Here is a 72,089-nt window from a genome sequence, read left to right on the forward strand (position 1 = left end):
GAAGCATCAAATAAACGTTTATTGGCATCATCTTACCAACACACAGTATATCATATGTGAGCATTACAGCAATATATAATACGGTCTATAAGCAAATACCGAGCAAGATTGTTGTGGCATAGTATAAGACATCATTAAAATGGAAAAATTCTGCCCAGTTAAAGGAATTTAGCAGTATTTTGTGAATGATTTCTCTCCTGTCTCCAGCTCTCTGTATTTAACTGTCAAAGATCATTTGTTTCTAAATGTCCAGGCCAAGCTTTAAATGTATTTTAACTTTTTCCCATTTTTATCAACCTACTCTTCATGTATTCTCTTCTGATGGAATTCTGGTTCACTAATGAGCACTGGAGCTCGCGACCGCACAAGTGGAAGGAGAAAGATTCAGAACTTTGAAGCCAGATGTATCCACCTTGTATCCACTTCGTGACCTTGAGCACATTATGTAATTCCTTTGTGCTTTGGGGTACTTGTCTGTTCAGTGAGACTACAATAATGTCTTCATCTCAGAGTTTTTAGGATTAAATAACTGTATTTCCCACGCCTGGCACTCAGTATGTCCTTAAAGGTTGTTCGTTTCCCTGCTTTTCCAAAACGAATCTTAGAGATCATCAGTCTTCTCATTTTACAAATGAGAAAGCTCAAATCACAGGAGTTAAAAAAAAAGAAAAAACCCACACGCCAAAAGTCCCGTTTCTACTATACTCTTTCCACGGCTGTCCTTTCTCCTAGAAGCTTAACTTCAATAGAGAAGAGAAAACTCAGTGGAATCAAAAAGTATTCTTTTCCTCTTTTTAATATAGGTAAGTCACCAAGAGATTTTTAAAGTAGGAGTACGTTTTATGAAAGGTAATAAGTAGTCAAGCACTGCCTTAAATCCACAGAGACATTAAAAACAGAAGTTCTGTGCTTCCAAGATTTCCATAGCAGAGCATAAATATTCTGTATGCTTTGGCACCAAAACTCCCAGAACTGAGTATTTATCTGCACATTTCAACTCAGGCCTCCCGGAATGCTTGCCCATGGAATTGGCAAAGGAGCGGGCGTTCAGAATTTAGAGCAGTCAAGTTTGCTCAGCACACAGCTGTATTTGAAGCGCGGCTCTCTGCCATTAGTCCACAGAACTTGCAGAAAACACAAGCAATTCAAATGTCAATGTTGTGATCTTACCCTGCTGTCATATCTTTGTCGTCTTTTTCCATACCTGAAGAGATCACCCGTGAATAACCCAAAAGAACCCGTTATCCTGTACGTAATGGAAAAAAGCAAAAATTCCACAACCTGTAATTTAGATCTTGGACTCTTTATTTGAGAAAGAATGGCAAGCTTTCTTCAGCAGGAAGGAGATACTCAATACTACCATTTAAAAAGAGCCAGCCAAAAGAGTCTGTGATTTCTTTAAAAATTGTTCTTAAAGTGACATTTTACCATAGTAAAACTGGTTACATTTTATTTGGTTACTTAAAAAGTATATGCATACTTGTTTGTCTCTCTCGCTTGTCTCACATGCCTCCTGTCTCAGGTATACATTCTTACTCCGTCCAGAAAGAGCAGGACACGTTAAATGTCGCTACGGATACATGGATACATGGAAACTCAGCCACTGGAAATGGGCCGTATTTGTGACTATACCAGTTGCTCTTAGCAAATGGCTCATATAGCAAACTAGATCTGCTGCTATAACCGTTACATGGTTAAGCCACAAGCTAGTGACTTTGCCATACGGATCCACGGATGAGCATGAGACGGGTCAAACGCGGAGGCCTAGGGGATATCTCGGTGGCTCTTGAGGGTAACAAGCTGCTTCTAAAAACTGCTCTTGTTCTGACTTTGTGGAACATTTCCCGCCTGAATGGTAAAAGCAACTATCACATTAATCCTATTTAATAGGTCTGAGTTCATTTTATAGGAAGGGATGAGACTGAACAGTCTAACCTCTAACCCTACTGTGTATTAATGTACTTGGTTCTGTTTGTTATAAACAGTTTTTCTCAGGATCAAAACCCTGTCAGAGTTATAATTAAGGATGGACATTTGGGGTTTTGTCAAGTGTATCTTAAAACAACTGCATACGGGGGCACCTGGGTGGCTCAGTCGGTTAAGCGTCTGATTCTTGGTTTTGACTCAGGTCATGATCTCAGGGTTGTGGGATCAAGCCCCACATTGGGCTCTGAGCTCAGCACAGTCTGCTGGAGGATTCTCTCTCTCCTTCTGCCCCTTCCCCTGCTAGCAGTCGCTCTCTCTAAATAAATAAAATCTTTTCAAAATTCATTTAAAAAACCCCGTGTATATTATTCTGTGCTGCCTTATTTACACAAGTTAGAAGGATTATACCAAGAGCTAACTATAGATAAGAAATAGATTTGCTTATTTCCAAATTACGGCAACATTAATCTCGGCAGGTATTTATACAAGAAGAGAGAGAACCAAAACATTTTGAAATTGCTACTTAAAACTCAGTTTCTGACAACAATGTTGGACTCAGAAGTAAAGCAACACATTCATTACATCTCTTATTATAAGATGATTATTTTTTTCCAGACTCTTCTGTCTGATTCTCATCACCCACAGTGAGAACTGATACGCTCCAATTTCTCTGTATTACACCTTTGTCTTAATTCAAATATTATTTAAAATTCTGAAGTCTTGGGATACATCCACATCCTGGGAGGGTGCTTGATGTGTCCATGGCTCGACGTCTCTAAACTTTACATTTCTGACAATTTTCAAGAAAACCTTACACTTACCTGAAAGTGCTCCCCTGTAGCCTAATGGGACGATGAATTACATTCATCCTTATTTCTATTTTTTTAATGAGTGTTGTATGAGGACTCAAAGTTCCTCCTCGCACTACTTTCCTCCCCCTCTAACACTCCTGGGGTAGCTGATGCCATCATATCTTCAGTAGTATCACAAGAATAATGACAAGGCGGCAATGTAACTATGCCGAGGGCCATGCACTCTTCCAGCTTGGTACCTATTACTTGTCTGTGCTGGCAGAAAATAGCCTTCTATTTATTTTACACTTTGAAAACATTAAAAAAGATCTTTGAAAGAGGTATAAGGGTGGCTATGAAAAGCCATTCTCAGTACCTTTCTCTCTAAATTTTGATTACTAACTTTGTTTCTCAAAGATTGAGAAGGAGGAATGTGAATAAACAGAACGGAAAATCTTATCCAAATAACATGATCAACGCTTCCTAGGAAATGAGAGTGTCAATCAGCGGGTACAATTTTAATAGAGTGAGTGGTGATCCAGGTCAAATTTTCCAGTGTAATTTTGCACATAAAACAGAATCCCAAATCTTTATAAAGTTAAGCTACAGTAGGTCTCTCACTGCCCTTGTCCTCTCAGGCCCCTTACAGAAGGAAATTAGATAAAAACCTACTTTTCTCCATGCTCTATTTCATCTCCCTGCCCTCCTCTCTCCCAATCTCCACCTTCAAAGCGGCAACAAAGGCCCAAAGCCCAAACCACTGTATGTTTTTCTGGCTAAAATTCTCTGGGAAAAACCCAGTGAGGAGTGTGCCCTGATGCCTCACAGCTCGTGTGGACAGCTGAAGTCGGGCCTGGTCTCTTCTCTTGGTGCTGCTGAGACAACCCGAAGTCAAGTTCCCAGATGATTTTTTCTCTATCACACCCTATCAAAGTGGAGAAAGAAGTGGTTGGAGATGCTCCAAATGACCTTGTTTTTCAAGTTAGATGCTAACTTGTTTTGTTTTGCTTTGAAGCCAGCCACGAAGTAGAGACAAAGCAGCCAACTCTGGAGGAGTAAAGAAACGCGTAGCATGAAGACCTAGGGCGAATGTTAAATCGGGAGTATAGGAATCTGGGTTCTAGCCTTGTTGGGCCTCAATTTCTTCATCTGTAAAATGACGTAGTTGAAATAGATGATCTCTAAGAGGGTTTGGTAAAGTACTGGAAGAGATCCTGATTGGTTTTGGGTCCATTAGACCCTGGAACTGTATACAAAACTTAGTGTGTGTGTCTGCGTGTTTTCATTGAATGCATCTGGACCTCCCAATCTGTTAAGAATCATTAAGCTGATTTCAAACTGTAAAGTTCATCTAAGTGATTTTTTTTATTGAAGTCATTTCATTTGGCTTTTCAAGATACCAAAAGCATAATTTTTTCAAAGGTACTCTGAGTAACGAAAATAAGAAATGGATATATCCTTTCCAGCACATACCCTTTAATCCATGCACATTTAGAAAATTAATGTAGACATTGATTGTAAAGTAATTTAACCAAGACATTCATCTGGTATAATTTTTTATAGATTCTGAATAGTTTTAGATTTAAAAAATACAGGGCTTATCATTACAATTGATTAATGATCTTATAGCCCCAAGTCTGTGTGTGAATGAAAACCTAAAATACTTCGTGTCTTTGAAAATAACTAAACATATTTTTTTCTTACAAGTTTGAAGTTGTCAGTTATAGGTTACACACACATTCTTAAGAAAATCCGAAATGGCCTTTAAGAATAAGTTGCTTTGCAATAATAAATAAGACAAAAAATCTATTTCCTTTTGGAAAATGATCCGTAAGTGACTCTCCCCCCGCCCACGAATTAGTGATTCATACTCTGATAAGTATTTTAGAATCTGGGTAGTTCCACTACTTATCTGTTTGGACTATGAGAACTTTATTTTTATTTCTCTAGTCTTCAATTTCTTTTGTACCTGAAAAATAAAGATGGTGACCTTGAACTACATGTCCTTAAAGATTCTTCCCTCCTCAATGATACTGTGGCTATCCTTGGGATTCCAAATGCCCTGTTCTCAAAACAGCTATCCTAGGATTTTAATGAAGACAAGGTGGTGCTTTCATAGTAGAGACTTTCTAGCTCTTTGTTAATGAAGAAAAGTTTCTCTTTGTTGTCTCCAGTTCACGTGAGTGCTCCTAAAAATCTAACACATTAGTAAATGAGATCTTTATTTTTAATAGGTTTTTCCCTTTCTTTATGAGTGATAGAAGTTTCACAATGTGCATTTAATTTTCCTGTAAGTTCTAAAAGGCAAATTTCACTGGGGCCATGAAAGAATTCTCAAATTTATCCAGACTATGTAGAAACCACCATCGCAGCTGGCTGAAAGGTAAAAGCTTGGTTAAATTGACTTGGCCGGCTTCCCAGGGGTTTGCAGGCATTAAGCAATATCTGAGAGTAAGTCCATTGCCTTCGGAAGCTGCAATAACTCTTTGATCCACTGTCGTTCCATTTAGCGCACTGCTCTATAATAACGTATTTGTGAGTAATAAGAGAAAGTCGATTCTCCTTCCAAATGCACCACGTTTATAGCTTAGGCTGTAACATCTCTGGGATGTTGTCAATTTTAAAGTTCTCCTTCCAGGTTGACTGGCCACATGGCCACTGGGCACATGTCCTTTCTTTTTCTTTTTAAAAATCTTTCAGGTACCATTACCGTTTTATATAGATGTGATCAATTTTCTTTTGCTATCATAACCCAGAGAAGTTGGACAATGGATTTTTAGGAGAGATATTTTATCCTCAGGTGATCAGGGGACCTTTCATAATGACCTCTGCGTATACTGCCTCAGCCATAGCATAATGCTCCGCTCCATAGGAACGCTACTGACGCATGCCCACCATATGAAGGGTGGTACCAGCAAGTAGGGGACAGTGTAGAGGTCAGGAGATTGCATCTGTCCCCACTTGTAGCTATAGGAATGCTTTATAATTTCAGAATCAGAGAATTCTACAAAAGACAATGTCTTATACAAAGTATCTTCTAATGTCATCTTATCCAAATCCGTCACCGCCTAATTTATAAATGGGCAAGGGGGACAGTGGGAGTTAACAGATTTGCCTAAAGTTATATAGCTTAGGTGATTGCAAATTCTACACTCTTCTGACTCCTGATCTAATGTTCTCATGACAACTCACGTATAGAACTGTGGAGAATGAAATTATCTAAAGGTGCTCTTTGTGCAGTCTTTGTTAAATGGTTTCTGTTATTATTGGCCTAACTTTTATCTTAACGCCTAAATTACTTTGTAAAAAGTCGTGAAAAATCAAAGTATCGGACTGTTAATGTTATCAAAACAGTAGCTTCTGTCATCTCCTCATTACCAAATAAAGTCCAAACTGGTGGTTGCTAGATTGCTTCAGATAGACATTGAAGTCGTTATCTTGCTAATACTCAAGCAGATGGAAAATACTTGGGATATCCCAATCTTGTACTTAAAATTGATGCTTATTTTTAAAATAAATGTAATATATTTTAGGATGTTAAGAACGACCTGTTGAATCCTTATCGAGCTACAGTGTTTGGCTTAATCTATTCTTTTAAAATAAGTCTGTTGGAAGTCCCTCAACTCTCATGACACCTGGCTCCAGTTCACCTTCCAAAAGCAAACTGTAGGAACTATCTCTAATGCCATAGTAACTTGAGAGAGCTGCAGTGTGCTATCTTAACTATTACAAGAAGGGTCATTTCTGGGGCCAAATTATATAAGGGTGCAGTTTTGTGAACAGAATAGAAATTGAATACACCGTGGTAGCTGCTTGGGAAAATGAACAGTATATAATCTAATATCTTTAATTTTATGTACATGAATATAATGTATGTCAACTTTGTACATGAGATACATACAGTATTTAAACATTTTACTCAACAGATAAGAATTTACAATAGCAACAGAACTGACTAGAGGGCCGTCCACTTAATTATATACTTAGATTAGATCTGTACTTTAACAGGGAAAGAATTTAATAGTTTACAATCATAGAAACACTGACATTTAAAACAAGACTTTATAAAATAATTTATATATATCCTAGCATCTATAGAGAGGAATGATCTGCATTTGTGGATGTGTGCAATGCATGGCATATTTTAAATTTTCAGGTAATAAAATAATTTAGAAGCAGTTCATGCAGTGGTCAAAGCAAGGGATGGCAGTTCCTTCCAGATGCCCTCTCTCTTTGACACGGGCAGCAGACGCACACCAGGTACCACTGAGGCACACTAGAACAAGTCTCCTCAACAGTGACTCACATAAACACCAATATACACAAGCTGATATCCTCCCCTCCACAGTCCAAGGACCGGTCACCACTCCCGTCAGCCGTGGGAGTAGTCAGTTCATACTGAAAGTGATTCCACGTCTCTCCGGCGGGTCTATGTAATCAGCATCTCTCCATACGAGGTAACTAACAGAACTTCCTGGTTTTCACGACTTTACTCTGATACTTCACCGAGTGCCCCCCATGTCCTATGACATACACATCCAGCAGGTAAGACTTTCCGGGCAGAAGTCCCTTAATTGTTTCCGTGGTCACTGCTTTCTGTAGGTTTTGACTGTGGAAATATTTACAGAGGACTTTTTCCGACTTCTTCCTTGTATCTGGTCCTAGGCATTGGTTCTGCTCTCTTTTCTTCTGGTCTTCATTGTAGCTGTCGTCCACTTCCTTTTTGTAGATGCAGAACTTGTTCCTCTCCTGAGTGCCTAGCCAAGCCACGGTGGCCGAAGAACAGGTGCGGAGCTTGTCGAAGGCTTTGATTCTTGTGTCTTCAGGAAGAGCGGGAAACGGCTGCTTGCTAGGCCTCGTGGTAGCCAATATTTTCAACATCGATGCTCCTTTCTTGTGTCCTTTCAGTCGGATGAGATACTTCGCTTTGGGCTTTCCTCGAAGCTGAAACTGCCGAATGCCTTCCACATTCTGAGACAGGAGAAGTTTCCCGTCCCTTCGCACTTGGATTTGAATAGCATCCAGACAAGAGTGAATAAAGAAAGTGACTTTTTGGTGAGAAGAGACTGGCGCAAACCGTAAAAACTTGGCTCCCTTCCGTTTGACGAATACATCCGTGACTTTCCCGTCTTTTAGCTCCACTGTCTTCTGTTTCGCTTCCTCCTTGGTCCTGGCGAAGGTGCCCACGTACGCCGTACTCATGTTGCTGTTGCTGTTGGCCACGAAGACGTCGAAGTAGTACTGCGTGTCGGGCTTCAGGTCCGAGACGGTGAAGATGTTCTTGTTTCCGATGCAGATTTTCTGAATGTCGACCTTGGGCCTCGAGTAGACATGCCGCCCCAGTTTCGGAGAAGGCTTTGCTAGGAAGCTGCGGTCTTTACCCGAATTCTCTGAAGGAAACCCGAAATGGGCAAAGTCAAAGGGGCTGAAGTCCAGACCGGGTTTGGGAGCCATCATAAAAGCGTCGTCTGCGCTCAGCTTGGCTTCTACTGCACAGAGACTTTTGAAATTGTGCTCTTTGTTGATGACCACACAGTACTGAATGGGTTGTCTCAGCAAGGAGGCCGTGGGGCTCGGTTTCCAGGCCAAAGTGACCGTGGTGCGGCCCAGGGAGGTGACATCTACTCTGGGGTCATAAGGTAATTCGGGGTAGGGCTGATCAGACTCCGGCGTTGTGGTGGCATAGACTTTGAAATGGGTGTCTTTCTCCGTTGAAAGAAGCTCCAACTGATATAAACCAGATGGGGAACTAGAAGATATAAAGTACTCCACATCGTTGCCTTTGTAGGAGAATAATTCCGTGCCTTCCTCATTAGTGATCTGCTGCCTCTGCTGCTCCAGGGGCTCTGGGTCACCTAGAAGACACGAGAGAAGCACAAGCTACATGTCAGGGTATGTGCTGTGCCTCGCCCACCTTAAATTCTATTTTTAAGACTATCTTCTTTCTCTGGTATAAAAATAATAATATGGGGCCCCTGGGTGGCTCAGTCGGTTAAATATCCGACTCTTGAGTTCTGCGCAGGTCATGATCTCAGGGTTGTGGGACTGAGCCCCAAGTCAGGATCCGTGCTCAGCGGAGAGTCGGCTTGGGATTCTCTCTTCCTCTCCCTCTGCCCCTCTCCCCACTTGTGCTTTGTGCTCTCTCTCTCTCAAATAAATAAATAAATCTTTAAAAAATTATAATGTTCCCAGTAGATAATTGGGAAATAGAGAAAAAAGAATAAGATAAAAAATCATCCATTAATTCATGATCCTGAGACAGTCCTTCATTAATATTTTGATTCATTTCCATTCAGTCCTTTACATAGTTTTATGTAAATTGATATTATTTTTTTGTCTTTCTCTATAACTTAGTAACATTTATTTTCATACACATATCTTCCCAGACAAACATCCATTTTGAATCCTGCCTTTCTCACTTAAAATTATTATTATATAATAAAATAATAATTTTTAAAAAAACAATGTTTTCATAAATATATAAATAATACTGTTGGTCAATTTTTGACAATTTAAGATAACGCTTATATGTGTGTGTGTGTGTGTGTGTGTGTATATATATATATATATATGTTTTTCTGAATTTAAATTAAAGCTTCAGGATAGACTCCAATTATTGGAAGTTTTAGGTCAAAGACTGTAAACCTTTTAGAGATTAATCCCTACTGTCAGTCTGTTTATCAAAAGGATTCAATCTGATTGCATTTTGATGGCCATCCATTTCACTACTTTTTCTCTTGTTACTAGTACTGGACAGTCTCTCATTAAAATATAGAATATAAAGCACCAGTAAAAGTACCTAATTTTCAGTGTAGAGAACACATGTCTAGGAATTATGGGAGGAATGTATTAAAATCAAACTAAATTTTTCTATCTTTTTATTGTTAATATCAGATATCATATCGATGCCAGATAAGTTTACAGACTTGGTGAAGGACTGGGTAGCCAGTGTGAGAATGTACATTGTTCAGCTTCAGCAAATTTAGTGAGGGATGTAGAATTTCATATCCCCAAACCATAAGATGAAAAATCTCAAGCAGTTATTTATTCTCTATCTGATGACGTACTTCCCGTATTTTCCTACTTACAGCTCTCTGTCATCTGGTCACTACAAGTAGCGCATCTTGCTAGCATCCTTTGTGTGACACCAGTCACCAAGCCTTCCCCTTTAAGCTATGAAGCCTTCACCCCTTAAAGGGAGAAGGTCACCCCGGGGCCTCCTATGGACTCTTCTCGTTCCCCATAACTTGGTATTTGCTTTCCACCATCTGCATCTTCTTTAAATGCTTAACATACCCTCCTACTGACTTTCTTGTCATCCTGGCCTTTCAATGGTGCTCAGTGCCTTTTTACTCCTCTTTTTGGTGTCACCCTTTACTCTCCAGAGATCCTGACTGCATACCAGAACCACCTTGGGGGAGCTTTTAATAGTCCCAATGTCCAGATCACACGCCAGGACAATTAAATAAGAACCTCTAAGGGTGGGATCCAGGCATCAGTAGTTTTTAAAGGCCCTAGTGCTGATTCCAATGTTTGGGGGAGATTGCAAACCACAGCTAGAGAGTCTAGTCCCAACCTTTCCATTTTCCTCACTCCTTCACGCTCTGCCTCTGTTTCCCTTAACTGTTTTTTTTTACCAAGATCACTGTCCTTTGGAGCCATCCCCCATTTCTCTCATCCCCATTGCGAAGTCTCCAGCTTCTTGCCCTATGCATCCACACTGCTCTTTCATAGCGAAAGAAGGCCGTCCACATCATAGGTCTTTGAGCTCTCCACCGAGAGGCCCGGGGCCAGAGTGGTCATGCTGCTTACCAGAGCCGTCCCCGCTCGCCTCCTCTGGCAGCTCTTGGAGACTCAGCTTCCACTCTAATGGTGCATCGCAGGGAGTCACCGTGACTGATAATGGAGTATTGTCTTCTTCAACCACAAAGAAATACCTGTGGGGAAGTGGACCAATTCAGACTGAGATCATTCATTCTAGGACTTACCACCAAGAGTCGCTGGAAAAATCACGGGTTTCGTTTTTATTCATTTAACAGACTTACTCTGTTACCCTTACGGAAAATATTATCTTTCTACCCGTGAAGCTCTCTTTCACTCTTCTGAAAATAATAATTCCATCTCCTCGAACTAGAATGAAAGCTCTAAGAGGGCAGGGTGTTCGGTTCATTGATGAGGACTTACAGACTAAAATAATTCTTTTTTGTTTTTTAAACATAGGTTCTTTTTTTTTTTAAGATTTTATTTATTAATTTGACATAGAGAGACAGCCAGTGAGAGAGGGAACACAAGCAAGGGGAGTGGGAGAGGAAGAAGCAGACTCCTAGCGGAGGAGCCTGATGTGGGGCTCGATCCCAGAATGCTAGGATCATGCCCTGAGCGGAAGGCAGAGGCTTAACGACTGTGCCACCCAGGCGCCCCCAGACTAAAATAATTCTTAATAAATATTTGTTGAATGAATTGATGAGTAAGTTTAGACTTTAGCTTTTTGGGGAAAAGTCCTTAATTGTTTGCAGGGTCTAAATCTTCCTCACTGGTGGGACCCCTGCTTACCTTACTGGTCTCTCATCTTCTGTGCCCAAACCACATGGGGCTCCCCTGGTTTCCCAGAATCCACCCCACATTGGAACTTCTGGGATGTTGTTTCATAGGCCTGAAATGCACCCATTTGCCCTTCCTCATACTTAAGTGTCATTTCTGAATTCAGGGCTGCCTTTTCTGACTCCTAATTCTGGGTCAGGTTCTCAGATAGTCTCAGAGTATCCTGCATCTTTCCCCTGGGGCACTTATTGAAATTTGTGACTATATATTTGCGTTATTTGACTGTCGTTTTCTCTACAGAGGCCCACTTAGGGTTCATTTGCCATGTCATTGTATTCCAAGCCTTTAGCACTGATTTCTGCATATAGTAGGCACTTGATAAATATTTTTGAATGATCAATTATTAAATCAATTAATAGAACCCAAGAATCCTGGCACCAACCTTATTGTTCTAGCTCCAGGAGACTTAACACCTCAAGTCTGTTTCTATCTAAAGATACAGGATCTGAACGGCACTATCAGGACTTTCCCCCCGTCACCATTCGAATATGAATTGAAAGAAGGAAGGTGGGGGTAGGGCAGTGGGAGGACAAATAAAGACTCTATAAAAATAAAAACAACTTGCTCATAGAATAGTAAAGTTAGACGTCATCTAGACAAAATAACTAGATGACTGAAGTATTTACTGGGTGGGAAGGTATATGTATCATAAACACCTTTCAAGACAGGTGTCAGATGGCTTAATTTTCAATTCGGTCTACTTTTTGGAGAGCAGAATTTGGTTCCTTTGGCCAGCTGCATGGGATATATTAACAATACACACACAGCTGAACCCATCTATATTACAAAGACATAGGGACAACAAAATATTTTGTTTGGCATCATGTAAGTAAAAAAGTGTTCAAAACTTCTAGGTTTCGATTTTTATGTGGGTAGCAGAGCTAATTGCTGATGCAGAAATCAACGTGTCAGTTCATCTACTACCTTCTGTTCTCATTTCTAACAAGGAAGTAGCTTATTTCCCAAAGTAACTGCATCTTACTAACTTAAGTACAGGCCACAGGCAACCAATGACAAAACAATTCTTGCATTTCACAAGGTACTCATTGTACATATAAAACAGCAGCAAGTTCCTCTAACTCAACATTTTCATATGGAAGCACTTATGATTAGGGATAAAAGATAATCTGAATAAACTTAACAATTCGACACACATTTGTTGGCTACCACACACAGAGCACTTGGGGAAGAGAACAGCAATCGTTGATAATAGGGCGTGATCTGTGTGCTCCAGATACTAACTGGCTGGTGAGGCCGACCGAAATGTAATGAATAACTAAGAAAAGATGGCCCCAGATTATAATGCCAAAGCTGAGGGATAAACACTCCATAAGCCATTTAGTCTTTGGAATTTATGTGGTAAACATAATAATAAGTAATGAAAAAAGCTGTCCGCTGCTGCTAAATTTTATCTGGAATTTCATCGTTAGTCGTAATGTCAACAGTGTCTATGAGTGCCTCCTGCTGCATATTTCACTCCTAGAGATGATGTTTCTATTGTTGCTGTAACTCTCAACTCAGGGTGAGGTAACGTTTCATCCAAATGTAGATACCAAAGCCCCTGATCATTATTGGCGGGGTAAAAAAAACAAGAAAGAATAAACAAATATGTATCATTTTTCAAGGTCAAAATATTTAGAATCATTACGTGAGCCCAAATTGTTGATGGAGTAAAGGTAAATGAACCGTGATAGTTTTTACTACGTTTGGTTTAATATTCTCAGAACCTAATCATATTGTTCAAAGAAATATTATTATTTATTTACTTTTTTTAGTTTAAGTAAGCTCCACGCCCGGCATGGAGCCCAGTACAGGGCTCGAGCTCACGACCCTGAGATCAAAACCTGAGCTGATATCAAGAGTTGGGTGATTAACTGAGCCACACAGGAACCCCAGAAATATTATTCTTATAAAACAATGTGAACCCTTGAGGAATCATATCTATTCATTTAATTTCATATTATTTTAGCTATTTAAGCTCTTTTTCTTGAGATGCAATTGAAATATATTAACTTCAAAGGTACAAAATAACGATTTATGTATACACGGTGAAATGATCATCACAGTAAGTCTCCTTCCCCCGTAACCGTATCAAGTTACATAATATGCAAAATAACATTGACTGTGGTCACCATGCTGTACATTACATCCCCTCATTTTCTTTGGATGGATACCCAGAAGTGGAATTGCTAGATTATATGAGAGCTAAGTTTATACTCTTTTGAGGGACTATTACTGTCTTCCATAGTGGCTGTACCAATTTATATTTCCACCAACAGTGCATGAGGATTCCCGTTTCTCCACATTCTTGCTAATATTTGATATCTCTTGTATTTTTGATAATAGTCATTCCGACAGGTGTGAGGTGGCATCTCATTATGGTTTTGATTTGCATTTCCCTGATGATGAACGATGTTGAGCATCTTTTCATGTACCTTTGGCCATAGGTATGTCTTCTTTGGAGAAAGGTCTATTTGTATCCTCTGCCCATTTTTAAATCAGTTAGACGTGTTATTTTTAAGTTGTATGCATCCTTTATATATTTTGGATTTTAACCCCTTAGTAATATATGATTTGCAAATACCTTCTCCCATTCAGTAGGTTGCCTTTTTATTTTGTTAATGATTTTCTTCACTATGCAGAAGCTTTTTACTTTGATGTAGTCCCACTTGTTTATTTTTGCTTTTGTTGTCCTTGCCTTTGGAGCCAGATTAAACAAAACAAAACAAAAAACAGAGAAAAAAGAACCCAAAACACTGCTAAGAGCAATATCAAGGAGCTTACTGCCTATATTTAGTTTAGTGGTCCAGTTTCATTCTTGGGCATGTGGCTGTCCAGTTTTCCCAAGAACATTTTTAAACAAACTGTCCTTTTCCCATTGTATATTCTTGGCTCATTTGTCGTGAATTAATTGACCATGTATTCATGGTTTATTTCTGGGCTGTCTATTCTGCTCCATGGATCTATGTATCTGTTTTTATTCCCATACCATACAGTTTTGATTATTATACCTTTGTAGTACAGTTTGAAATCAGGAAACATACCTCCAGCTTTGTCCTTCTTTCTCAGGATGGCTTTGGTTTTTAGGTCTTTTGTGGTTCCATACAAATTTTAGAATTATTTGTTCTAGTTCTGTGAATAATGCCATTGGAGTTTTGATAGGGATTTCACTGAATCTATAGATAGCTTTGGGTAGTATGGACATTTTGACAAGTTTAATGCTTCTAATTCATGAACATGGAATATCTTTCCATTTATTTGTGTCCTCTTCAGTTTCTTTAGTCAATGTCAGTTTTCAGTGTATAGTTCTTTTACCTCCTTGGTTAAATTTATTCTTAGGTAGTCTATTCTTTTTGATGCAATTGCAAACAGGATTGTTTTTATTAATTTCTCTTTCTGGTAGTTCATTATCAGTGTATAAAAATACAACAGATTTTTGTATATTGATTTTTGTATCCTGCAACTTTAATAAATTTGTTTATTAGTTACAACAATTTTTGGTGGAATTTTCAGGGTTTTCTATATATAAAATCATGTTGCCTGCAAACAGTGACAGTTTTACTTCTTCTTTTCCAGTTTGAACACCTTTTATATAATTTTCTTCCTAATTGCTTGGGCTAGGACTCCCAATACCATGTTAAATATCAGTGGCAAGCATGGGCACCCTTGTCTTGTCCTTGACATTAGAGGATAAGCTTTCTTCTTTTCACCATTGAGTGTGATCTTAGCTGTAGGCTTGTCATATATGGCCTTTATCACATGGGGGTACATTCCCTCTATATCCGCTTTATGGAGAGATTTTTTCATAAATAGATGTTGAATTTACCAAATGCTTTTTCTGTATCTATTGAGAGGATTATATGATTTTTATTCTTCATTTGGTTAATGTGGTATCACACTTATTGACTGGTGGATCTTGAATCACCTTTGCATCCCTGGAATAAATCCTACTTGATGGTGGTGTATGATCTTTTTAATGTATTATTTGAATTTGGTCTGCTAATATTTTGTTGAAGGGTTTTGCATCTATATTCATTAGGGATATTGGCCTGTAATTTTCTTTTTCTTTTCTTTTCTTTTCTTTCCTTTTCTTTTCTTTCTTTTTTCTTTACTTTCTTTTTTCTTTTCTTTTCTTTTCTTTCTTTCTTTCTTTCTTTCTTTCTTTCTTTCTTTCTTTCTTTCCTTCCTTCCTTCCTTCCTTCCTTCCTTCCTTCCTTCCTTCCTTCCTTCTTTGTGGTGTCCTTATATCTGGTTTCAGTATCAGGATAGTGTTGGTCTCATAAAATGAGTTTGGAAGTATTCCATCTTCTGCAATTTTTTGAAATATTTTGAGGAGGATAGGTATTAGATCTTCTTTGAATGTTTAGTAGAATTCACCAGTGAAGCCATCTGGTCCTGGACTTTTGTTTGTTGGGACTAGCAATCTTCTTGCTAGTAATTGGTCTATTCAGATTTTCTATTTTCTCATGATTCAGTCTTAAAGGTTCTATGTTTCTGGGGATTTATCCATTTTCCCCCCTAGTTTGTCCAATTTATTGGCATATAATTCCTCATATTAGTCTCATAGAAGGTCCTTTGAATCTTCTTGGTATCAATTGTAATTTACTCTCTTTCATTTCCGATTTTCTTTGTGAGCTAGAAGTTTATAAATTTTGTTTATTTTTTCAAAGAGCAAGCTCTTAGTTTCATTGCTTTTTCTATTGTCTCTTTAGTCTCTATTTTATTTATTTCCACTCTGATGTTTATTATTTTCTTCCTTCCTTTAACTTTGGTCTTCATTTATTCCTATTTTTCTAGTTCTTTTAAGTGTAAAATTAGATTATTTATTTGAGATTTTTCTGATTTCTTGAGTTAGTCCTGTACCAATAAGAACTTCCCTCATAGAACTGCTTTTGTTGTGTCCCATAAATTTTGCTGTGTTACATTTCCACTTCCATTTATCTCAAGGTATTTTTTAATTTTTTCATTGACCTGTTGTTTTTTCAGTAGCATGTTTTTAAATCTCCACATATTTGTGATTTTTCCAGTTTTCTTTTTGTGATTGATTTCTGGTTTCATACAATTATAGTCTAAAAAGATGTTTGATGTAATTTCAATCTTCCTAAATTTATTGAGAATTTTTGTGGTCTAACATATGATCTATCCTGGAGAATGTTCTGTGTGCACTTAAGAAGAAGAATGTATATTCTGCTGCTTATGGATGGAATGTTCTATATAAATCTAGTAAATGGTCTAATGTGTCATTTAAGGCCAGTGTTTCCATATTGATATTGATACTCTGTCTGGATGAACCATCCATTGACGAATATGGGGTACTAAGTCCCTCTACTATAATTGTATTGCTCTCAATTTCTCCCTTTAGGTCTGTTAATATTTGTTTATATATTTAGGTGCTCCTATCTATATTGGGTATATAAATATTTACAAATGTTAAAAAATTTAAAAAATATATTTACAAATGTTATATCTTTTTGCTGGATTGACCCCTGTATCATTATGTAATGCCCATCTTTGTCTTTTATTACAGTCTTTTGTTTTAAAGTCTATTTGTCTGATAAAAGCATAGCTATCCCAACTTTCTTCTGGTTTCTATTTCCATGGAACATTTTTTCCCATCCCTTTACTTTCAGTCTATGTGTGCCCTTACATCTAAAGTGAGTCTCTTGTAGGGAGCATGTAGAATTAAAAAAATCCATTCAGCTACTCTATGTCTTTTGATTGGAGAATTTAGTCCATTTATAGTTAAAGTAATTATAGGTAGGTGTATACTTATTACCATTTTGTTAGTTGTTTTCTGGCTGTTTTGTAGTTCTCTTCTGTTTTTTCTCCTTCTCTTGCTTTCTTCTCTTGTGGTTTGATGGCTTTTTTAGTGTTATTAGATTCCATTTTCATTATCTTTTTTTGTATATGCCATAGGTTTTTGCTTTGTGGTCACCATGAAACTCACCAATATAAGCCTATGTATATACACCAGTCTATTTTAAGTTGGTAACAAGTTAAATATGAATACATTATGAAACTACATTTTCATTCCCCAGTCCCGCACTTTATGCTTTTGATGTCACATTTTACATCGTTTTGTGTATATACCCCAACTAATTGTTGTAGTTTCAGTTTAGTTGTTTTGTTTTGTTTTTTCTACTTCTGTCTTTTAATCTTCATGCTAGCTTTATAATTAGTTCACTACGTTTAATATATATTTACCTTTACCAGGGAGATTTTTACTTTCATACATTTTCTTGATACTAGTTAGTGCCCTTTCTTTTCATCTTAAAGACACATCTTTGACATTTCTGGTAAGGCTGGTTTAGTGGTGGTGAACTCCTTTAGTTTTGGCTTGTTTGGAGAACTCTATCTCTCTTCAATTCTGAAAATCTTGCTGGGTGAGTAGTCTTGGTTGGAAGTTTATTGCTTTCAGCACTTTGAATATATCATGACATTCTCTTCTGGCCTGCAAAGTTTCTGCTGAAAAATCTGCTGATCATTTTGTGGGGGTGCCCTTATTTGTAACAATTTTTTTCTCTCGGTTTAAAGATTCTCTCTTTATCTTTGAATTTTGACATTTTAATGTAATATATCTTAGTGTGGATCTCTTCAGGTTTATCTTATTTTGAACTCTGGGTTTCCTGGACATGGATGTATGTTTAATCCTCCAGGTTAGGGTAGTTTTCACCCATTATATTTTCAAATAAGTCTTCTGTCCCTTTCCTTCTCTCTTCTCTTTCTGGGACCTCTAATATGCAAATGTTTTCCATCTGATGTTGTTCTATAGGTTTCTTAAACAGTCTTCACATTTTTTTTCAAAGATTTTATTTATTTTTCCAACAGAGAGAGAGAGCACAAGCAGGGGGAGCAGCAAGCAGAGGGAGAGGGAAAAGCAGGCTCTCCACTGAGCAGAGAGCCTGACATGGGGCTTGATCCCAGGACCCTGGGATCATGACCTGAGCTGAAGGCAGACACCCAACTGACTGAGCCACCCGGGCCCCTCTGATCTTAACTTTTTCAGATTATTTTTTCTTTTTCCTGTTCTGTTTGGGTGATTCCCCTGCCCTGTCTTCTTGGTTACTGATCCATTCTTGTGCTTTATCTAGTCTGTTGCTGAACCCCTCTAGTGTATATTTCAGTTTGGTTACTGTATTTTTAAGATCTATGACTTCTGTCTTACTACTTTCTTATATTTTTTATCTCTTTGTTGAAATTCCCTCTGTGTTCACCCATTCTTCTTCCAAGAATGGTGAGCATCTTTATGACCACGACTTTGAACTCTTTATCAATAAATTACTTATCTCTGTTTCATTAAGGTTTTTTTTCTTTCTTCTTCCTTCCTGGGGTTTCATCTTGTTCTTCATTTGGAACATATTCCTCTGGGTTTTTTGTTTGTTTGGTTGGTTTTTGTTTTTTGATTTTGTTCAACTCTCTGTGTTGGTTTCTATGCATTAGGTGAAAGAACTATCTCTTCCAGTCTTGAAGGATTGGTCACAGGAAGACTGGGGGTGTCTCAGGCTTAGTCTCTGCAGTGTCCTGGTGGTAGTAACCTGCCAAGAATTGTCTTTCTGACTATTTCAGTCCAACAGGGTGCAGAAATGTAATGACCTTAGTCACCAGAGCCAGGAATTCAAGGGGGATCCCCTGTGTGGCCTGTGCACACATTCTGGCTTTGGTTGGGCTGTGGTGGAGTGCCAGGCTGGGGCAAGCCTACCTGCCAGGTTTAGCAGTGTGGGGCCATAGGAGAGCACAGATGTGGGGCAAACGGTGATAACAAGGTAGAAGGAGAGTGCAAAAATGATACTTGCCAGCACCTTCATGCCTCAAAAGAGTTCCAAGAGACCCCTGCCCTTTAAGACACTTTAAGACTTTTTAAATCTTAAGTCTTAAAAGACACTTTAAGATTAGCCAGTGAATCTCCTTTGTATGTAGTCTAGGCATTTTTGAACTTACTGTGTTTGCACTGGGTCCTGGGTGAGTAAGTCTGTGCATATGCCTTTAAGAGTGGAGTCTTATGGAGCACCTGAGTGGCTCAGTTTGTTGAGTGGCCGACTCTTGGTTTTGGTTCAGGTCATGATCTCAGGATTGTGAGACTGGGCCTCACGTTGAGCTCCATGCTCAGTGGGGAGTGTGCTTCAGATTCTTTCCCTCTGCCCCTCCCGTACCCCCATGCTCTCTTGCTCTCGCTCTCTCTCTGTAAAGTAAATATATAAACCTTTTAAAACAAAAAGAGTGAAGTCTTAGTTTCTCATAGCCTTTTGGGTCTCCTAGACATAAGCCAGATATTTTGGGAACTTGTCTCTCTGGTGCAGTTCCCAAGGGTTGGGGAGCTTGATATGGGGCTCAAACCCCTTGTTCCTCAGGGACGTGGTCTGTATTTGTCAGAGTCTTCCTTTTTGTGAGTTACCACACTAGAGGTAGGGTTTTGGCAAGATCATGCCTCTGCTTCTCCTATCCATCTCTATGTGGCCTTTTTATCCTTTGTGGAGAGGAACTGTTTAACTAGTTTTCAGATCTTTTTCAGAGAGAATTGTCCTATATGTAGCTGTAGTTTTGTTGTGTTAATGGGAGGAGGTGAACTCAGGGTCTTCCTATGGTCCTGTTTTGAACCCCGTTCTTGATTAATTTCATCTTAATCCTACAGAATCCTTCTTAGAAATTTCCTGCTATCCCAAAGATAAGAAAATAATCATTCTAAAATGTAAGAATGGCAAAAATTGCTCTCTCCACCCCAAAAGAGATCACAATCAGCAAGGACCAAACAGTCTCTACTTAATGATTAGAAGTTGCGTTGTCATTTTCTTTTCTTAGAGAAAATAGGCAATACTATTCAGAGGTTGATTGTAAATGATCTATCTAAGTCTAAATGGTTACTTTGCTTTTTAGCATCCCCTTTATGAACTTAGTAAAAAAGAAAGTACTGCATAGAGCATACCTTTTGGGTGTGTCTCTAAAGAGATAACTGTTAATTTCAGCTCCATCTGGAATTACTGATGAATCATGAAAAAATGCCTTGTCCCGGATCTGCATCTGAAAAAGTTCCTCATCTCGAGTGGGTAACTTCTGAGTCCTTAAGCTGAGTGGTAATAGCAGCCACAGCAGACACCAGTGGAGAGGCACCATCCTGGGGCAACAGAAATGATTGCTTACATTAGTTCTGCAGGTAGACACTTGGGCAAGTTGCAAACTTTCTAAAGCATTAAGAATATTTTAGTTTTGACAGAAAATTAGAGTTGTATTAGGTATTTTGGATACAGACATGATCTTGAAGACAACTTTCTTGTTTTTTTTTTTTTTTCCCCAAAGTATTCCATGGAGTTGATAACAAATTCACTAGAATTTCAGATACTAAAAAGATTTTGAAATGAAAGGACTCTTGGTGCATTAACTTCTCCGGATATTCAGAGAGAAAATCCCCACCTCAATATGGCAGAAGCCAATATGGTTCTTGTAGAAATGTGTATATAAATGTCTCAAAGATTGAACCATAGCATAAAGAGACACACTGAGAGCCAGAAAATTACCATTGCACAATCATTTTTATTCTTCCTTGAAATTGACTAAGGATTATACATGTATAGCATTATTCTTGTTTCCAAAATCAGATTTTCATAAATCAGAAGCTTTTAAAGATGATAAAGTTTAATTTTGTTACAGGTTAAGCAATTTATCCAAAATCACCAGATAAGTTATTTGCTGATGTTTATTATTCATGACTAAACTCTTCAACACAACATTTCAATTTAAACCTTTGCCATATTAGAAGTGGGCTTGGATTCCCACTCTCGGATCAAGTGAGACCATTGGAAAGCTGGATAGTTAGGTCGTTTGTCTTAACCTCCAGCAGAGTTACATATTTACTACTCCAGGAGAGTATTTTCATTGAGTTACATTTTGGCCTTCAAACTGACTTTCGTCAGAAATCCTATAGGTGATTATGGCTCTCTCTCTACTGCACACTGCTGTAGGGATATTGTCAAGGACACCATCTTCTACATGTCTCAGTGTCCCTAACAGGAAGCCTCAGGTAGACAAGTTCTTTTGATGTCAAGTCCTGGTGAAAGGCTTTGCTTCCTCTGAGGATTTGGTGCCTTTGTCCCTCACAAAAAGAACTCTGTAAGAAGTAGTTTTCCCTTACCTCTTTGACAAGGAACATCAGGGATTTCAAGCATTAGGGAAACATAGTGTGTTTACACTTAAGTGCTTCAAATAGTGAGAAAGTCAAATGAAAATATTTGCAATAATTTGAAATGAAACGAATGCCAGTTTTATTTCTAAAGGGCCATTACTACAGCTATGAGATCACCTCTGCTTAAACTATCATTTGACTTTAATTGTATCTTTCTTGGAGTGCTACTAAAAATAGATTCATACAACTAAAAATATTTTTTGAAGGAAATAAGCTTTTCTTTTTTATGAGAGTATGAGAAGTAAGTGAGCTTATCCAAATAGTAAATTTAACTTCCTTTATCAAAAACAGGGTTTTTTTGTTTTGTTTTGTTTTTGCCATGTGTTCTGCAGTTTTCCATATGAGGTATCTGCAGTAAATTGAGAGTTACTATGTGCAAAACAAGGCGCTAAACCCACGAGCTGCATTGTTGCATTTAGTCCTCACAATAACCTTGTGAAGTAGGTACTATTCTCATGTAAGAGTAAACCTCCTTTTACATAAGCAGAGAAAGGATTATAAATTCAGGTGGATCTGACTGCAGAGCCCAAAAGTTTGTCCCCTGTAATATCCCCGAAAGCCATTGTAATTTCTTACAGGGGGCTCTTATTTCTCATGCTTATTTCTCAATTGTATTGCAATTGAATGAAAACTGACTGAGAGGTAAGAAATCTGACTTTTCTAGTTGCGGCACTAACAAGACGTGTAATCTAAGGCAATGCACTTAACCACTCCAGATGGACCTCAGTTTTCTGAAGGGTTAAGGTGATGATCTCTAAACTTTGAAAACAAATGATGATTCTGAGACTGAATCCTCAACTCCTCCTCTCAATTAGCTAGCAGCTTCGGAATAAGACCAGGTCTTCTTAAGTTTCATTAAGCAATCTGAACCTCAGATATTCACATGATTGTCAGGATGGAATCCAAGGGGAGTTGGGGATGGAAAACAGGAGCTCGTATTAGTTACTAATAGCAGATGAAGCTTATAACTACAAGAGATGGCTAGACGGATCAAATCAAAACTCAGTGAACCCATTTGAAACAAACACGGACATGGTTGACTAAACAGAATGGGACCTCGGCTGGCAACCCTTAACCCTCCCCTCTGATGCCCTTCCCCCAGTAGCTGACAGAAATGACCAATCTGATATGCTAGAATTTGCTTGGCTGCCCGTTAAGAAATTATTTTAGCATAATGGAATATATCCTGTTTACTTTGTAGCAGCACCCCAGAAACTTTGCCTTCTGAGAGCAGAAGCAGCCAGGTAATAAAATTGGTCTCTTCAGAAATGGTTAGGATTTGGCTCTCCATACTCCAAAACACTGTTATGCAGATGGAGTGTACTTAGAGCAAACATGCAACGGCCGCCCTGGAGTAAGAGATGCTCAGGTGTCTTTGCCCTGGAACCACTCGCAGGCAGCCTTACCTCGTGAGGCTCTACGTTTGCCCAGGAAGCTGTCGATTGCACAGCACAGAGGTACGACCGAGCAGGACAGGCTGCCCAATGCCCCAGGATATCTGGGAAATTTAGGTCCGCTCCAGAGTTAGGGAGGTAGCTAGTTATGATTGGGGAGAATCTTCCCAGCTTCCTTAGCCATCCATGGGAAGAACTTTCTCTTTATTAAATCAGTGAAGGATAAGAAATGAATTTGAACTAAAAACAATATTAAAGTTTTGTTTTGTACACGCTGCACTCTTCTAAGTGCTTTATATATATTATCTCATGTGATGCTAGCAACAACCCTATGATGTAGGCACTATTATTTTCTCATTTCAAAAATGATCACACTGACGCTAGGACAGGTAAGATCACATAGTGAATACAACCTGATCTAAGAAATACAAACTATTTTTCATGAGTAAGTTCAAATACATGGAAAATAGGATTATTGCATATTCTCCATATCAGCTTTTTAATTTATAAATAAACAAACAAATAAATAAATAATGGTGAACAGCTTCAGAAGATAAGATTCTACAAAGTAAGTGTTGAAAGATAATTCTCCAAGGGTCTCTGTGGTTGTTTTTGCACATTTGGGAGCAGAAGAATTCACTGCCTTTGTTTCAGATTATCTTCTCAAGGATGTTTGTGTAACGAAAAGCCTTGGAAGATGAAGTTTCTGGAGCCCAGAGCAAGCATGATCACTACACCAATGAAGACCTGGGCTCCCCAAGTTCAGGGTTCTTCTTGTAACAAAACAAAACAAAACAAACAAAAAACCCTATTTGGGGCTGGTGATATCTGGCCTCTTTTCATCTGTGGGAATTGGGGGTCAGGGAGCCAGTGGGAGGAAAACGATAACACCGTGGGTTCTGCTATGGCTCTGAGTTGCTCTGAGTACTGTTTTTGTCTCTGACCCACGAGTCTCATGCCATCCAGCATCGATGAAACGATGGATGACAGGCTAACGTGTTAGCTTACAAGCAGAGTCAAATCTCAAACTCTTCACAGTTCTTGACACGATGTTTTACTTACTTAATTATTTTACTGGCTTATCTACTTTACTGGCTCAGGTAGAAGTTTTTATTTCAATTACCACAACAGGGAGTGGACTCAACCCTATCTTTGCTTTCTTTATTAAAAAAAAAAAAATCATTATTTCTTCAGCTAAAATTCTATGGGGTCAATTTTTTGTATCTGAAACAATTTTAGCCATTTTAATTGCCATATATTATGGGCAAAACAGACACTTTGGGAAAGTATTTAAAATTAATATGATCTCTTTTTTTTCTTCTTCTTCTTTTCCCTCTGTATCTATATAAGAAGACTGATGTTAGCTAAGCCTATTGTGGTAATCATTTCATAATATATATACATCAAACTATCATGTGTGCACCTTAAAATTACCCAGTGATATATGACAACTATTTTTCTATAAAACTGGAAAAAATTAGTATGATCTCAAAGCACGGATCTTTACATTCTACAGGATATCTTTTTCAAAATGTTATCTAATAACATTCATCCACTGTTGGGGAAAAGCATACTCAGTTATTACAGAAAGTTAACCATTTTTTCAATTTGATCAGGTTACAGGCAGAATTATTTTAAATGAAATGTATTTAAAAGAAGCATTGAAAGGAGCTAATCAAAACAGTTATGCAGATGGAGTGTACATATTTTTACAACTTCTATTCACTGATTCAGGTTTAAAGCTTTACTTAGATATTGTTTAAAAGATTATTTTAAGATCCTATAGATTCCCCCCCCCCCCACACACACCAATAAAATGTTCTCTCTCGGACACTCAGCTTAAGAATCAGTCATTTCAAATAAACAACTAAAAATACATTCCTCTTCAGAATTAGACTTGGGTAAGCCAGTCTATACGAACTTACTTTTCTTCTAAGATTACAAAAGTGCCCTCTAATGGCATAACTTTTCCTCTCATTTATTTTTGTTATTTCTAGGTATCCAGAGCTTATTTAGATTTAAAGTTGAAGTTAAATAACATTTCTCAGAATTTCTCTTTCAGCATTATTTCTTCTGTCGCGGGCGTCTGGTGGTAATCTCGGCAACCTATCTGTATAGCAAGAAACCTTGCTCTTTTTTATAATGAAGGATCTAGTCCCAACAGAAGGAGGAAGTTGGTAGGATGATTCCAAATAGTTTTATTTGTCTCGGCGGATCAGTCAGCTTGGTCCCACAATTATTCACAGCCCAGAAAAACTAGATGGTGTTCGAGAAGACTGATTTTGTTTCAATTAAAAAGTTCTAACGAATCAAGTAATATAGATGCTAATCCGAAAGGATGTTGTCCATGTTGTCAGAGGCATCTTCATGTTTGCTACACACTTTCGGATGCTGTTAAGACTGAGTGAGGAAAGAACAATGGTCTAACGATTTGATATACCCGAACCTTTAGTCTAGATTATGAGTAATCTAGATTATTGGGTAGTTTTATACTTTGGAAAGCCCATGTGCCCTAGATTAAAAGGAGAAATGGTTTTTGAAATACAATTGTACAAAGATTAACCGTATGTTCTCTACTTACAAAGTTAGAGAGAGGTCTGTGCACTATAAAGTAAATAGCTTTAAACATAATTAATTCATAGGGTGCACACACACACATTTAAGATCAAACTATTTGGAAACATTATATGAGCCCAGTCAGTTGACGTCAGAGTAAAGGTAAATGAGCAGTGGTTCTAAAAGAAGAATCTTTTACAGATAAAAAGTTATTTTTATATTTGCTGCCCCCTCTCTGGCCAGTGGGTAAAAGCTATGGATCGAGAAGGGTGGAGTGTGGTTTTCTTTGGGATGTTTTAGGAATGCGGACCAAGGTTGCTTCTCCCACTCCTCTCCTCCACCTTCTCTGCAGGGCTCTCTGCTCCCCCAGCCCACAGAGAGACAGGGAACAGTAAAGAGCGCAGGGAATGAACTCAAGACCAGTTCTGAAGAAAACGCCAATGAAGAGATATGAAACATTTATGTTGTTTCCTAAGGGGTAGGGAGTAGAACATCGGATGGATAACTGAAAACCTGCCACTCATTCTAAGATTTTATTTTCAGCATTCACTTAAACATTTTACTCTATCGAGCTTTTAGTGCAGTGAAAATAAATAGTCAAACTGACCTGGCATATCCTTTTACCACAAACCTGTGGGAATGTTTGAGAACTGTAAAGCAGTCTAACGGTAAGCAGGAAAAAAATTAAAGGGAGCTCGAATAATTTACCAAAGTGTCAACTAAACACCCAGAATGACCACTACCACCACAAAAACACAGTATACGGAAAAGCAATAAAACTTGCCCTGGGGGCGTCTGCCACAGCTTCGCTACTGTCATTTGGCAAGATTTCTCTTTAATTACATAAGATGGGCTACTCAATTTACCATCTGGGTTAATCCACTGGGTCACTTAGTGAACATAAAAATTTATTATTTGAAATTGTGTAAACAATGATGATGAGTAAATAAATCTCGTTAATTTTTTTACTTCTTTTAAGAAATATATTAGATGTACTTAACCACAATCTTAATTGGTAATCTTGTCTTAAGAGTAGGGAAATATTTCAAGCCACTAAAAAGCTTCCTTTTGTATTTATAGACTACTGTTTAGCTGTATCATCTCACTAATATGAGGAATTTGCAAGTCTGGTAAATAAAAAGTTGAGGTTTTCATGAACTGTCCAAGGCTCTCTGAATCGACAGTGTCATGTATATATTAAAGATACTGTGACCGTTCTCAGCACTGTCGACTCCTCAGAACAGCAGCCAATAGCTCAGCCTACCTGTGAGTGACACGTTCAAAGCAAATCCCTCCATTCTTCCACCACCAACCACCAAGGGCCTGCAAGTTCCTTGCAAGAACATGTGACATATTTGTAAAAAATGTTGTCAAGCTCTTATAGCTATTGAATGTTGCAAAACTCAGTAAGATCAGATTCATTTGTATACATAGGCCACACCAAGCAAAAGATTTTTTTTTTAATTCCCATAATGCCATTAAGATTCACTTAAAAACTATTCAGTGCACCCAATCACGTGTAGGCCACAAACATGAAATAAATTTACAATCACCAGAAAGAAGGATGGGCATTCTGAATTTATTTGAGGCAAATGCATCTGGAGTAAATGAAATCTAATGTTTAGTTACAGGGAGTGGAAAGTGCATGATTATAATTGAGTGAGGATGACTTCAAGAAGTGGTCGGCCGCAGAGATTTCTGTTCTTTTCCTTTCCTTTTTAAGTGCAAATATTTAGTCTCTCAACTTCTATTTTTAAACTCAAGGGCATTTGTTTTTGTTTGAATCATCCATGCCACATCTGATAATAAATCTGAAGCATTTAATCTAGCTGTAAATTAAAAAAAATGTAGCGTTCACTGGGGGACCGGCCCCGTGTCTGCCACAGCCTGCTCTGTGAGCGAGGGGGTCTGTCTGTGCACTCGAAGAGCACGATGCCCAGCAGGGACATACAGAGGCCCTCCAGGCTGACACTGAGCAATGAAAGAAGCTGAATTCCCAGGAGTCATCCTATTCTGTTGTCTTTTGCAAACAATGAAAATTGCAAACGTGAAAAATATGAAAAATAATAGCTGAAATTCGTTGGTCATTCTTAGCCATATAGAAATATCCCCTGCTAAGGTTGAAAATTAGAGGGAAATAGGGCATATTGTGGTTTGGGGTGTTTCTAGAGCCGCGTGAAGGGTGAAATGAATAGAGGGGAGGAAAGCGCTCCCACTGAGGCGTGCTCTCCGGCACGGGCTAGGGGGCTAGGTGAGCTCTAATTCCGACATGACTGCAGGGCACAGCTGCAGTGCGCTGGCCCCAACACGGCAGAGCCAGACTTAGCCACACAATCCACCAGCTAAAGCCTCCAAATGCAGGCTGTCATTACATAGTGGAACGATTACTAAGAGTTTTAGAGTTCATTATGTCAATAATCTATGGATTAGGGACCCTCACATGCATTTCAACTGCAATGATTCCAACCTCCTCTACCACTTCTCTAAATGATTGCCAACTTTCATTCTGGAAGGAAATTAAATTAGTATGAAAAAGCAACGTAAAATTAAAACATGCCAAAGATCTGAATGAAGTTTCCATTCTCTCATCTCCTCCCCTCTGATCCTCATGGTGTGTAGTTCACAGCGGGGCCGAGGCTAGGGCACTCTAATTTTAAAAGATGGTCATGCCTACGGAGTAAACTTGAAAGAGGAGCAGATTTTAGAGTAAGTAATCCTGTATTCTCATCATCACTAATGCCAATAAAAAAGAATAATGAACAAGAGAAATGGCCAAAATAAGTGTACTATAGATAAGAGTAGTCTTTGATCCGGGAAGCCAGACCCATTTTACTAAAGGAAGGAGCAGATGCCCTAAAATGCATCTGATGGGTGATTAGAAGATATGATAAATTCAAAAGCAACAGAGAAGATAATGCAAAGTAAAACTGGAGCAAAAAACTGAATATCTTCTTCCTATCAAAGTTTTCTCTGCATGTGCAACTGAGATAGCTGGGATAATTTCCACTATCTTGGGAGAAGCTAATGATTCCTGGAATAATGAAAGCCCCTAAGGGAGAAATAATATGCTTGGTTGCTTTTCTTACTTTAGTTTGGCAACTAAGCCTTATTTCCTGTTGATCTGCAACAAAATGAAAATGACTTCCTGTGCAATGTTCCCCAAAGCAGTTAACAAACTGCACACCCCATCCCCGGCTGAAATGTAGCAAAGATGTAACATGGCAGCCTGCCAGCAGCATCTAGCAATAGCACCTATCAGCCTAGAAGATAAGACATGAATTGTCATGGGCAACAAATACTGAGTCCCTGCTGTGTGTAACACACTGAAAGTACAAAGATGTTTAATATAGATTCAGACTGTTCTGTTGCTTACAATTGAGCTGAGTGGACATTAATTCCAGATAAAAGTACCCGGAAATGTAAGATAACACATATACCAACAGGAAACAGGTGGCTCATATAATAAGTGCTTAACAGAAGCGGAGTGGAGACAGAGCAAGACTCAGAGAGAGAGTAGGATAAGGGGAGAAGGGCTGGGTGCGGGGAAGGGAGATAGATGGAGGTGGGAGCTCAGGGGCTGAAGTCAAAACTGCATCAGTAAGCATTAATACACAAATGTTAACTGAGCACTTCCTTTGTGCAAGACACTGAACAACGTGCCAGTTATATAAGACATCCTCTCTTCTTGAGGTATTTATGGTCTAGAAAGAAGTGAGGAAGAAAATACTTTTAGACAGAGATAGAGATCGGTAGGGAACTAATTGTGAAGGTTCATAAAAGCAAAATATCCCTTTATAAAGGATGGGAAAACTTAGAAAGCTAAAAGGTAATTATCTAGGTTTCTTAGCAACTGCTGAAATTCTGGGAAGAATTCTGAAGAGGGGCCCACAGTTCCGCATCGTGTCCTAAGACCACAGGGAAAGAGGATGGAGACAAGAACAAGTATTTCCTCAAGACAGACCACTTTTTCAAAGAGTACTAGCTGCGAAACTTCTCTTTTCCACACAGAGTTTCCCTCTCCTACACCCCCAAGGTTAGGAAGCATGGTTTGGGGGAAAAAATCACAGATACTCAGGACACCACCGCTGCAGGCATGAGAACTACCCACACTGGTGGCTTATTGGCCCAGACGTTCTCCTTGGTGCCCTGCAGCTGTGAACCCCTGAGAGGCTAGGTGAGCGCGTCGTACCTTAAAAGCTGGCAACGTAAGGCATTAACTAAGTTTCACAAAGATGCAAACTCTGACTTGGGCTCCTCTGTATTTAATTCTAAGACGAAAAAGGACAGGCTAAAGTCTGAAGTGAAGAAAAACCAACCTACTTCTATGGAAATCTGTCCATCCATTTCATATATAGACTTGTTAGGACACCAAAACTAAATAAGATCAAGAGCTAAAAATCAAGAGAATAAGAATTTTCCAAGCACTGACTCCATATTCCAAACCAAACTAGGAAATATGAGGACTCAAAAGACATATCCCAGGAATTTATAATTTACTTACAAAAACAAAACTTACATATTTAAGTAGCAGAATCCAATAATGTCAGTATATTCACTCATTCACTGTTTTTTTATTCGACATATCTGTCATGAGTCCTTGCTACGTGCCAGACACTCTTCTAAGGACACTGATGATCTCATGAAGCCATGTTCTAGTCGGGGTGACGGTGCATACACAGAAACATCAGTAAGAAAACACTAGTGGCTGGCATTCACTGCTCCACAGAGAATTGAAATAGGCCCACATGAGAGAACACGATGGCTGCTTCAGGTGGAATATTTAGAGAAGGTTTCTTGGAAGAAATGACATTTCCTCCGAGATATGAACCAGAGGAAGCCAGTGAAATGAATGTCAACGGAAAGAGCATTCTGGGCCAAGAGACAGCTGGTGCAAAGGCCCAAAGTCGGCACTAGATGTGAGTATGGGTGAAGGAAAGGGTATCAGTCCAGGACAAAGTGGGCAGAGGGGAGAGTGGAAGGCAGAGGGCAGATCACATACAGTTCTGCAAACCATATTAAGGAGTTTGGATTCTATTCTGAGTATGAGGGGAAGCCTTTAAGAAGCTCAGGATCAGGACACCTGGGTGGCTCAGTGGGGTAAGCATCTGCCTTCGGCTCAGGTCATGATCCCAGGGTCCTGGGATTGAGCAATGCATCAGGCTCCCTGCTCAGTGGGAAGCCTGCTTCTCCCTCTCCCTCTGCCTGCTGCTCCCCCTGGTTGTGTGTGCTCTCTTTCTCTCTCTGTCAAATAAATAAAGTCTAAAAAAAAAAAGCTCAGGATCATGATCTAATCCATGTTTCTTAGGAATAACTCTGTTTTGTAGAAAACAGATTTTAGGGGAGGGATAACTATAAAAGCAAAAACCAACCTCATCTTTGTAAAAGCAAGATCAGAAGAAGGCTACTGCAGCCGTCCATGGCAGACGTGGTGGTGGCTTAAACTTGGTGGGGGAGATGGCGAGTAGTGGAGAGATGGGCTGTGTCTTATAGTCACCGTCACCAGAATGTGCAGGTGAGTTGGAGGCAGGAAGTGAGGAAAAGAGAAGGATCAAAGATATCTCCTTGATTACAGGAACATAGGCGCAATAAAATAACAAAACGTTGGAAGAAATCAGAGAAAAATGAAATTAGTCAGGCAGAATTTCCAGGTGGCATCAAATAATTCATGAATGGCTGATCATGTTAGACGCAGTTTTTAAAAGCAAATTCATATACTGGATAAAGTATTAGAAAAGATGAGAAAGGAAGACACTCTTCTTGTTAATGAGAAACATAAGGGTGCGCCGGCCAAGGTGGGAAGTAGCAAGATGTTTGGGTTGAAAAACCAAAAATATTGATTTCAATTGTCAGGGTGGGAAAGGGGATCTGTTGGATGCAGGGAAGGTGGATGAGACATACTGGGGAAAGGCAACAAGTGTATGTGTACACACACACACACACACACACACACACACCAGTAGCTGCTTCTTCGAATTTAGATTTCCAGTGAATGGTGAATAACATCCAAGGCGAACTAATTTGTCAACAGTTCTGGTAAGAGATTGTTTATGGTCAGTGAGGAGGAAGCTAAGAGAAACAGATACGGAAGTTAGGAAGAAAATGTGACCCAAAAAACCACTGCAATTTGTCATATAGCCAGACCTCTTCATAAGCTGTGTCTGAATGGACAGGCTAAGTAAAACTTGGGAATGTTCCTATGAGCCCACATCTGCCAGTGCCACCTAACGGATCCTCCTGGGCACTTCTCTGCAGAGCACCGCCCTCCACGGAGGAATCTGAAAGATGGCGGGCTGGCAGGAGAATGAGGGGAACTGCGCAGGCGCGAGCAGAAAAAGGCAGGTGGTGAGCTCAGGGACAGGCAGGAAAAAGCAAAAAAAAGGGGGGGGTGCGCCTGGGTGGCCTAGTCGTTAAGCGTCTGCCTTTGGCTCAGGGCATGATCCCAGGGTCCTGAGATCGAGCTCCCCATCGGGCTCCCTGATCCACTGGGAGCCTGCTTCTTCCTCTCCCTCTCCCCCTGCTTGTGTTCCCTCTCTCGCTGTCTCTCTCTCTCTGTCAAATAAATAAATAAAATCTTTTTTTAAACAAGGAAAAAGCAGGCTAGGGAAAGCAAACAGGTCTCTGGCGGGGTCATTAGAACAGACACCAAACTTTGAAGTGTAATACTCTAAGGAGGAAAGTCAGCAATCTTTTCAGACATTCTGTAATACACAGAGTGAGGGTTTACTAAATATCAACTGACCAGTGGACCAAACTGAAGAATCACTACACCCTCTGAAAGGAGATCATTACTAGTGTTGTGTGCTAGTGACAGCAAGGATAAAACAAAACACTGTAGTGGGAACAAAGACTCCAAAGATAATCAATCTCTTCACTCATCCATCAGCAGCAACCTTACATTTTTACATATTTTCCATCTATCTCAGGGAAGACATACTACCTTCTCAAAGGACCTTCAAAATTTAAAAAGCTTTTTCCGTTCTACTTACCATACTAACAAAACCAGGTACTTTAATTACTCAGGCTCAAGGATATTCCTGTTCTGATGACAAACCTGGTTTCAAAAATTGCTTTGGTAATTCTGCCAGCTATGTCTGCTCAACACATGGGCCGAATCTTCCATAAAGTTTTGATCAAAGAAATCTTTATAACCCAGCTTCTAGCGCTGTAATAAAAAGTGGTACTCATCAACAAGGCAGTGACAACAGGAACTTTTTTGCAAAGAGCCAGCGTGATGGAATTGCGGAGTTCATTGGCTGATCCAACAAATGCTCATTGGGCACTTACTCTGTGCCAAGCACTGCCTGAGATGCTGGGTATATGGCCGAGGACACGATGTGTGATGTCCCTGTGCTTGCAAATCTTGCACTTCGGTAGGTAAGGGAGGGGATGAAGAAGCAAACATCTAATATAAGCATTCCAGAGAGCAGCCGCACAGGGAAGAAAGTGAAACAGGCGAAGAGCTTGGACGGGAGCCACAGGAGGAAGGTTGCGGGGGAAGGAGCCCTTCTAGGCTGAGTGGTCATGGAACGCCTCTCTGAGAAAGTGACATTTCAGCAGGGACTTGAATGGAGAGGAGTAAGTCATGGAGACTGAGGGAAAGGACCTATTTGGTCTGTTGCACTGTATGTCCAGGAATCTGCCCCACCTGTGCCTTAGCCATAACTCTCAACCACTAAGAGGGACACGATTGCAACTCACAGAGACCAGAAGACAGTCCTGACTCACTGAGGCAGCCACAATCACATCTGGTGAGGAAGGACTGGCCAGTGTTAAATCCAGGAATGCTGGGATGGGCCGTGACGCCAGCTGTTTTAAGGTCTGTTATCAGATGAAAGAGGGATTGGAAGCACTCTGGCTGGCCCAGCTAGTCCCAGCGGCTGGCACGGGACTATAGGGAAGGAGTTCGGGACTCAGTAAAATAAAGACTTCTCTGACAAAGCCGTTAAACTGAACAGAGTAGCTTAAAAAGTAGGAGGTGTTCTGACAGAGGAAGGATGCTTCCTGACTTTCTGGAGCGAGACACCAAAAGAAAAAAAAAAAAGTACAAAATCTACAGGAAGATTCTTAATAGGATTGCAGCCGTGCGGTCCTTACTGGGATGGTTTGCTATCTGAGCTCTCTCTGTACACTGCCAGTCAGTGAACTCTTGTTTGTTAAGTGCCTATTGCAAGTTCCGTGGGGACATCACAGGCAGATAAGACAGAGTCAAGGCCGTCCAGTGAAACCAGAGACTTTGAGTCTTATGGTACTTGTTTTTTTATCTCACTTGAATTATAGCTATTTTAATATTTTTTTCTCACCCTTAAAAAAAAAAAAGCTCTTCACGAGGCTTTCATAACATGAGTTTACTCAAGTAAGTGCCCCTTAGAAAAGATTTTTTACTCATCTTTCTATCTCTTCTATAGACTTCTGTAGTTCTTACACCAAGTAGGCACTAAATAAATATTTGCTTAATTATACTGACTTTAAGAAGTTCATTGCGAAGAGTAAGGTGATCTGAAATCTCTCCCATCAGACTCTGGACTAAGCAAGGAAGCCGGGGTGGTGGTTTGCCAAGGCCTCAAGGCTGATTTTTAGCTCCAGACGCATTTTCCTCCTGGTGCCCAGGATCGAACGCTCAAAGGTGTGAGGTGGCTCAGCACTGGCCTCAGCAAGCCAGACTCGGGCTGGAATGCGAATCTGGGCCCTTTTCCTTCCTCCGCCAGAACACTCCTGTACCGTCGAGTCCATGGCAGATTAAGTCACTGCGACCACTCCTGAGCTGCCTTGGTTTCTTCCCGTGTTTGTTGACTGAAATGGAAGAGTCGATCTCAGCAAGGCTGCTGAAGGGTCACCAGTGCTGCCCGGAAACCAGCACGCACGAGTGTCACCTCGCAGCCCCGGCCTGCCAGGTGCCACACTGGGAACGTCGGCGGGAGCCGCTTGTTTTCGATCTCGGTCCCCCGCTAACCCACAAATCCTGCCATCTTCCCGCTGCACATTCTCTCAAACTGGTTCTCTCTTCTCTATCCACAGGGCCAGTCCCCCAAACGACCCGCTTGCTGCTTCTCACGCCCACTTCCCACACCTCTCCGTGATCATTTCGCACAGCACGGACATCATCATCTTTGTAAACCAAAATGTTTCCTTCCTCTGCAGACAGAAGGAGAAACGTCAGATGGTTTCCCGTGAACTGGAGGGTGCACACCGCGCACACGCGGTCCTTGACCTCGCTCCTCGGCTCCACCGAACTCGTTTCCTACAACTCCCCACACTCGCTTCCCCTTCCCAGCACCGGCTGCCGGCCGCCCTGGGCCGCCTGTTGTCTCTGCCGCCTCCCCGGCCCCAGACACCTACAGGACTCGAGCACCTACGGCACAGGGCACGTGAGCCGTGTGCCTTCCCGTGTGCCTGTGTCTCCTGTAGACCGTGTAACTTATTCCTGAGATGCCCAGGTTCTGCAGAACGGAGATGCTATCTTTACACCAGTTATAATGCTGACCACGGAACCCAAACACCAAGCAGATGTTCCTGACATTTGGTGGCTAACAAATACATGAAATTGAAAAGAGTAAAATTGATTATTATTGCTCACTTATGAAATTTGTTTCGCAAGAGAGATTATAAGCTAAACAGGAAATAAGGGATGGATGCTTTTGACAATTTCATGGGTATAAAGTAGGTTACTTTGTAAAACTTAAAAACTTGGGAAATATTTCTTTAATCTTTTGAGGTGGAAGCTCATGGACCTGTTGGCTGGTTGCTACAGATTGGTGGATGGCCCAGGAGCCTGGTAGAAGGATGTGGTTTTTTTCTGTCCTTAAAAACCCAGACATGTCCTAGTAAGAACAACATAGTGCATGGAGGCCCTCTTTCCTCTGAAAACATGCAGAATATGGTTTGGTTGGGATACACTCTGATCAGAGAATAGGAACAAATGTTATGGACCAGTGCTTCTCAAATCTGAATGTGTAATCACACGACCCAGCTTTCCTCTTAACCTAATTCAAAAGGTGTGGGGTGGGCCCGGTCACTGGCCTCTCTAACAAGCGCCTCGGAGATGGGGATGCTGAAAGTCCATGGGCTGCACTTTCAGTAGCTCTGCCTCCTCCAATCCCATGACCACTTATCTGGTGATGGGGGCACTATGATTTTCTTCTCCAGTATTTTCACTATTCTCACCTTAAAAAAAAAAATTATTTTTAAGTAAACTCTACACCCAACGTGGGGTTTGAACTTACAACCCCAAGATCAAGAGTTGCATGCTCTATCCACCGAGCCAGCCAGCCACCCCTCCTGTCATTATCTGAACTTTTTTTTTTTTAAAGATCTTATTTATTTATTTGACACAGTGAGAGACAGCCAGCGAGAGAGGGAACACAAGCAGGGGGAGTGGGAGAGGAAGAAGCAGGCTCCCAGTGGAGCAGGGAGCCCGATGTGGGGCTCGATCCCAGGACCCTGGGATCATGACCTGAGTCGAAGGCAGACACTTAACGACTGAGCCACCCAGGCGCCCCTATTTGAACTTTTTGATTCTAATTTTTACTCATTACCAAATGTTAATGTTTTCAACATCTATTCAGCATGGATGACATGGAGATTATACACATCCTTTCGTCCTTTTGAGTACTATTATTACATCCACACAATTTTACAGCTTTCTTTTCTCTGCCTTCTTTACATTAAAAAGAAGAAGAAGAAGACAGCGGGTAGGTTTATTTGCTCTGGGAAATATGTCTATGTTTATATTAAAGCCCAATAATGGCCTAGTGGAATTTTTAGAAGATTGTGACAAGATTCTAATTTGTTCATATACTTAATGGAGTTGGCAAATACTAAGAAATAAGATGCCATTGAGAAGATATCATTACTATAGAATAATAAATACCATAGACTAAGAATTGCCATTTGATTCCATGGACCCAATGCTGTATTTTCCCAAATACCTGATCGTCCTGGAGCTTTGCCTCTTTATTCCCTTGCTGGCACTTATTTTGATAAGACAGCAGTAAAGCCTGTCTGTTTTCAAAGAGTTTTTGAGGCGGCCTCCAGGGCCAACACACAGGACAAAACCAAGGTACTAATTTAAAAATAACTATAACCAGGATAATGTAATCCAAAGATAGAAGAGTGAGACAGATGTTCTAGGAACATTAAATAGTTAAAAGAGTTAAACCCTAAATTATTCTTATTTCCAAAAAAAAAAAAAGAAAAAAGTGGGGCACACAAGTATGCGGTTCTCGTGTTCTTGCAAAAAAAAAAAAAAAAAGTTAAAGTAACAGTTTTCAAATATGTATTTGTTCTGTGACCCCTCTTACGAAATCCAAGGCCAAAAACAAACAATAAATGTAGAGCCCTGTCTTTGGAGAGATGAGATAATACTCCCCAAGGACACTGGTTCGTGACAATCTCGCAGTTGAGAGAACCCTAAAGAAAGGGTAGTTAACCTATCGCCTCTCTCTTCTTTCTGTTGCTCACTCTCTGTCTCATGTCTCCAAGTTCGGGAACAGTGAAAAGGCTGCCAAAGTAAAACCGAAAACGATCGCTGGACTTTGAGTAAGAAGATCAGAGTTGAAGAGGTTCTGACTAAACCCTTATTGGCTTTTGTACTTTGAGCAAGGCTCTTCAGCTCTTTTGGTCTCCGTTTCCTCATCTACACAATGGAAATAATTATTCCCAGGGCTGCTATGAGGTTCAAGATACTGGATGTGAATGCCCTTTTGAAATAAAAAGAGGTCCTAGTTATCCATAGATAGTATAAAACAGCTTCTCTAACCAGTTGCAACATTTTTTTCAACAACAGAAGATACATGTTTTGACCTGCTCTTTAAACAGGTATCGGAAGGAGTCTCAACGTCAGGTTATTCTGTCTGAATTCACCTAATCAGGTAAAGGGTTCCTATTTCATCAAAGACTGACTGGAAACAGAGGAAAGGCCAAGATGTTGAGTTTTTAAAAATAATCACACGAACAGTAGGAAATTCTTAATATTCTTTTTGTTAGCCTTGATGGACCATATCTGAGGGCATCAGTATTGTTTCACAAACAAAGATGGATTAACCGGATTCAAAGGGGAGTGTGCTCGGGCCTTTTAGGCACTAGATCTAGCAAAGGATTTCAGAGGCACGTGTGGAGATTAGAGAGCCGAGGATGAGGCTCAGTTCCTGGGATGTTCTGCATTATTATTTCTGGATTAAGAGATGATTAAAGAACAGGGCACTCAGAAGGCAGATAATGCGGGCAGACCGCATGGTCACTTTTAATGAAGAGTTTATAGTAAGTTATGATGATATAACACAAACACACAAGTCTACAACAGTCAGAGAGATGACAAACCACACAGTGCTGGCCACAATTATTTCACCCCTTCCCCTCCTCCCCCCAAAAGTAAGATACACAGTTAGGTGTAGTTCTTCTTCTTTCAAACAAAATTTTAAGGTACCCATTAGGGAAAGGCTGCAGCTAGTGAGTGTTGGGGGTCAACAGTGATCAGTGGTCATTACACAACATAGAGCCTGCTGAGAGAAAAAGATGTTTCAAAACTGTCTCTTTGTTGTTATTGCTTTGTAAGTGGAAATAAAACTTTAAATATAGCTTTTTTTTCAATTATAGACTGAACTTGCTGGCTGAAGTGTTAATATGTGTGTGTATAAATATTTTCACTGTTGGAGCTTACTCATTCCTCATTGTTTTAAAGGGCTTTAAATATTTAGAATATTTAGAATATCCTATCATTTACATCTATAATAACTCTCATTATTCCATTGAAATGAATAACTTCACCCAGTTTGGGGGGAAATCATTTATTTAAAAATGTTTAAAACAGATCTAACTTCAAATCTTATCTCTTAAAAATGCCGCATTATTACCAGAATACTGGAATGACTATAGAGGTAAATTATTATGAATTACCACTAATTTAAAAAGGGATTCTGCAGATTCTTAATTTTTCAGTGTTGCACCTTAATAATACTCATTTAAAAGTGGAAAAGTGTAATCATCTTCCTCGACAAAATTACCTAATAAGTTAGCCATTACCAAAACCAGTAAACATTTAGCACATAGAATGTCTAAGATTAAGGTCTTGTGAATTTAGACTAAATTAATGATATTTTTTGAATCATTAAATTGTAACAAAAAAAAAATTCCAAACAAACTGTGTCCTTACAAATTAATTTGGAAACTAATCTCAGTTTGAAAGTTTTTGACATTTCCATCAATTTTGCTCCTGGAACCAGAGTCCCCACTTTATTTTTAAAAAGTTTGTGAAGTCTCTGAAACTGAGTCTCAGATTTCTCAGCAGGAGGATTAATATCTTCCTCACTGGGTTCCTGTGAAGATTAAGGAAAATGATGGATGTGGCAGTACCTTGTAAAGAGCTGAGGGTTTTACACATTTATAATATTGTTAATAAGTAGGAAAATTTCCATTCACGTTGTGAAATCCAAAGCACAAAAACAACTTTAACATAAGTTAATAACAGGCAAGGTTACTGAGAGACAATAAAATTTCAAAATGTAACACAATATATATTTTTACGAGAGCATTAAGCAGGCTAGATAACTTTTTTTTTTTAAACTCTTGGAATACTGAATTTTTCAGAACATAATAGAGTGTATTATCTATTTACTGGTAACAGAGGAATTATCAAATGCTTATATATATAACTAAGAATACTTGAAGATAATGGTGACTAATTTATTTGAGGGCTCTTTCAGCTTTCTGCTTAAGACCTCTGGCTCTCTAATGTGTTGTCTTCGAATCTTTTAGAATTGGGATTTAATATATACATAACTTACGGCATTCTATACTGCGATGAGTAGCATAGTTGATTACATGGAATGAACTCCTATACTGCGCACCTTTTTTTCTGGTTAACTTGTGGGTAGGGCCGACTTCTTGTCAGAGCTGATTAAATGTCATTATTTTCACCTCTACTTTCTTCACAGAAGCTGTCACCTCTATCATTATTGATTTTTTGATGACCATCCAATATGCTGAGTCAAAGTGCCTTTGTCGATAGATATATTACATAATGTTAACAAAACTTCTTTTCCTTCTTTATACATAAAAGTAAGTGTAAATAGAGTTTTGATATTTTCTACTTTCATCATAAGGAGACATCTTGTGAGGCAAATAGGACACTTCCTTTTAGAGACCTCTGCTTTATAAGATCAACACTACCAAAGGCTAGATTTCTGTTCAGTATCTCAATTGTTTAAAGAAGTATTCTGTTTCTTTACCTTACTGAAAAGATAAGTTTTTAATTACAAATATTCACTAGACCTAACCTTGCAAAGATAATCTCAAATGTCCTCACCAATTCCTCAACATCAAGATTCCATATCTTAAATTTACATCAAGGTAGAAAGAAGATGAGTTACATATTTTGCGGGCCCAGTATAAAATGAAAATTTGTGGGGCTCAGAGCAAGACCTTTTGTTCAAAAATTAAGAATTGCAAGATGGTGACAGAAGAGCATTCAACTGGGAGGCGCCTGGGTGGCTCAGCCATTGAGTGTCTGCCTTCGGCTCAGGTCATGATCCCAGGGTCCTGGGATCAAGCCCCGCATCGGGCTCCCTGCTCAGCAGAGAGCCTGCTTCTCCCTCTCCCACTCCCCCTGCTTGTGTTCCCTCTCGCGCTGCCTGTTTCTGTCAAATAAATAAATAAAAATCTTGGGGGAAAAAAACGCATTCAACTAAGCACAAGGGCCCTTCCAGGTGTGGCACACGAAGCTGGCCCAGGGTATAACTTTTTCTAGAGTATAAGAAACTGAGAAGCAATTATCAGAGGAAGAGAAAAAAGAATAGGTGTGCTCTAAAGGTAGGCTGTCCAAAGAAGAGGCTTAGAGATCCAAAGATCAGTATCTCCCTTCTCTAAAATTCTGTCTTAAACTAGCCTTCTTCCAATCTGGCTTTATCTAGCAATTAACATCTTTGTAAGCTGTTAGCTGATGGCAGCTTACCCTGTTTCCCATCCTAGGGGTATTTTTACATTTATAGCGGACACTGAAAAACAAAATGACTTTAAAAATGAACAATCATCTTTTTGCAGATAACATTTTAGTACCGTAAGAGGCCTCAGTAACATTTGGGAGCAGGCGGGCTTCCCGAATACCTCAGGCCGTCTCTCATGGGACCTGCCTGCTTGTCCATCTACTGGTACGATTATGCCCACTACCGGGGTCGTCAGAGGGTCAAATCCTTATCGTCTATCTAAGAGGCAGTTTCATTTTCCATTTAAAAAAGTAGTATATTTTCATAGCACATTTTAGCAAACTTCGAAGGATCACCCCTAGAACTAAAATATCTGAGACTTGCAGAGGCCACGAGAGAAATGATCGCTGTCTTTCCTCAGCTTGCCAGGTGTTCTAGCTCCCACTGCTGTTTCTGATCTCTGTCACTACTGTTGGCAACAAATAGCTCTTCAATTACAGGATCCAGTTACTTCTGAATCAACCCCAGCTTGAAGCGTTTGATAATACAGTGAATTTCAGTGAATGCTGTGATTTAATGTGAAATACAACATTTATTGAGTGCAATCAACATATGAATGATATTTAGATTTCAACCAAGACATATCTACTAGGGTATTCTTATGGCTAAAATGTATTTATTATCTGTCTTTAAATGTATTTTAAACAAGATAACTAAAAAGGATTAAGTACATTTATGATTATGTAAGTTGGGTTTTGGGGGGTATGACTCGGATAATTTAACCAGAAACAGATTTTATTACGGAAATAAAATGCATAGTGTTACATTTGGCAATGCCCGTGAGCTTCGAGTACACATGACCTGAACAAAAAGGAGTAATCAAAGCCATCTCCTAGGTTCATATGGATTGTTGAGGTTTATTTCTCACTACGATGTGCTGTAAATTGTAACTATCTATACTCCAGGAGACACCTAACACTTGTAGCACCTAAGTCAGAGAAACTAACCTTAAATCAATCAAGCCTTTTCACACTAATGTTTCCCTTTTAAACATAATATTTTCAAGTAAGTATCACAAATTTGCCCCTCATTTTGTTTGTTCACTATCCAGACGGGGTATTCTCTACCTTTACAAATAAACACTTGCTCATAGTTTCTATATTATAACTTTAACAACGGTCATGATGATTTTTAAAAATAAGATATCGCCCTTCACAAATCCTTCTAATTATGAGTTCAGGTTTTACTATTTCTTTTAGAAAATGATAAAACCCAGTCTCATTTTACCTAGATCTGTGTGCTTGAGGACAATTGCCTCAGAGAACAAGATCTACATTGTTATGATGATTTTTAGTTATGGGTAAGACACCCATTTGAATATAGTCCTTATTTTTTGGCTATGTCTTTAGATTGTGGAATATATGTCCTTTGAGCACACAGCTGGAAGAAGACAGTGTGTGCCTTGCTTTCATGTCAGGGAGAAGACAGAAACTTGCACAGTTACCATATACTACTAAGACAGTCACCACTATTTGTGATATTGGCTGTAATCATTCCAATTAGAAAACAGACATGAGTGCATGTTGCTAACTCAATTTTTGTTATTTGATTATTATATTTAAAACCTCCATACTGCAGAGGCAGGGTCTAAGAGGTCCGTTCAAATGAGTCGATTTCTAATCATGTGTAATCATGTTTTGATCAAGTTCCTTCCAAAATTTATATAACCCATTGTTTCTAAAATGTTTTTTTTTTCTTTTCTTGTAACTATATAGAAGCAATTCTTTCAAAAGGATAGCAGCAAATTCTTTCAAAAGAACAATCAAGGGACATAGGAAAAGTTAACTATATATATTCTGCCATAGTTTTCTTTTTTAAAGATTCATTCAGAGTTTTCACAAGTGAAACTAAAAATAAATACTTCAGAGAAATATATACAATATTAAATATGTGTCATTTTTAAATTCGATACAGGAAAAATTAACAAATCAAAACCAAAAACTACTCACCAACTTACTAAAATAAATCAGTTTCCAAGGGATCCGGAAATCGTTGAAGGAATAATGACATGTAATCTTGGAAGTTTCTAGATTTAAAAACTTGAGGTCTGTGGACTTTAAAGTTTAAATCACATTTAGTTTAGTGAGTTCTTAAAAAAACTGACATTGTAACAGGACCCAATATCCAGCTGTTCTGCGGTCAACTCTGTCTCTTATCCTAAAGGGAAAAGTTTGCAGAAACGTATTGCCAGTTTGCTTTTATTCCATACTGATCAAATACCTTTCTCTGAATTTTTAAAATGTAAAGAAGTAATACCTTTTAAAATCTTGGGTCAATTAATACTGTATATTTTATAATTTCCAAGTATTTCCAAATACTAAAATGCATGGATTAGTTGGTTTGCAGTTTTTAGTAACATACCAAAAGGAAGGGGGAAGATGTGACTGTAGCATCTTCGGATTTAGGAAATGTGTTCAGGAAGTAAGCAGTCAGGGATACACTTGCATTTGTCATTGGCTTGGGCACTGGCGGGCTACAGAAAGCAAATGTCAGGTGTCATCTCAGAAGAGGCAAGAGATCTATACACATATCCAAACACGGCTTCCTCCTAAAATGGTGTGTTTTTTCCCAGAAATATTAACTGAATTTAGGATCAGCATGCCACCAGATGATGCAATAAAATATTAGCAGTTTTGTTTTTCTATGTCACGCTATGTGATTATTTTTAACAATAACAGCAAAGCATATACTTTTCTTCTTAGGTGAAAATTAACGTGTGGAAGCATGAGTGTGTGGGCATCATAGGTGTCAATTTGCATTGTAATATAACGTTGAAATGAGGCAGAATTTAGCCTAACTTCAGGGTTTAAATTGCAAAGCATTTTTAAATGGAGTATTTAAATATGGGAGGACTTTAATTTTGAAATCAGTTTGAAAGTAAAGATCTAGTGTGATTTACTATTTACTACTCAACTATAACTTGTTTAGTTGTTGCTTCTACTGAATGTGAACCAACTGGAAAAGAATAAATTATATTCTTTGGAATAACTATTCCAATTTAAAGGTTCTAGACATTGTTTCGAGGTCAAGTGAATAATCTGAATGACTTTTGTAGATTACACTTGCTTTTGACCCAGTATGGATGGCTATGGGATATGCTTTCTTCCTGGTGATTAAGATTATGACAGCTGACACTGGCGAGGTCCATTCATTACTTGGATGCTACCCTGAGTGCAGGGCTCCCCAAAACAAGACCTGACACAGAGATGGGGAGCAAAAGAAGTGTGAGAGCACCACTTAGTCACTAGACTCAACCACCTTATTACTGGAATAACTAAGGAAGAAAGATTAAAATAATTTTAGTCGGTGCACATTATGTGGAATTCACACTACTCCTTGCTATCTGCTGACTCAGGCACAGTCCTTACATTTCCAATATCGACTCATTTGTCGTTGCAAAATGAAAAATAAGTTCTGTCCTAACAATGACAACGAAAACACAATCAGTTTGAAAATAAAAATTCTGGCCTCTTAATACACTGAATAGAAATACTATAGAAACAAACACAGGAAGATAACAGCAGTCAGGTACATTTTATTTCTGCCCTCCCTCCTTCATTCCAAATAATTAGAGTTCTACAACACAAATTTTCCCTTATCACACGGGGAGTCTGGGCAATAAATCCAAGTGAGAAAACTAATATGTGAATCACCAGGTTCATGAAGTCAGTTGAAAAAGTCCCTATGTTAAGTTATCTGCAGCCTGATTCACGATGGCTGCGATGGCTGCGTTGAATGTAAGCATTCCCTCAGCATGGTATTGCCAAGGTTATGACATCACTCTTTGCTTTTTACTATTCATGTTACCACATGAATGTTCAACAGACCCAGGACAAATAAAATGAGGGTCAGGGTTACCCTCATTCTTAGAAGGATATTTTTCAATTATATATTTTGTTACATCTTAAGAGATAAAAGCTGGATCTGCAAGTGATTAAAAGATGTTTTATATTCATGGTTTCATTTCTGCCGAAATAAATGCGTAATTTAAACCACACATAATTCCTAGCAATTTAGGCCCATTACAGAGTTCTAGCTTCTTTTTTATGATAGTTACTAATTAAAACAGAGTGCTGCTGCCACGTGGAGCCTGTGACTTCCACATACAGGTTTAATGAATAAAAGGTCCTGACATAAAAATGAAAACAATACAGACAAAGCTGCAAGCTGTTGTGTTTCTAGTGTATGGTAAAGATTAAGGACATTCGATGAAGTTAAGAATCATGCAGAGAAAACACTTGTTAATTTCATTCTTTACAGGAAGAATTAGAGGATTTTTTAGTGAAATCTGAAATAGTCACTAATTTTTCTAACTTCTGGACCCCTCATTCCCAGCTGACTGCCCCTCCTGAAGAATTTAAACTCATCAGAGTCACTCTTAAAGGATAAATGATGGATATTTTAATGTAATCCTTCATATAGGTTTAGATTGAAAATGGGAATTGGGACCATAATTAATTATGTTGCCAAGTTTTTTTAACTTTAAGGAGACAGACTGAGGCAAACGAGGGCATTTCATAAGAGTGCAACCTTCTAAAAGTTCATGGGTTAAAACTTTGGTAAAATGACAGTATCTTTTTGACATTTAATTAATTCCATATGCAGAACGAGTGTGAGGAATTAATACCCTTTTGGTGTATTCACTTTCTGAAACCACTGTAACAAGAAACTGACACAAAATCAAAACCAAACAAACACTGTCTTCAGCTAGGGTACGGCCTTATTATCACCCTTAATAAACCATAATTAATAATGATAAATACGAGAGCCCTCAGTTCACTCTGCTCTGTACGCATATTTGCTCTCGCACCCATCCATCACATCTTTCAGGATAATAAAACAATTCAATCCCATCAAATCCTCAAAACCGCTCCCTCTGGAGGGATGTTTTATCTCTACTTCTGCGAGCCCAGGGAGGATTTTACTTGTTTAAAGGGGGCGGAGAATGGAGCGGGGGTCCTATTTATTTCCATTGACGACTCCCCTGGTTCTCACAGGCGCTCAGGGACCGGGTGGGAGGAAAAAGGGAGGAGGTACGGAGATTCCCTCCTTCAGAAAAGAAAAAGGGTTCAGGAAGCGAGGCAAAAGAAGGGGTGGGGGTGGGCGAGGGCGGTGGGGGGAAGAGGGTAATGTGTTTGGAGAGGTCAGCGACCAAATAAAAAAATAAATTGTTTTTTGATACAGCAGGATCGAATGATGATGAGAAATAGACAAATTAACCAGCCCAACTAAGTTGCTGAAAGGAACTATGTTAAAAAAAAAAAAAAATCAAACCCAGAGACATTTTCTCAGGTTCATTTCTCGCTCAAGGTCTTGGTTTCAGGGAGCTCCTTGTACCCAGAGCAGGAGATGGACAGCGCCCCGAAGGGGACCGGGAGGGGAACCGCGACCTGGCCCAAAGGACAGCTCAGCGCCCTTGTAGAGGTGCCCGCGGCAAACTCCAAGCAAGGGCCGCGGCGACCGGCGTGGACCTGGTGCGGGGGGCTGCGGCGAATTCTCCAGCCTCGGGCGGGGGTACGGGGGGGAGGGGGCAGGAAGGGCGCACAATTAAACGAAACCGCACCCTAAATTCTGCAGTTTGCGAAGTGTCCCAGGAGAACAGCTGGGACCTGGAACCACTCGTTCGGATTCCTGAGTGTCGGGGCCACCCCAACTCTCAGCTCGGTGGTACTGAAGGTAGCGCCGACTAGAGCGAACACCGACTGGTGCACAGACAGGGCTAGGGCACGACGCCCTGCCGCTGGGTCTGGGGCTGGAGGGAGGGACCCCTTGGTGGCTGCTCTGGTACCCAGGCAAGAGGTAGGGTCAGGTCCCAGGCCTCCCTGCTCAGCTCGAATAAGTTTCCCTAACGATGCTCGGCTAGCAGGCAGAAGACTTACCAGGAGCCAGAGCGGTGGGGGTTCGGCTGGCCGAAGCGGACCGAGATGCCAGCGCCCCGGCTGCGCGGCTGGGGGCCGCCCGCCAGGAACCCGCTCCTGCCCTACCCGCCGGCGAGCCAGCCCCATGAGCAGCCCAGACCCCTCGCTTTTCGTCCCGCACTCACGCGCCTCCAAGACCCCAGTCCCGCAGACTTTCTCCAGCCAAGGGTGGAGGGCATGAACCGTAGAGGGAGGCAGCAAACCCTCCGGCAGGCGGGCAAAGTAAGTGTCCAGGCCAAGTCCGGGATAAAGGTTCTGTGGCTTCCCGGACTCCGCCGCGCCCTGGGCACCGGGAACCCAGTGTCCCCGGCCTGTGCACCCCGGTCTCTCCACCTCCTAACACTGTTCGCGCCGCCCAGCCACTAAGCCAGCGTGGAAAACCGAGGGAGACCTGCTCCACGCCCCTTAAGCCCTCGGCTCCTCCGGATCTGGCGCCCTCGTCCAGCGGTGACGGAGAACCTCGCTGGGCCCCTCTGAGTTAGGGGACGCGCGCCTCCACCCCCATCCCAGATGAGCCCTCGGGTGTGAACGCTCCCTGTGCCAGATTTTGGGGTGGCGGGCTAAGGCGTGGAGGCGTCAGGAGTTTGCTTTCCTCTCGCTACTTACCTTACAAAAATCTGTTTGATTTTCCTGGGATGGGGAGAGGAAAAATCCCTCCCCGAGGTGTGGTGTGCGAAACAGTCCACGTCCCCGGCACCGGCCAAGATGCTAAGCACCAGTACTCAGGAACCGAAGGGGCTGGGAGGCGGAGGAGGAGGCAGATAAAAGAGAAAAATTAAACCCGCCGAAGTGTCCCAACTTTGCGGTGGGCGCTGCAAACTTCAAAGGCGGGCGAGGCTGGTGGCGCGCGGCAGCCGAAGTTGCTGCGAAGTGGAGCAGGGAGAAGCGCGGGGCTGGGGGATCCCGGGACAGAGCGGGGAAGTGGCGGGAGGTCCTTTTAAAAGGCGGGGAGCGTGCGGGGGCTGGGCGGCGGGAGGATGCTGCCGAGCCGAGCGGGGCTGTCGCGGGCTCCGCGGGCGGCCGCTCGGGGCACCGGCGCCTGGCTGGAGTGCGACGCGAAGAGAGCCGGGCGCGCGGCGGCGGCGGGTGCGCGGCTCGGTTCGCTCCGCTCTCTCGCGGCTCCGAGCGGGGACTGTGTGTTCGCTCCCGAGTGTCACTGCTGAAGCCCAGAGCCGCTCCCCCTCCCGCCCCACCGCTGCCCGCCCGCCCCCTCCCTCCTCTGCCCGATGCCTCCCCCCCCCCCAGTTCCTCCCTCCCTCCCGCTGCGCGCCACCGCGCGCGCGCGCGCGCGCAAACACACACACACACACACACACACACACACACACACACACACACGCCAGGACCCAGCGCTCCCCAAACAGGGACCCTCGCGGGCGGCATCTCGGGGGACACCCGGCCGTCCTTACAGCCCCGCCTGTCTCTAGGAAGGAGAGGGAGGCCCATCGAGACCCCCTAAAAGCCACAAAACCTAGGGAGAAGAGTACGCGGGGCCATCGCACCGTCAGGGAGACCCGGGTGCACAATAAGGGGATCTCTGGGGTTGATGCGGGGGGGTGGGGAGTGGAGCGAAGAGCTAAATCCAGAAGGTCGGAGGCGGAAAGCGGAGTGTGCAAACTGTGCATTCATGTCCCACTTTTCACCCGACCGCCTGCCTACCACAGCCTTCACTCAGGGAGCGCTTCCCCCTCGGTGCACACCGAGCCTCCTCCGGTTTGAAACTCAGCAGCTGTTTTAACAATTGAAAAGCGGCCCTGCAGGACCAGTGAGAGACGGAGCAGAGTGTGTGAAGCCATTAAGGCTGACTAGGTAATTATGATAAGAAGTTACCTAATTAGCAACCTGGCCAGGGCAGAGAAAAAAGGGGGGGGGGCGGGGGGGAGTACCGAGTGATTTAGTGATCTCATTTTCCCAAATGCGAACCCAGTTTCCAGCAAACCTGGTTTTTATACTCTCAAATTTTAAGTTCTCAGAGAATAGTTTATTAAGATAGAGTGTCAGTATTGAAAGCATGAAAAATACTTGCCCTCTTCTTATTGCCACAGAGAAATGGAGATCAATAAAATGAAAATCAGCCTTACGGAGGTCATATGAACAACTATGGTCTTTTTGTTAAATACCTGGTCACAGAGGGCGGTGCAATGAGGCTCCCGAAGTTTTGTGGCTCCTAGGTGAGAATACTGCGATAGATGGATTTATGAAACTGTTTATACTCCACAAAATAGTTTTGTAAAAGCCATAGAATGTTCAGACGCTTATTTATTTATTTAGGGTATGAGACAATGAGGTGGGAAAAGGGGATCTCTTGGTCACTGCTCAGAAGATCTGGAGAAGTGACTCCAGTACTTACTTAACAGATATGACCCAGAGCTGGTCCTTGGGCATTCATTAACAAACATTTATTAAGTGCCTACTGTGTACTATGTATATCTTTGCGCTGTGATTTCAAGGTAATACATAGTGCATGCTGACTTTAAGGAGCTCATAGCCTGATGGGGAGACAGAAGCGTTAATGGAAGTGGAATTATCACTATAATAAATGTACCTGTTGGGTATGTTTCTGTGTAGGACCATTGGAAAGGAAATAGCTAATTCTTCTTTAGAAGGTACTCTTGATAGAGATTTTAGTGTAGAGTTCTGAAGGATGAGGAAGAGAATGCCAGGCAAATAAGGATGGGGAGGGAAGGGCATTCCATAGAGAAAAGCAAGTGAAGAGGTTAGGAAAGTGTTAGAAGGTAGGCATGGGTGGATTGCTGCTGGAAGTAAGCATGGCCAGGCCACACTAGGCTCTATGGGCCCAAAGGGCCAAAATTCTCCTGAAGGTGGTGCATGGCTGGGAAACTATTAAGGGCTTTACATGAGGACAGATTTTAAGGTTTCTAATTGTCATCCAATAAGAGTTTTAAAAAGTTATGTCTGCCATTGCTGTGGAAGACAAATAGGAGCGAGATGGCAGTGAGGAGGTTATTTCCAAAGAAAAAGTTAGGGCTCAACTAAAGGCAATGGAAGTGCCAGTTGGGAGGTTGGGGCAGCTCTAGAGATATTTAAGAAACAGAACGGACAGGACCTAGTGGTTGATCAGATATGGAGGATAATGGAGAATAGGAGTAGTCTAGACTGACATGGAGGTTTCTGGTTGGGGCAAGAAGGCAGGAGACGGTGCTATTTGCCAAGAGGAACAAGAAAAGAAAGGAGTAGTTTTGGTAGGAATGTAATGAGTTCTGTTTTAAACTTCTTGAGTTGGGGGCAAATGTGGGATGTCTGAGTTCAGTACTGTGTAGGCTGTTGGAAGGAGTGTTCCTAAGAGAGAAGATCAAAAATAGATGATCCATCAGGAATCATCAGCATTCAGGTATTTCTTAAAGCCAGGGAGAAGAAGAAGGCAGCCAGGAAGAGACTTAGGATGGAACATGGCAGACCACCAACATTCTATTCACGTAGGGAGTAGATGGAAGAAGAGGAGCCTGCAAAAGAAAGAGATGGAACCCAGAGAAGGAGGAGGAAACTAGGAGAGAGCAAGGTTGGTGAAGCCGAGAGAGGAAGGGACTGTTGACCGGTGCAGAATGTGGCAGAATGATCAAGACAGCCAGACTGAGAAGCAACTGCTGCTTCTTACAAATGTCTCCGTGATCTTCACCTAAGCAATTGTAGTTTATGGTATATGTGTGTGAAGGATCCAGATCATAGCAGGTAGAGAAGGTGGGGTCATGGGGACAGAGAACACAAGTTCATTTTCCTAGCGGTTTGGCCTTGAGGGAAAGGAGAAAAGTAGAGGTTGTGCTTTTGTTTGTTTTTCTTATGTGAGACACTTGGTCTTAACTGCATGATCCTGAGGGAAAAGCAGGTGGAAAGGGAAAGGCCGAGAAGTTTATGGAGTTCTCGGAGGATTATTTCCCTCGTCAGAATGGGCAGCGCACTCCAGCTTGCCCGTGAATCTCACAGAGCTAGAGGGGAGTTTGAGTAAACCAGAGATTGAGACAGTACTTTAAAATTGCCATTAGGAAGAAATGGAGTCCAAAAGGCGTGAAAGTGACTTAGCATTAATGCAGACAATTCGTGACAGACCAAATCTATGTGATAAGAACTCTGTGAAGCATAGTTTTATGAAAGTTCCGAAAAATATTTCTGTTTTGAACATCAAGATTTGCATACATATCAATATACCCTGTCTTCTCAAAAAATGTATATGTATTCAATATCTTCAGACTCGGGTGATGTGCCGAATTAGATAGAACGTGCATTATGTAGTCAGGCACACTTGTATTGACTCAGACAACTATTGGCTATGGGGTAAACAGGTTAGCCTCACGGAGCTTCAGTGTTTTGCTTTGTCTTTCAAGTATAAAAATGGAACAAATTATAGCTGACTAACAGATGTTTTGTGAGGATTAGGTAGTATGTCATATTCAAGTGTTCGGCAGAGATTTATTTATTTATTTATGAAATTACTTTTAGATTATGAAATTTATTATTATTTAATTGGGGGAAGAAAGCCCAAAATGATTATAAAATTAAGAATATAATTAAAATCTGTGTAAGAGAACTCCTCGTTCAAGCCTGCGTCTTAAAGCAGCAATCCTCCAAGTACTGTCCATAGACCCCTCAGGGGTTCCTGAGACCCTTTCAGGGAGTTCTACAAGGCCAAAGCTATCACTATATTAATTCTAAGGTGTTATTATTTTTTTTTTACTATGTTGACATTTGCACTAATAGTGCAAAAGCGATGGTGGGTGAAACTGCTAGCACCTTCACATGGGATCAGGGCAGTGGAACCAAACTGTCCTAGTCGTTGTAGTCTCCACTGCCACAAATGTCACTTTCACTTAAGAATGTCTTTGATGAAGCAGTAACACTTATTCATTTTATTAAATTTAAACCCTTAACTCTGTCCTTTTCATATTCAGTGTGGCAAAATGGAAGACACACATAAAATTCTTCTGCGGCTTCCCAAAGCACAGTGTTAGTCTCGAATTAAAACCCTTGGGTAATTGGGTTGTGAGCTAAATTAGTTGCTTTTCTTTCATGAAACGTATTTTTACTTGAAAGAACAACTGACAGACAAGCTACGGTTATTTACACTTGGATGTTTTGCAAATATTTTCTTCAAAACAAATTAAGTGAGCCTGTCACTTCAAGGTAAACAACTGGAAGTATTTATTTTCAATGAAAAATATGGGCTTTCAAGTAAAAAATAGAGAATTTAGAAAACTTGTCTCCGCCACCAAGAGCTTGGTAGTTTTCCTATATTCAAAGTCTTTTGTACTAAGATTGTGATCATTTTAATTAATGTGTTTTTTTGATATGGTACAATGAAATGTATTGACGTTTGGAAGATCTGCGTGACTCAGTGCACCAGTATTTCCAAATGACCAATGACGGATGATGATATAAAATCATTCATGAGTTAAAGATCCATTCAAAGTACAAGATAGATTGAAGGATTTTAATATAATGGAGTATGAAAATTTAATTGACACAGTTTCATATTCCGAACTGCAATTAGAAGGTTTAAGAAACTACCACTTGTTGAATTTTGGCGTAGCATCAAAGAAGAATATCCAGAATTATTAAAAGTGTTATTAAAATGCTGCTGCGTTTTCCAACTACATGTCTATGTGCAATGGGGTATTCTTCGTCTACTTCAAACAAAACAACATACTGCAATACAGATGGAATATAGAAGTGATGTGAGAATCCAGCTGTCTTCTACTAAGCCAGACGTTAAAGAGACTTGCAAAAATGTAAAACAATGCCACTTTTCTCACTAAATTATTTTCTTTGGAAAATATAGTTATTTTCAGGGAAAAAAAGTTATGTTAACATGTAGCAGATATACCACAGTTATTTTAAAATAAATCTATGAATATTTTAACAATTTATGTTTTAATTTCTAACATAATGAGTACTGATAGCAGTAACCCATGTAAACCAAAGTTCCTTGGGATCCTCAATAACTTTAAGACTGTGAAGCGTTCCTGAGAACCACTGTCATATGCAATAGGCTCAATCATGAAAATAGATTGAAACATTATCAATAGACTGAAAGATGATTGTTGAAAGATCAAATAGACTGAAGATCATCAATACTACTGAAGTATTCTGCCTATCGATTGGCCACCACCTTAATTGTATCCGTATAATATATTTCTCATTTTACACATATACATACACTTTCTATACATATACGTAACTTCACAGAGTGTTGTGGTTGACATCTCCACTCTGGGGACTGGGACAAAAGAACTGGTGGAAACCATCATACAGATCCTGAAGCTTGGATGAAACGGTGTCATAGTCCTGGCCATACCACTGAATCAGAAATTGGCGTTCTTTTGTCTGTGGGTTCAGTTTCAATCCCTTTCCCACCCCACCCCACCCCACCCTCTCAATGGCAAGGGTTGTTATGCAATTCTTGAAGTGGTTCTCTAAAGCTCCTTTGAAATTAATGATTACCTCTAGTTTGATGACTCTACACACTGAACCAATGTAAAGTTGAAACGTTAAGCCCCAGTCACCTTTCATTCTTCCAGAGGGCATTAATTCACACAATAAATATTTGTTAAGCACCTACTATATCCCATGGATTATGCTAGCTGCTAGAATAAAAGAATAAACAAGGCCCTTGTTCTCCAGAAGCTGTAGTCTAGTGGAGAATTAGGTAATTACCATGTGATATAATAAGGGGGATGTGTGTGTGTGTGCTGTGCAAGTCCATGAGGAGGGTGGGAATGGGACATCAGGGAAAGATGCTTGAAGAAAATAACATCTAAGTAGAGACCCAACAGATGGATCAGTCATCTTGGGCTACAGGACGGGGCTGTGGAGTCAATGAGGGTTTGAAGGAAGAAAGGACATATCTAGGGAATGTTACCTATTGGGGACATATGTTACATTAGGGAGTGACATATTTAGGGAATATTACAAAGAAGCCATTACTATAGAAAATTGCCTTAATTAAATCACTTTAATTATAAAGGTGTAGATAAGCTCAGCATAACTTTCTTGAGTTTTAGTTTGTTTGAGAAGTAGAATGGTGTATTTAAAAATTACTATAGTACATTTAAATACATTTAACTTAAATCAGAATCACCATTATCTTACAAAAGCATCACTGGATTAAAACATATTTAAAATTTTATTACAAACTTCAAACATAATTTTGCATGGATTTTCAAAGATTAGTTTAGTACATGGAAAAGAAAATTACTCTTACTTTGTTCAAGACACTGTGCTCACTGCTGAAAGAGATACCAAAAAATACATAGAATAGTATTTTCCCAGAACAACTCCGCAAGGAGAGTTCAGACATTTTTTCTTTCCTTTCTTTAGACATTCAATAAATATTTATCTGCCAGATCCTGAGGCTGTATTATTAAAAAGACAGAAGTTGCCCCTGCCCGCAGAGAGCTTACAGCACAATAGTGCATAATTAGTTGGCTTTCAAATTTTGGTCACAACATCTGACACCAAGGGGTGATTGCCAAGGGAGTGGTAACCATCATAAAATAGAACTTATTCACCTTGGGAAAGGTTTGGATCTATGGAGAAGAGAGTGAGAGCATTGAAGCCACAGAAAAGTAGTTGGGAAAGGTTCAGAGGAAGGAAATACCAAGAGGCATTAAGAGGCAGTGAAGAGTACAGCTTGACTAGGATGGATTTTGCTAATGGAATTAATAAAGAAAAAGAAATTAGATACATAGGTTGGGTAGATTGGAGTGACCATATTAGAAGAGGTTTGGACTTGATCTTCTTAGCAATGGGGAAAACTTAGATAAATAAAACATTAAAGCAAGCACCGTTTGCCGCACTTAAGAAGAGCCCTCCTGGTTTGTAAAAGAGGCATTCTTTGGATTCTAGTAAATGAGTTCCTCTTACAAAATATCCCCATTTGTCTTACTTCAAAGTATATATCCATTCATTGCATTTCAATATAGCCGTGCATTTCAATATATATTTTAATATATCAATTAGTAAAAGCAACATTTCTGACATATTACACTTTATCAGTTATGTGCTGGAAAAACTAAAATATTTTTTAATGTCAATCCAGAAAACATTTCCTGAGAACCTCCTATGTTCCAGAAGAAAGAATCTACTGATGACATTGAGTCTTAGCCTGTGATATCCTATCACTGTTCTTTGGTCCAGGCTCGTTGACCAAATCAGCATGGTTTGCTGTTTTCAGTACCCTGCACCAGATCAATTACAATGACCAACAGTGCAAGCCTCAGCGAGTAGCAATATTGTAAGGATAGTAAAATTATATGCACACAAAAATAGAGAGATGAGAAAAGTCTGGAGTATAAAAAGGGCTGAAAGAAACAGGGGTAAGGATGCATTCTTTGCTATAACAGGGAGTCCAGGGGTATGTGATTAATATGTTCCTATAATGTGGGATCATTTAAAAATTGTTTTATTTTCTGGGGCGCCTGGGTGGTGCAGTTGTTAAGCGTCTGCCTTTGGCTCAGGGCGTGATCCCAGCGTTCTGGGATCGAGCCCCACATCAGGCTTCTCCAGTGGGAGCCTGCTTCTTCCTCTCCCACTCCCCCTGCTTGTGTTCCCTCTCTCGTTGGCTGTCTCTCTGTCAAATAAATAAATAAAATCTTTTAAAAAAATTGCTTTATTTTCTATCTCTCGTGGTTTATTTAGGCACAGCTAAAAAGAAAACTCTTCCGTGCGGGCAGTTTGGCCCAAGTGCCCAATAGTTCCATGCCAGTGATATCATAATGCCTTAAGGCCACACAGACACAAAGCCTGGTTATTTTTTAAACGTTGTGAAGCTGAATAGCATGAGATAGAGTGGGAAAAACACAGGCTTCTGAGTCAGAGGTCTTGGGTATGATTTCCTACATTGCCTCTTAATAATTCTGTCACTGTGAACTTGGAAAATTATTTAATCCCTCTGAAGTTCTGTGTTCTTATCTGTAAAATGGGGATAATACAATTGCTCTCATAGGGCTGTTGTCAGAATTAGACTGTTTTAAATATGTAAAGTATCTGATACAAAAATACGTACTAAATAATTGGCAGTTCTTATTCCCTGGATTCAATTTGCCTTAAATTTAAATTCGATTTGCATGAATCATTTGCCCCTTACCTAATCAGAAAACCATTTTTAAATGAAAAAAATAACATGAATGGAACATTCAGAATGTGCCCATTAGGATGACCAACACGAGTGATTTGTGTTTGACAAAATGTACTATATCTAGTACTCTTCCCTTTATAAATTTTATCTAGTTTATTCCTTAAAATATCCAGTGAAAAGGACATAATTTTCCATATTTCTCTGATGAGGAAACAGACTTAGAGGCATAACTGGCCAGGCTGGGGTCTGATCCCAAGTCCCTGCACTTAACCAACCCTCCAGGCTCTCCTGATATATTACTTGGAGCCTTTCCACAACTATTTTCACACATTCATTTTTCTCCTTTTGGTGCTGTCGTGTTAATGGGCAATTTTTAGAAGAGGATCTTACCGCAGAATTTGATTTGGTGGCTCCTTGTTGGCACTCCATAAGAGCAAACGTAACCCCACGTACTGTTTCCACAAAAGCGTCCGGATTTATCAGTTCTAGCCACAGACCTCTCCAGTCCCAAGTCTGGAAGATTAAACCAGACAGAGGTGGAGTAGTCCAGACTGAGCTAGCTGTCGGAGTCTTTTACTAGACAACCATATTTAAACTCCATCCTATTGACACAGTGTAGATCCTTCCCTAAACGTACTTAACAAATGAGCTGTCTATGAAAAATGGGATGGATAGGAGGCCTGACATAACATAAAAAATCTTAACATGTGCAGCTCATTAAAAAAAAGACATATGATTATATGTATTTTTGATTCAACCAGTTTTCATTACTAGTAATTTATTAACCCTAGAGCTCAATTAAGGAAAAAAAAAAGCATCTCCTCATTAACCCGTTGACTGTCTAATCCTTGTAGTGAGTGTCTACATGCCTGCTACTGCTACTGCTCTTGGAGTCCCCACAAGAGCCACCTTCCAGAGGTATTATTATGATCCCCATTTTAGAGATGAGGCTACCGAGGCTGTCAGAATTTGTCGTATTTTTGCCAAGAAGAAATTTGAACCCAGGCAGCACTTTCTTCTGTGACACGGTCTTCTCCCCTTTTGGAATAGATTCAAGGTGGTCTCTCACAAGTGTAGGGAATGAACCAAATAATGAAAGAACAAGTCAACTCCAGTCATATCGACATCCATTTTTAGCTATTGCTTATAAACATTTTCCCTTTGAGAACATAAAACTTGTCTTGAATAGAAGAGCGTTATTTAAAAATTCCGTTAAGCTTCTTTGTGTGTTATCAGACTCAAATACACTAAATTCCTTATTGGATTAGAGAAGTTCGGGCTGGATTTTGTCACATTTCTAGTTTTCAATACCATGTCTCAGAAAGAAATGTATTAATATTTACTACAGTGTGCCAGATCAGATTCTGCTGTAAAACTGATCAAATAGCAATCACTACTCTGTAAAATTCAAAATCTGTGTGTTCAAGGTAATGAGAAACAGAGGCGGTTCTCATTTTCTGAGCATAACTTCTCAACTCTCATTATGCTCTATTGAAGAAAAAGATTGCATTATTTCGGGTCATGTAAAAGGAGTTAAGCCATTTTTTCTGGATAATAAGTTGTAATTGAATCACTGGAAATATTTTGGGAAAACAGCTTTCATTCCAACAGAGTCCGATGTGACTCTGAAAACTCCTGGTGTTATAAAGGAAAATTATGATTTTTGCTAATGTAAGCTTAGACGATTTAACCTAAATCATCTTCATTCTTCGGATTAATCCTTATATGACATTTTCTCCCTGTAGAATATAATCAACATAGAACCTTGAATTTTTCCTCTCTTGTCTTCCTAGCATTTTGTCAGTATTTCTGTCTGTATTTCTAAGGACGTCAATTTCTCTGAACGTGATAATCATAGTGGTGTTGTATCTATTCCAGTCCCTAAGCCTGAAACTACTCAGTGAAAATCGGAGGGAATCCCATTGTGAAGAAACTGCGAACTGAGGGGTTGGACATTTTTCTGCAATTAGAAGAAAATAACATCATGAACATTCAAATAGGGTGGAAATTCAGAGGTCATTTGAAATACTAAACTCCAAAAAACTCATTTGTACATCTGTCAAAACATAGGAAAATCATTCTGATTTTGAAAGAACTTTTCAATGACCTTATCTATGTGGGAAATTGCACACTGACCTATGAGGAATATGTAATTTGTGTTAAACACCGAGTCTCATTCAAAGACTAAAGATGATCTTATATCCTACACCAGAATGTTTGTAATTTGACTGAGAAAGTTCTTAAGGGAATACGTGAAAGAAATCCAGCAGGATCCAAGTGCAGAAAGACCTTCAAAAGTGCTAAAATGTCTGACTCTATGCTTGCATGAACACACACTTTATGAGCCCCCTACTTGCTCTTCCTCTGTATTTTGAAGCAAGTCCAGCAAGACACATGTAGGGGAAGAAACACAATAAAAAGGAGAAGAAAGGCAGTGGGAAATAGGGATAGAGAGGAGAGAAGAGTGAAGAGAAAAGAGCAGTGATTAAGAGTTTAAAATAGGGAGTCATGAGAAAGGAAAGACAGGTAACAGAATGGTTAAGGCGCAGGACAGTGGTAGAGGGCTCGGAGGCGGAAGATTTAACAAGGGAAGAAGGCAAGAAAAGAAAGAGCGAATGCATCAGAGGAGTGGAGAAATCCAAGTAAAAAAGGGGCGATACATGACTTAGCACCAAATCTAGAGATAACACCGTAAAGCCAATATTTATATAACGGAAAACAAAGCTGAGTAAGGACAGTGACATTTACTGGTGGTGGGTGTGGGCAGGGTAGCATTTTTCAAGAACTTCTGTCTCCTTACCAGTTAGAAAAGCTTCACAGAAGAGCTTGGTTTTTGTCTGAGTGAAAGGAAAGGAATAGAAAGCTGAGGCAGAAAAGACCTTGAAGGTAGAGGAGTCCTTTTAGGAAAAGGAGAGAAACTAAATTGGATTGTATATTTGCACCAAGTGGGATTTGAGCCAATATGCCTTAAAGCAGAATTTCCCCAAAGTTCTCTGTATTTAAACACAGCTTCTACTATTACTTGATTTGTTTAAACTGTAGACCTTCTTTTTTTTACTAAATATTTTATTTAAAAGGGAAATTAACAATCTAAACAGTAATATCTGTTTCATATACTGGTTATGTTCTTTTCTCATACACACTAAATAAATAAAATATTTGCCATGGAACCAATCTAAAGCAGTATCTCATGCCATTGCTGCTTTGTACACACGTGAAGTGAGATAGTCCTAAGAGGAGAAGAAGGCAGGAGGGATCATGTCTAACCTACAGTGTTGGGAACCTCGTGCAAGATCCTAAGGAGACAGGAAATACAGGAAAGCAATGGGCAGTGAGCCCCAAGGCCTGGAAGAGAGGGGGCAGAAATGAGGAAATGGCCCCTTGACATCTGGTACGGAGGTCTCTCTCGTACTGCCACTTCCGTCTCATTCTGTTGATCAAAGCACCTCACAAAACCAGCACGGAGTCAAGAAGTGAGGAAGAAGACTCCACTCTTCCATGGGATGAACTGTAAAGAATTTGTGGCCATTTTAAATCCATCTCGACTCATATAATCACAGGCTCAAAAACTCAACAGAGAGTCATCAACATAATTCAAAAGAGGTGATATGAATCTGGAAAGTCATTTTCATATTTTGGGTTTTTTTTTTTTTTTGAGGCATAAACAGTTTAACTCCAACTCTTGTTTTTATTTCGAGATGCGGATTCTCACGAATCCTATTTGACATAAGTATGCACACTCATGTAAACACACCCCCCTCCAGGTTTATTGTAGGTTTCTTACACTATCTTTGTTCCACCAAACTACAAAATCGTTTTTATAATATGAATAGGAAGAACCAAATTAAAGGCCAACTTAATTTATTTTAGCCTAAAGTAAACACAAAATGTCTTGTTTTTATGATATCTTTCTGTGGGTGAAACTCCTAATTCAAGCATTTAAAGAAGCAAATATTCATTTAAGGTAGAAGAATAGCTCCACTTCAGAATGGAAATGGAGGAAGGATTTATACTCCACTTAATTCTTAACTAAGAGTAATATTAGAGTGTGTCATTGAACACTTCCAGACTGTTACTATTACCTCAAAAGTAGAGAAGAGAGTAATTTACACATTGTATTGACCAATATTTAAGAAGGAGTGGAAAGTTCACAAATCTTCCTAAAACGATGAGAGAACTTTCATTTTTTTACCTCATAGCTAGGGCTTGGAAATGATGATTTTCCTGAAGTCTAAACATATCTGAGGCTCCCTTCCGAATATATAAATGTGTATGTTGCATATATAATATATGTGATTTTGTGCCTGGTATTAAGCTCTTTTCACTCCGTTTTGTGCCCACCTCCCTCTCCCTCCCCTGTTTTGTGGTGTTGAGGCTGGGACTGCGCAGAACCCACTTCTGCTTTGCCACTGCTCCGGGTTCTGCCAGAGCGGTGAAGGCGGGAACGTGCAAGACTGGAGGGGAAAGGAGCACATTGCTTCCTCAGTGCTTTCTGTTTTACTCCCCCGCTGCTTTCCTCCCTGTGCCTCCCTGCCTCACCCAGCACCACTTCTCCCCTTGGCAGGGGCTGGATTTTGCAGTAGCAACAGTTGGCCCCAGATAGCAGTGTTCCCAGGCCACAAAGGCACCCTCGTGACACCCCCTCAGGGACACCAGCGCCGCGGGTCCTCGGGGTCCGGGTTCAGTCCGGGTTGGGGTTCGCAGGCCCCTGGGGCCCTCTCCCACCTGTCAGAGAGCAGCGTGAGCCTGACTGGGCCTCGCCCTCAGAGTGGGCATTTCAGCTGCTTGGAGACCCTCCACGCTTCTACTCCAGGCTCTCGGCTTTGACAATTTCACCTCTTCTCTTTGCGCCCATGGGAACCCACTGCTTTCTTACTTGCTACCTCCGTGAGCCCTCAGTGTCCCCCTTTTTTTTTTTGCCCTTGGTGTGCCCTTTCCAATTCTTTCATACTTGGCGGTGTTAAATTCCGTCTGTTTTAAAGAACAGATCTAATTTCTGTTTTCTGATGAACCTTGACTGACACACATTATTACTTATTTGAAAAGAAATTCAAATTTTTATATCGGCTCCATTCTTACTGAAGAAATTTTGTCAACAAAGTGACTGAAGAGTAACGTAGATGATAAAATAACAACGTAACGGTAATCTTGACCATTTTAGGCACCATCACTGAAGTTCGGGGTGTACCTCCCAGCAGGCTTTATAAAGAATCCAATCTGTAAGAAGTTTCAGGGTTTACCACATTCGGAGTAGTTTAAGATTAGGGAGACTCTCTGATATGAAAACTACATAACATAATGCAGACTTCTCACCTCCAGATTTGGAAGCGCTCTGTAATAGAGACAATTCAGTTAGTTAATCTGCACAATAATCTTGCGAATGTGATAGGGTATAAATATCACATGCGTGTCAGCCAAAGATTGAGATTGTTTCAGGAATGCTTGTTTCAAGCTAATAGAGGGGAAAATCCAAATAAATCATTTTTATACATCTAAGTTAAGCAAGAGCATGTAGAAAAAAAATAAAACAACTGATTTCCAGCGGATTGCAGCTTCCGTTGGAATGTGTGAGAATAGGGACCATTTAAGTTGTTATGGTTCAGAGCAGAAGATGTAGGAACTTTGGGCTTCACTGCGCCCTGTGTTCCCTGTGGGGATTGTGTGCCGAGAGTGATGGTCTTTTCAGACTTGTGACAGAATTTTTCTCAGTGACTGAGTGACTCCTAGTAGTGAATACAGTTAACAGAGCAAGTAGGCCAATTATAGGTGTCAGCCCTGGGTGTTGCTGGCTTTAAAGGTGGTAAGTGGAATCTTCGGTTGGAGAAAGATGTGGGGGGCAGTTGAAGAGTTTAAAAGGTACGTAATAAATTTCTTATAAATATAATATCTGTGGGAGTATAAATTAAAAATTGATGACGTCTCTTGTCCTGAATGAGGGATCTGAGTGGCTGGAAGCAAGACTGGGAGAGGACTTGCCTGTTACTGTGCATTTGTATTTTTTGAATTTATGCAAAGTTTATATATTACCTATTCAAAATTTAAAAAACCCGAATGTTTAATTCATATTTGTATTGCTCTCTACAGTTTCCAAATGGCTCCAACCTCCATAATTCTCCCTGCTCCTTACAAAAAGCCAGTGAGGTAAATATGGCAGCATTCTCCTCATCTTATGCATATAATAACTGAGAATGCAAATGTCTGACTTCCTCAGTATCATGCAATCAGTTAAAGCTTAGGTTAAAAACAAGGGTTTCTTTCTCCAAATTATTCTTTCCATCATATTGCACTGCCTTAGGTGTGCAAAGGATTACAAAACAGATTGGATAGGGAAAAAAAGTCTGCCAGGGGCGCCTGGGTAGCACAGTCATTAAGCGTCTGCCTTCGGCTCAGGGCGTGATCCCAGAGTCCTGGGATCGAGCCCCACAACAGGCTCCTCCGCTGGGAGCCTGCTTCTTCCTCTCCCACTCCCCCTGCCTGTGTTCCCTCTCTCGTTGGCTGTCTCTCTCTCTGTCATAAATAAATAAAATCTTAAAAAAAAAAAAAAGAAAGAAAAAAAAAAATCTGCCTTTACAAACCAGAGTTTACAGGCCAGTCTCTGGGCCATGTATCCCTCGATGCCTGGTTGAAAGACTGTTACTGCAGCCACAGTAAACTGCAGACCAGAAAGCAGACCAAAGCTCCATGCTATGTGAGTTACACCAATAATACGTTAAGTAATGCTATCCCTCCCTCCCTAGTTCAGGGCTGAGGACTTTATATGTGTTATTTGCCGTCTTAGCCAAAGTATTACAAATAGCTCTTCTCCCCATTTTGTAGTTGGGGAAATTGAGATACAGAAAAGTTACATCACCAACAGATGAGGTTAAAAAAATTGTAAGGCTAGGATTTGTCTTCGGTTCGTCTTTCCCAAAGCCCATTCTGTTTTCAAAGCACTGGGCTAGGCTAGTTGTTCTGGGGGATCATAGGTAAGTGACAGCACAAATGTCTTAAAAATGGAAGTGTGCAAGGTGCCTGGGTAGCTCAGTCCGTTGAGTGTCCCTGCCTTTGGCTCGGCTCAGATCCCTGGGTCCTGGGATCGAGTCCCACGTCGGGCTCCCTGCTTAGCGGGACCCTGCTTTTCCCTCTCCCCTTGCTCCTCCCCCTGTTCATGCTCTCTCTTTCTGTCGAATAAATAAATAAAGTCTTAAGAAAAAAATAGAGGCGTGCGTTGTAGAGAGGTGGATGGCAGAGCAGAGAGAAGACAAGTACTGAAAAGCTGTGTGACGAACCCAAGCATGATAAGTCTGAGCAAAACGGCATGGGGTTTACAGGAGGAAGCAATCTCAGCCTCCTTTGGGTGCATAGGACGTGGCTTCATGAGAAAGATAGGATGCGAAATAAGCGTTGAAGAACGACCGAGAAATTGAAATGTGGAGTGGACTTGGAGTCATGAATAGGAGGAAAGTGACGCATTGCAGATGAAATGTGTAATGTTTTTATGGCTGGCCAGTGCCTGAAACATAAACTATGTTAATAAAAAGAAAAATTTGTCTGTTGTTTCCCCGAGGTCAGGTCTCGAAGCAGCAAGAGTAATAGCTGAGATGCTGGGGACCAAACCCCCTCAAAGGAAAAGAATACTAAACAAACAAACAAATAATTTAAAAAATGTTGAATGACTGCGTATAAGGCAACAAAGAAGGAAAAGAAAGCACGGGAGCCCCGCTCCCCCAATTTTCTCTCATTTTGTCTTGGATGAGCTCTGAGTTACACTAGCATCTTATTGTGGTAATTACTTAGTGCTTGCTTGTGATAAAAACAGAACAAAACAGAACAATCCTCAACACTATCAGGGCACCTAAGAATGCCAAAGTCATGCTTTGTTATGTCAGCCAGCTCTCTTCAAGCTCAAGGAGAATGGCAGAATCCAGGACTCCAGTTGCCAAATATCCACTGCCCTCAGGCTAGAGTAGTTTTCCAGCTCTGCTCTCTAGATATGTTGGACCTTCGAAAAAGGCTTCAGGGATTCCACAATAAAGACTTAAATTGCTTGGGAAACTCATGCATTCATTTTATCTGTTTTTGTTTTTCTCTTATTGTGGTTCCAGATAAGATTTTATTGTTAGTAGTCATCATATTTCTAAAGAAACGCAGCCAGACAACACATATTATTGAAATTCATTCTCAGTGTTGCAAGACTGAGAAATTCTGAGCTGGCAGAGGACATTCACATGAGATGCAAATGAAGGGAAATGAGGGAGGTCAACAACAACATAGTGTGATGGGAAGAGCCCCGCGTAGGAAAGTGTGACAGTGGTTTCGCTATGATCCCACTAACGAGATGAAGGATTTGCTTCTTGACCTGAACAATGAAATCTGACCTCTTGGGACCCCTTTCGCCTCATCTATACAGTGAGAGAATTGAGAAAGATGACCCTCTCTTGTCCAGCTATTGCCAATTAGGTATTGAATACTTTCTAGGATTAAAACACACTGTTACTTATTTATTTCTTGTATGCAGTTAGCTATTTTAGACAGTTAAAAATGTTACATTTCACGTGAATCTATAAACTGAGCGGAAGAATTCACTTTAATTTGTGAATGACTGGAATTGTCCAGCGCAAAGTAAAATGATTTCTCCAGTAATTCAGTACAACCTAAATAAATTGCTTCTTCAAGTCAAATGTTACAATGTATAAATACATACACACACTGGGTTTAAATCTATGGAATGTACAGGCCGTCTCTTAGCCAGTTCATTTATTTTGATCCTATTAAAGGTCGTTGTTGATTACCATAGGATGACCCACATGCTATGACGTGGCAACCTGTGTAGAGTTGCATATCTATGTATTTGTCAAACTACAATTTGATAGAATTGATCTCCTACTCCAGGGTAGAGCTTATGTGTATGACCATGTAGTTAACTTCTTAGGTGAAATCACTATTGTTTATGGTCACATGGCAAAAAAACACCTGAAAACTAAAAACTCTTAACCAACCACAGTTGACCTTTTCCTCCCCAGTATGGTAGGTTTGATTACTTTTCAGAATTCATCATATGTATACATTATTGAACACCTACAATCGTTTCAATATGTATCATTCACTGCTTGTGCCAGGTACCCTATTAGGCACTGTGGTTATGGCAGTGCAAAAAATAGACACGGTCCCTGTGTACCAATTCCTAAGCATACCGGTGTTTGTAAATAGGCAAGAACAATTAAGTATAATCTAAAAAGTGTAAGATGCCATTGGAGGTATGTAGGACAAATACTTGACCCAGGTGCAGTAGGTAAATGGAGACTTTCTGGAAGAAGAGATGTATAAGCTGAAAGGCTTGGTAGATGGGAAAGAATTAGCCTTTCAAAGAGGTTAAGAGGTAAGAATAAGGATGATTTAGACATGAGGAACAGAATGTGTAAAGGTCCCAAGGTGAGAAAGCATGGTATGTTGAGGGAACTTGAAGACCTTAGAAGAGCTGGAATGTTGGGCTTGAAGGGGTGTGATGACAGATGAATCCAGAGAGGTGAGCAGTGCTCAGGTTATGGACACTATTGTAAACGATTTTAAGGAAGTTGGATTTTGTTCTACAAGTCATTAGAGTGATTGATATGTTTAACCAGGGGAGATAATCAGATTTGTATTTGTCAACTTTACTTAACCTTCAGCATGGAAAATGCATTTTCAGAAACCAAGACTAGAAGTGGAGTGAGTTAGAAGACATGGTAGAAATCCAGGTGAGAAAGTATGGTGGTCTTAACTAGGGTAATGGGAGAAAGATTGGAGAAGAGGGGTCATATTCAAAAGTTTTGTAGTTGGCAGAATTAGCAGGGCTCAGTGTTTGACAGATTTTTTGGAATAAAAGAGAGAAACAATCCAGGGAAGATACTCTGGTTTCTGGCTTGGAAAGCTTGACAACTGGTACTGCCTTTCAATATGATGAGGAGCAACAACAACAACAAAAAGCAACAGATTTGGGTGAAGGGAGAAAATATGATGAGTTTGTCTTAGAACATGTTGTACTTTGGGTGCATAAGGACCATTCAAACAGAAAAATCTAGCATCTGAGTGTAAAGCACAGAAGAATCTACATCTGAGTGTAAAGCACAGAAGAAAAGGCTAGGATGGAGATCAAACAAAGATACACAAGTCACCAATCTAGCATTTGAAGCTGTGGATTAGATGATCATTCAGGGAAAGTGTGTAGGCTTAGAACAGAAGACCAAGGACAGCACACTGATTGAAGCCCACATTTTAAGAGATGGGTTAAGATACAAGAGGAAATCCAGAAACAAAATGTCACAGAAGTTCAAGATAAGAGGGCATTTGAAAGAGGGAAGAATGGTCAATAATGTTAGGTGAGAGGCCAAATGAGAAAAGGTTTAAGAAGTACCCATTGGATTTAGCAACCAGAAGGTCATTGGTGTCTCCTGTGGGAACAGTTTCACTTGAGTGATGGGGATGGAAGCCAGATCACATAGGGTTCAGAACTGAGTGGGGGCTGTAGTCGTGGTGACGGCATGCGTAGAAAACCCTCTCAAGAAGTCTGACTATAGAGAGAGAAGAGAGATCGAGTGTTAGTTGAAAGTATGTATCAGATTGAAAAGCAGGCCTTAGAGGAGACTTAAGCATAATTAGATGCCCTTGCAAAGAAGACAATAAAGAAGAGAATAGCCAGTGGCTATTCTCCCTAAATAGGTGAGAAGGAGGGCATGAGATGGTGGTGGAAGCGTTAGCCTCCACCACGAAAACGCAATCCCTCCAAGTAGCAGGAGGAAGGAGTGATGATGGTCCAGGCTGTTGAGTAACAGGAGATAGTGTGATAAGAGCTTTCAAGACACAAAGATGAACACACCAGGATCCCAGTCCTCTCTCAGGTTAGAGGAGGGAGATAAAACATATGCAAATACATCTGTTCTTAAGTAGAAAACGATACATGATATGAATGACTTAGAAATAAAAGGCAATGAATGGTAGCTCAGAGATTGAAATGGTTTCTGATTTGGGATGGAGTAGAATCTCATAGAGGAGGTAAAATCTAACTATATCTAGAAGTATGCAAGAAACTCAGAGGTGTAGACCATTATATAGCAAGAGAAGAGTTTACGCAAAGAGAAAATGTCGATAAAGTGAAGGTGGTGTTTAGAAAACAGTGAGTAGATAATATTTGAGTGAAATGTAAGATACATGGCATAGTAGGCACGAATCTCAAAATGTAAGTGGGAGCTCTGTTGAAGAAAGCCGCTCATGTCAGACCCAAGACTTAGCAGTTGGACTTGTTTTCAGTGAGTAGTGGGAAGTTATAGAAGATATATGTATTTTAGTGCTTAAAAAGCAGAATATTTGGGAATCATATTAGAAAGGTATGACAGCATACTAAATATAAAGACATGGAAAACATTGAATGCTAAACGAGGTATATTAGGAATTTGAGAACTATTGATTAACGAATGAAGGGGTAATTGGATGGATGAACAAGTAAGGGAACGTGCAGTTATTCCCTGGGTTCAGTTTGCCTTAATTTTAAATTCAATTTGCATGAATCATTTGCCCTTACCTAATCAGAAAACCATTTTTAAATGAAAAAAATAACATGAATGGAACGTTCAGAATGTGCTCATTAGGATGACCAACACGAGCGATTTGTGTTTGACAAAACGTACTCTACCTCGTACTCTTCCCTTTACTGGAATCAAGGGTCGTGTTGTTTTGCACTTATCTGCTAAAATAGGACGAGGAGGCGGCCTTCAGCTCTATGTCTACTATTTATACCAAACATCAACGGGGTGCAGTCCTTTCTGTAACAAACTGGCCACAATCCCCTCCTAGGCAATTTAGTTGGCTAGTCTTAGGACTGGAAAATCAGCTTCTAGATGTTTTAAAAGTAAACTGGATAAAGTACGAATTGCTGTTGTATTTGTACTTACGATCATCAAAACCTAATATTTGAAACTTCATTTTGATGAAAGATTTAAATGAAGAATATAAAATTACTATGTTAGTGTTTGAGAACCTTAATTTATTTGCTAAGTTTTACTGCCAAGTGAATTATGCAAGGAAGAATATTTACTCTTAAGACTTAAAAAAATGTTTTTCAATGGCGAGGGCCTTAAGAAGCACTTTAAGAAAGTATTATAACTATTTCAGTTTAATTATTTAAAAAACTTCCCTCTGCTTTTATAGAGCAAAAAAGAACCAAAGTATTTTCAATGACATCATGGTGACTCAGACTTGCTGTATGAAATACCTACTCTTTGATATTTCCGATTATAGTTTGCCGAGGGGCTGAGTGATTTCTCTTTAGCAATTGTTGAAAGTATTACACTTGTGGGATGACGTGTAGAGGAAGCTTGTCATTAGGGTGGAGGTTTGAAGCCTCTAACTAAAATGCTTTTCTACGGTATCATAACTTGGTTTCCTCAGAATTACACTTCTTAAAGATAAGGTAATAATTAACCTGAAAGCTATGTTTAATTATGGAACATAATATGCCGTAAGACATTAAGTAAACACTTAAAAAATATCAGTCATAAACATTATAGTAAGAAAACAACAAAAATGCTTTAGAAGCTGCCTTCAGTATACAAAACTAAGGGCGAACCATGACAAATTTCAGTTAATAAAGAGAATTTTTATATTCATGTCAGAAACTGCAAACAGGAGTGGAATGTAATTTGCAACTTCACTGCGTCATTTGCCTTAACAAATAGTGAAACAGGCCCTTTAAATACAGTTGTGTACTCGGGACAAGAGTATGTGAATGGACAACAGTACTGTGTTTCTGAGCACTTGACAGACATACCTAATAGACACTCACATTTAATCTCTGTGTGTGTGTGTTTCCACACTTGAGGGTTTTAATTAATTAATTAATTAATTAATTTTTTTGCTAAGCCCTTTAGCTTTAGGGTTTTTATTTAAGTTTTGTGAATTATTTCTGACTCATTAAGCAAGTTCCCAGGATTCTTATTTTAAGGCAGATTTTACAACGAAGATATTTTCATTTGTTTTCATTAAACCTGTGAAATACACAGGAAAAAAAATTAAAAAATAGAACTCAGTATTGAGGCATCTTAACTAAAAAAGTCTTAGAGATGCAAAGGTTTTCAGAAGGTAAGTTGTCAAACAGGATTCATTTTAAGTGCTATTGTCATTTTTATAAAAAAAATTGTTAAGAACAACAACAACAACAACAACAGAAAAAGAACGGGCATTCTCTATCTGTTTTTATGATGTAACTCCCAGTGAGAAAGTTTTTGGAAATGGGCTTTCCAAGGCATCGCTCTCATTCTTTTGAAACAATAGTTCCATCTAGTGGACATTTTACTTAGAAACAAACCTTTGATTCCAAATGCTAGGGGTTTTTTTTATTTCTTTTTTTTCCTTTTAACAAAATCAACATAAGAAAAAAATAACTGGAATAATAGCAGAGAGACTTTGTTTTAAATATCAGATTCACAAACAATGAACTAGAAACCAAACGATTACGTTGGAAAACACAAAAATGTCTACTTGTAAAGAAAACATTTTCCTGTGCTTAAGAACACAAGAGAAATTCTGCAAAGATTGGGCTCATTTCATCAGCATAGAGGCCCAAACTCCATGGCACTGGAGTGACGGAGTGACTGAGATGAGTCTGGTACAGGTGTTTTCAAACGTAAAAGCAGTGGAGATCGTTCATTTATTTATTCATTTCAGCAAAAGCATTTATTGGCTTCCACGTCAGCTCTGGGCTGGTCCTTTCTAGCACCTAGGATACTGACAGCTGCTTTAGTCCTAGGGCACCAGAGGGTCTACCTACCGATATCACTGGCAGTACGAACTACTGGGCATATAAAAACTTGACCTCTGAGAATGGCTTAATTTGCAACACAATAGACAAAGAGCCCATCTATTTAGATGTTTCATTCAAATATTAATCATCTGGACGTTTCCCTAAGCATCAATATGGTTGGGTTTTTAAATTGATCAGGCAGTGTTACTTCTAATTACATTATCTCTAAAAGCAGATTGAAGGCTTACAGAGTAAACTTCTAAACACTTGCAATAAAGTAAGCCTAAGTCACAGTTCTTGTTTTTTCCTCCTGAACTTAAAACCTGACTCTTCTGTGAATGGCTCTGTTAAATAGACCTATTGCGAATTTCATTTCAAAAGAGCAAAACAGTTGATTGAATCATTATTTACTTTGGTTTAAAATTAAAATGATTAAGGTCTGAGTAAATCGTTTAAAACGTGCAGACTGTGTGTCCAGGTGCAAGGGTCTTCGGATTAAGCAGGGCATTTCTGACTCGCTTGTATTCCCTTCTCTAACTTGACTATGACTGGCTCAACCCAGAGCACACACACTGAGCACCAAGGTAGCCTTCGCTTAAGTCGTGTTTCTGTACCTCTTTTGTTCATATTGGAACCAATCCCAGGGATTCCTGATGTTAGTCTCGATTTAGGCATGTGAGCTAGTAGCCCTCCTGGGATTCCCATATATTTGTGTGGTGACAAATGCCACTTTGCAATTGTAAAACAGTGCTTCAGTGATTCAGCCCTTGGAAGTCTCCTGTCTGGGAGTCAGAGGGTAATTATTCTTGCCCTTTCACCAACTGTCTTCGATACCATAGAAGTATCTTTTTAGTATATGAGCCTCAAAGTAATTCAGATAGACATGAATGGTCTTGAATCTCAAAAAATGTATTCTCTAATGATCTTTCTTCATAGTAGAAGTTATCAACTAGACTTGAAGGTAAACAAGCTTGATAGACCTTTTACCGAAATGTTAAACAGGTTAGAAAATTAAGGAGTGTTATTGTGATCTGTGCAAGCAATTGAAATCAAATTCTTAAGAGCGATGAGAGGAAAACGTGGGAGCAAAGCCCCAACCTGTTGCAATGGGATGAAGGAAGCAGCCTGGTTAGTTTGGAACTGTAGGGGCTGGAGTATGGGGCCATTTGGAAAACAAAAAACAAAAAACAAAAAAAGCAATGACTACCAGTCACTCTTGTTTTACTTGGCACCAAACATTATACTATGTACTTCCACATGTTGTCTCATTTGTTCTCAAAACACTCTGGGCAATAGGAATTATTGCACTGTTTCATTTAACAGACAAAAACTTAAGGTCTACAGGAATTATATTACTCCTCCAAGTTCACACAGAAAAGAGGAGGCAGCATGGCCTTTACTGTCTGATTCTAAATCTTTAGTTTGCTCTACTTTACCAGTGAAACTATTATTTCACCCTCAAATTTAAAACTAATGGAACTTCATGGAAAGTGGTTGAAACCACTGCTGCACTCTATTCAGAAAAAGCTTTACTATTCACAGCAGCATTATTCACACTAAGCAAAGGGTGGAAACCACCTAAGTGTCCATCAGTAGGTGAATGGATAACCAAATGTGGAATGTACATACAATGGAATATTCAGCCTTTAAAATGAGTGAAGTTCTTTTTTTTTTTTAAGGACTGAAATTCCGACACATACAACAACAGGTATGAACCTTGAAAACATGACATGAATTAAGTCAGATACAAAAGGACAAATGTTTTATGATTCTACTAATGTCAGGGACCTGGAATAGGCAGATTCACAAATACTGAAAGCAGAATAGAGGTTACCAGAGGCTGGGGGATGGGGAGACATACGAAGTTGTTGTTTAATGAGTGCAGATCGGTATAAGAACAATTCTGGAAATAGGTAGTGGCGATGGTTGTACAACATTGTGAATGTCCTTAATGATACTGAACACTTAAAAATGGTTAAAATGGTAAATTTTATGTTATGTGTATTTTATCACAATTAAAATGGAAAAAGAGGGGTTGGTTAAGCGTCTGACTCTTGATTTCGGCTCAGGTCATGATCTCAGGGTTGTGAGATCGAGTCCCTCTGTGCTGAGTGTGGAGCCTGCTTAAGAGTCTCTCTCTCCCTTTGCCCCACCTTGTCCCCTACCCCTGTTTGCGTGCAATCTCTCTCTCTCTCATACACTCAAAAAAAAAAAAAGACAAAAACAAAAATAAAAAGCAAAAAGAAGGCTTTATTGAGGATGAAAGAGATTTGAGGAATGGTCAAAGATTCCAAATAAAATTAGGAACTGTGGAGAGGAGTAAACTGTACACTTGCAACACATCTAGAAAGGTCAGAGGCTAGAGCTTGAAAATTTCTGGGGCTGAGCTGGGATCAAAGGATTCAGCCAAGTCTGAGTACAGATGATCAAAGAGAAAAGGGTAGACCAACAGGGCATCAACCTACCTAAGAAAGCATATTGATTTGCCCGTTAAGATCCTAATTAATAGCTGACCCTGCTCCCGACTCAATCCAGGAACAGGAGACATGGTGCATTGCTTTCGCCTGCATTATGGGCTGAATTATGACCCCTTCTCCCTCAATTCATAAGGTGAAGCCCCGACCTCCAGTAAGTACCTCAGAATATGAGTGTACGTGAAGATAAGATTTTTTAAGAGGTGATTAATTTAAATTGAGGCTATTATGGTGGGCCCTAATCCAATCTGGTATCCTTATAAGCAGAGAAAATTTGGACACACAGATAAATACCAGGGATACTCACATATCAGAGGAAGGACGATGTGAGACCACAGGGAGAAGGTGGCCATCTGCAAGCCAAGAAGAAACTGAATGTACAGACACGTTTATCTTCAGAACTACGAGAAAATACATTTCTTTTTTTTTTTTTTTTAAA

At 40.0% G+C, this 72,089-nt stretch overlaps 1 protein-coding gene across 2 annotated transcripts; it reads right to left on the reverse strand.

The window, feature by feature from the left end:
- Positions 1–4,960: 4,960 nt before the first annotated feature.
- On the reverse strand, positions 4,961–47,467 carry NDNF (neuron derived neurotrophic factor). 2 transcript variants are annotated; one of them, XM_026499260.4, is made up of 4 exons: positions 46,942–47,467; positions 20,239–20,427; positions 10,530–10,654; positions 4,961–8,572 (listed from the first exon to the last, which is right to left on the reverse strand). In XM_026499260.4, exons 2-4 carry the CDS (start codon positions 20,424–20,426, stop codon positions 7,179–7,181), a joined length of 1,707 nt encoding a protein of 568 aa, XP_026355045.1. In that variant the 5' UTR covers position 20,427; positions 46,942–47,467; the 3' UTR covers positions 4,961–7,178. The 2 variants fall into 2 exon arrangements, with proteins under 2 accessions (XP_026355045.1, XP_057166023.1); XM_057310040.1 differs by lacking the exon at positions 46,942–47,467 and adding an exon at positions 46,297–46,929.
- Between the last annotated feature and the right edge of the window lie 24,622 nt (positions 47,468–72,089).

Source organism: Ursus arctos, unplaced genomic scaffold (assembly GCF_023065955.2).
Source record: "Ursus arctos isolate Adak ecotype North America unplaced genomic scaffold, UrsArc2.0 scaffold_11, whole genome shotgun sequence".
NCBI classification, from domain to species: domain Eukaryota; kingdom Metazoa; phylum Chordata; class Mammalia; order Carnivora; family Ursidae; genus Ursus; species Ursus arctos.

Coding starts and splice junctions, on each gene's coding strand:
- NDNF (XM_026499260.4), bottom strand. CDS start 20,426: ATGGTGCCTCTCCACTGGTGTCTGCTGTGGCTGCTATTACCACTCAGC. Junction 10,655..20,238: donor TTTAGAGACACACCCAAAAG/GTATGCTCTATG, acceptor ACTTCCCCACAG/GTATTTCTTTGTGGTTGAAG. Junction 8,573..10,529: donor GGCGAGCGGGGACGGCTCTG/GTAAGCAGCATG, acceptor CGTGTCTTCTAG/GTGACCCAGAGCCCCTGGAG.